The 72089-nt window shown below is 43.9% G+C and overlaps 3 protein-coding genes across 5 annotated transcripts in view; 1 reads left to right on the top strand and 2 right to left on the bottom strand.

Annotated features, from left to right (window-relative positions):
* The window catches only part of DNAI7 (dynein axonemal intermediate chain 7), a 45531-nt gene extending 37015 nt beyond the window's left edge, over window positions 1-8516 (bottom strand). The window contains exon 1 of the mRNA XM_040345417.1: window positions 8427-8516. Coding sequence (XP_040201351.1) covers window positions 8427-8498 — 72 coding nt within the window. The 5' untranslated portion in view covers window positions 8499-8516. The remainder of the gene's footprint in view (window positions 1-8426) is intronic.
* Window positions 8509-12193, top strand: ETFRF1 (electron transfer flavoprotein regulatory factor 1). Of its 2 annotated transcripts, none has more exons than XM_040345418.1 (3): window positions 8509-8555; window positions 11556-11655; window positions 11732-12193. In XM_040345418.1, the coding sequence occupies exons 2-3, from the start codon at window positions 11611-11613 to the stop codon at window positions 11945-11947; spliced, it is 261 nt and encodes an 86-aa protein (XP_040201352.1). In that variant the 5' UTR covers window positions 8509-8555; window positions 11556-11610; the 3' UTR covers window positions 11948-12193. The 2 variants fall into 2 exon arrangements, with proteins under 2 accessions (XP_040201352.1, XP_040201353.1); XM_040345419.1 differs by having other exon boundaries at window positions 8530-8552; window positions 11560-11655.
* Window positions 12194-29497: 17304 nt separating this feature from the next.
* KRAS (KRAS proto-oncogene, GTPase) lies at window positions 29498-62542 on the bottom strand. 2 transcript variants are annotated; one of them, XM_040345414.1, is made up of 6 exons: window positions 62438-62542; window positions 45114-45234; window positions 42391-42569; window positions 39233-39392; window positions 36060-36182; window positions 34467-34549 (listed from the first exon to the last, which is right to left on the bottom strand). In XM_040345414.1, exons 2-5 carry the CDS (start codon window positions 45222-45224, stop codon window positions 36063-36065), a joined length of 570 nt encoding a protein of 189 aa, XP_040201348.1. In that variant the 5' UTR covers window positions 45225-45234; window positions 62438-62542; the 3' UTR covers window positions 34467-34549; window positions 36060-36062. The 2 variants fall into 2 exon arrangements, with proteins under 2 accessions (XP_040201349.1, XP_040201348.1); XM_040345415.1 differs by lacking the exon at window positions 36060-36182 and having other exon boundaries at window positions 29498-34549.
* Window positions 62543-72089: the final 9547 nt, after the last annotated feature.

Here is a 72089-nt window from a genome sequence, read left to right as displayed (position 1 = left end):
ACATTCCTTGTGATAGGAATAAAGGTGATCAATAAAAAATGTTTAAAGGGACAGTAAAATCAAAACAAATATAAAAAATAAATAAAAATATATATATATTTTTAACGTGCCCAAATCCCCCCTCCCGCGCAGTGGTGAATGCAAACTTAAGTCACACATACAGTATGTAAACAGTGTTCAAACCACACATGTGTGGTATCGCCACGAATGCCAGTGCTAATTCTAGCACTAGTAGCAATAGGAGGAAGGAGATGGACAGCCGCACTCCGAAATAACTTTTCAAAAAAGTTGTCTTTTATTTTCAAGCAGGAACATGATTAACCACTAGCAAGAGTGCGAAACTAGTCGGCTGTCCTGGTTTATGGTTGTGGTGATTATGCATGTTCTTGCTTGAAAATAAAAGACAACTTTTTTTAAAAGTTATTTCGGAGTGCGGCTGTCCATCTCCTTCCTCCTATTGCTACTGCTACGTGCATTGTCAGCACCTTGGTAATCCGACCATCCCTGATTGTCTATAGGGCTCACCTGGAGCGGTGAAAATCTTCTTCTGTTTAATTCTAGCACTAGATCTCCTCTGTTACTCTAAACTGATAACCTGTAGAAATTTTTCAAGCGTTGACTATGGGGATTCTTAAGTACCGTAGTTTGTCGCCATTTCACGAGTGTGCACAATTTTAAAGCATGACATATTGGGTATCTATTTACATCATCTTTCATCTTTTACAAAAGAATTGGGTATATATTGTGTCTTTGTTTGTTTTTTACACTAAAGTGTATTTTTTCCAAAAACATTGCGTTTGAAAAACCGCTGTGCAAATAATGTGTGACATAAGAAATTGTATATATATTAATGAATGAGAGAAGTATCAGAATTGGCCCAGTAGGCAAGTGGTTAAACAATCATCGTGACCATTTAGTCTGTCTTCTAAGAATTTTTTGTACAAATAAAATTGTGAATACTTTTATGAATATAAATTAACAGCCATTGTTTTATGAATGGTGCCTTAAAAAAATTCCATCCATTGGGGTTGATTTACTAAAGACAAATAGACTGAGCACTTTCCTGACTGACTCCATGGCAGCCTACGTGTGGGTTAATCCCGCCTCCTCTCCAATGCTATAGGACCCCATACCCATAAAAGTCAGCTCACCTATCAGTACTGTGTTCCGTAACTAGCCGACTCTTTTTTTTTTTTCTGTTCATCATACCCACCCGTGTGGTTTGGCTAGTTATTTCCCACACGTAGGCTGCCATGGAGTCAGTCAGGAAAAGGGAAAATTTATTATCAATACTTACCGTAATTTTCCTTTCCTGATGGACTCCATGGCAGACGGAGTTCCCACCCTAAAGGTTAATAAGGGGTCCAAGAGTCGGCTAGTTACGGAACACAGTACTGATAGGTGAGCTGACTTTTATGGGTATGGGGTCCTATAGCATTGGAGAGGAGGCGGGATTAACCCACACGTAGGCTGCCATGGAGTCCATCAGGAAAGGAAAATTACGGTAAGTATTGATAATAAATTTTCCCTTTTGCTGCTGCTCCAGAGCTTAGTAAATGACCAGAAGGTCTGCTGACTTCCATCTTCCAATCATGTGCAAGCAAAAATGCTGTTTTTTTTCTTTCTTTCATTTTCCTTGCATGTGATTGGGTATGCTTTACAACGTGAAGCTTAACCTAATTTACTAAGCTCTGGAGCAACTGCACTTGCCTTTAGTAAATCAACCCCATAGTCTCTTTTTTCATAGGGATGTGGCACATCAGAAATATATAGACAAGCAATATAATTTATTTATTTTTACTGATATCTGGAGCTCCATTATAGAGATCTTCCCTCACTTCCTGTCCTGCTGGCGTTTTACTAGACAGGAATTGATGGGAACTCTCCAACAGCAACACAATGAAAAACACTTTTTATGAGATGTTTAGAACCCCTGTCAGATTTTGTCTCTGCTGTAGAGTTCCGTTTGCCTGTAGGACGGGACTTGAAGGAAAATCTCTCCAATGGAATTCCAGATAGCAGAAAAAACAGACAGGGGTTCTAAAAACTGCCCAAAAAGGTTTTGGTATTGACATAAGCTTTGAGGCCCAATTAGTTTGTGTATACCATAATAACCTTTACATTTAGGCAGACAAGTGAAAATATCCCCCCAAAAAAATGTTTGCATCAACGCACTATGGTGCTTTGCAATGTGGTTTGGCGTGCTGTGACACATGTGCGTGGCCTTGGTGCGCTGGGGTGTTATTCCAAATGAATGGCATAGCATTACATAGAACACAGAACAGGAAGTGTAAATGGACCCCTAATGTCACATGTGCCTGACCCTGCGGTGTCTTTGCTCGGGCAGGAGGCGGATCTCTATGGGGTGACTCCACTGGACTCTTTTAATGCAGATTTTCCTGGTTACCACATTTCGGTCACTCTTGTCTGAGACTGCTGTGTGTAAGATCTATAGATAATATCTGCTCTAAAATATATATATATTATTATCCTACATAACGAATCCTCTCCTACCTTCTTCTTGCCTTTCCTGGCTCTCTACAATGATAAAAAGAGGAAACAAATATCACTTATCTTTGCTATAAGATAGAATATACACCACGGTATAGGGAGCCGCTTTTTACCAGGTAGATGTACATCCAATTCGGAGAACATTTCTAAATACATTAATTTCAATGAGGCTGGTTCACATATGTGCGATGCATTCGCACTGCGCATTGCCGGAAAAAACGTGTGCATTTTCCAGGCATTGCGGTGCGGCTCAGGCCCATTATCTTCTATGGGCACGCATCTAATTCGCAGATGTGTTCATTTCTCTTCAGGATTTCTCTCATTCACCTCAATACACTTCCCTGCTCCCCATCCCCTCTTCCAGGTCTTCAAATTCGCAGCTAAAATTGAGATGATCTGCTGAACAGTTCTCTTATCTCTCTGCAGAGATAAGAGAGCTGAAATTCGCACCGCACTAGTGTGAATCCGGCCTCAAGCAGAACTAAACCTGCCTGTCCTTGAGGCCAGGTTCACACCTATGCGAATTGAGTGCGGCTTAAACCGCATCTAATTCGCAGGACATTTCAAAATACATTGTTTTCAATGAGGCTGGTTCACATATGTGCGATGCATCCGCACCGCGTATTGCCTCCAAACCGCGTGCGGTTTTTATGTCTTGCGGTGCGGTTCAGGTGCGAATTCAGTCCCATTATCTTCTATGGGTACGCAGCTGAATTCGCAGATGTGTTCATTTCTCTTCAGTATTTGTCTCATTCAGTTCAATACACTTCCCCCCTCCCCCTCCCCTCTCCCAGGTCTCCAAATTCGCACCTGATCTGCAACTAAAATGCAGTTGATCTGCAGAACACCTTATAGAGAAATTCGCAAAGACAACAGAGCTCCAAAACGCAACGCACTAGTGTGATTCTGGCCTTACAGCCTTCTTAGTCCCTGTTGATCTGCAGTTCCATTGTGCTGCACATGTGATCAGGTATGACACCATCCATTACATGTTTTGACAGTGCGCTTGAGAGCACAAGCAACTGTGACAGTTGTCATGCACAGCATGCCTTGAATGTAACTGTATTAGGAAGCAGTTCAGTCGATTGGTTTAGTTCTGCTTTAACGTGTTAATGTCATTTTCAACTTTTCATAATCCACAGCATTCATTGAGGCCAGGTTCACACCTATGCGAATTGAGTGCGGCTTAAACTGCATCTAATTCACAGGACATTTCAAAATACATTGTTTTCAATGAGGCTGGTTCACATATGTGCGATGCATCCGCACCGCGTATTGCCTCCAAACCGCGTGCGGTTTTTATGTCTTGCGGTGCGGTTCAGGTGCGAATTCAGTCCCATTATCTTCTATGGTACGCAGCTGAATTCGCAGATGTGTTCATTTCTCTTCAGTATTTGTCTCATTCAGTTCAATACACTTCCCCCCTCCCCATCCCCTCTCCCAGGTCTCCAAATTCGCACCTGATCTGCAACTAAAATGCAGTTGATCTGCAGAAGACCTTATAGAGAAATTTGCAAAGACAACAGAGCTCCAAAACGCAACGCACTAGTGTGAACCTGGCCTGAGGGACAGTTCACATCAGATGCAGTTCTGTGCGCTTTTTTTCTGCACTAAAAATGCATGCACAGTATTTTCTATGTATTCCAATGGCTCTAGTTCACACCAGTGCAGTCAGTTTCCGGGGCAGAAACTGACCGGAACTGACTGTATTGGTGCAGAAAAAACAGAACTGCATGGAACTGCATCTGGTGTGAACTAGCACCAGAAACTGACTGCATGGTGTGAACTAGATCCGACTAGAGCCATTGGAATGCATGGAAAACACTGTGCATGCATTTTTAGTGCAGAAAAAAAGCACACGAAACTGTACGGAACTGCGTCTGGTGTGAACTAGCACTTAATGCAGATTTTCCTGGTTACCACATTTCGGTCCTTTTTGTCTGGGATTGCTGTGTGTAAGATCTATAGATAATATCTGCTCTAAAATATATATATATTATTATCCTACATAAAGAATCCTCTCCTACCTTCTTCTTGCCTTTCCTGGCTCTCTACAATGATAAAAAGAGGAAACTGATGAAATCCTGGCGGACATCGTACTGAGGTCATTATCAAATATCACTCAACTTTGCTATAAGATAGAATATACACCACGGTATAGGGAGCCGCTTTATACCAGGTAGATGTCCAATCACTATAAGTGCGGCTTAAACCGCATCCAATTCGGAGAACATTTCTAAATACATTAATTTCAATGAGGCTGGTTCACATATGTGCGATGCATTCGCACTGCGCATTGCCGAAAAAAACGTGTGCGTTTTCCAGGCATTGCGGTGCGGCTCAGGCCCATTATCTTCTATGGGCACGCATCTAATTCGCAGATGTGTTCATTTCTCTTCAGGATTTCTCTCATTCACCTCAATACACTTCCCCCCTCCCCCTCCCCTCTCCCAGGTCTCCAAATTCGCAGCTAAAATTGAGATGATCTGCTGAACAGTTCTCTTATCTCTCTGCAGAGATAAGAGAGTTGAAATTAGCACCACACTAGTGTGAATCCGGCCTCAAGCAGAACTAAACCTGCCTGTCCTTTACAGCCTTCTTAGTCCCTGTTGATCTGCAGTTCTATTGTGCTGCACATGTGATCAGGTATGACACCATCCATGACATGTTTTGACAGTTCGCTTGAGAGCACAAGCAACTGTGACAGTTGTCATGCACAGTATGCCTTGAATGTAACTGTATTAGGAAGCAGTTCAGTCGATTGGTTTAGTTCTGCTTTAACGTGTTAATGTCATTTTCAACTTTTCCTAATCCACAGCATTCATTGAGGGACAGTTCACAGCAGATGCAGTTCTGTGCGCTTTTTTTCTGCACTAAAAATGCATGCACAGTATTTTCTATGTATTCCAATGGCTCTAGTTCACACCAGTGCAGTCAGTTTCCGGGGCAGAAACTGACCGGAACTGACTGTATTGGTGCAGAAAAAACAGAACTGCATGGAACTGCATCTGGTGTGAACTAGCACCAGAAACTGACTGCATGGTGTGAACTAGACCCGACTAGAGCCATTGTAATGCATGTAAAACACTGTGCATGCATTTTTAGTGCAGAAAAAATGCACACGAAACTGTACGGAACTGCGTCTGGTGTGAACTAGCACTTAACCACTTCACGACCGCCGCATGTAAATGTACGTCCACAGTATGGCACGTACAGGCACATGGGCGTTCATGTACGTCCTTGCCTTCTAGCGGGTGGGGGGTCCGATCGGGAGCCCCCCCCGCTACATGCGGCGGTCGGGTTTGCTCGGGAAGCGATCGGGGACGACGGCGCGGCTATTCGTTTATAGCCGCTCCTTCGCGATCGCTCCCCGGAGCTGAAGAACGGGGAGAGCCGTATGTAAACACGGCTTCCCCGTGCTTCACTGTGGCGGCGCATCGATCCAGTGATCCCTTTTATTAGGGAGACTCGATCGATGATGTCAGTCCTACAGCCACACCCCCCTACAGTTGTAAACACACACTAGGTGCACCCTAACTCCTACAGTGCCCCTGTGGTTAACTCCCAAACGGCAACTGTCATTTTCACAATAAAGAATGCAATTTAAATGCATTTTTTGCTGTGAAAATGACAATGGTCCCAAAAATGTGTCAAAACTGTCCGCCATAATGTCGCAGTCACGAAAAAAATCGCTGATCGCCGCCATTAGTAGTAAAAAAAAAAAAATTAATACAAATGCAATACAACTATCCCCTATTTTGTAAACGCTATAAATTTAGCGCAAACCAATCGATAAACGCTTATTGCGATTTTTTTTACTAAAAATAGGTAGAAGAATACATATCGGCCTAAACTAAGGGAAAAAAATGTTTTTATATATGTTTTTGTGGATATTTATTATAGAAAAAAGTAAAAAATATTGAATTTTTTTTTTAAATTGTCGCTTTATTTTTGTTTATAGCGCAAAAAATAAAAACCGCAGAGGTGATCAAATACCACCAAAAGAAAGCTCTATTTGTGGGGAAAAAAAAGGACGCCAATTTTGTTTGGGGGCCACGTCGCATGACCGCGCAATTGTCTGTTAAAGCGACGCAGTCCCGAACTGTAAAAACACCTTGGGTCTTTAGGCAGCATTTTGGTCCGGGGCTTAAGTGGTCTTAATGTAGATTTTCCTGGTTACCACATTTCGGTCCTTTTTGTCTGAGACTGCTGTGTGTAAGATCTATAGATAATATCTGCTCTAAAATATATATATATATTATTATCCTACATAAAGAATCCTCTCCTACCTTCTTCTTCCCTTTCCTGGGTCTCTACAATGATAAAAAGAGGAAACTGATGAAATCCTGGCGGACATCGTACTGAGGTCATTATCAAATATCACTCAACTTTGCTATAAGATAGAATATACACCACGGTATAGGGAGCCGCTTTATACCAGGTAGATGTACATCCAATCACTATAATCTCATTTCATCTTTAAAGCAGAACTAAACCCACCTGTCCTTTACAGCCATCTTAGTCCCTGTTGATCTGCAGTTGCCATGGTACTGCACATGTGATCAGGTATGACACCATCCATTACATGGTTTGACAGTTTGCTTGGGAGCACAAGCAACTGTGACAGTTTTCATGCACAGCATGCCTTGAATGTAACTGTATTTGGAAACAGTTCAATCGATAGGTTTAGTTCTGCTTTAATTTTTTAATGTCATTTTTGACCTTTAAAACCCCTTAGCATTCATTGAGGGGCAGTTCACAGCAGATGAAGCTCTGTGCGCTTTTTTTCTGCTGGATTCACATCTATGCATTTTTAGTGCTTTTTGCATTTTGCAGATTTGCACTACAGTCCATTTAACATGGTTTCCTATGGAACACGTTCTGTAGAGCAAATCTGCAAAATGCAAAAAGCACAAACAATGCGTGAAGGTGTGAATCCAGCCTAAAAATGCATGCACAGTGTTTTCCATGTATTCCAATGGCTCTAGTTCACACTATGCAGTCAGTTTCTGGTGTAGAAACTGACTTCATGGTGTGAACTAGAGCCATTGGAATACATGGAAAACACTGTGCATGCATTTGTGCAGAAAAAAAGTGCACAGAACTGAATGGAACTGCATTTGGTGCGAACTGGTGCTAAAAGAATCCCAGATGTATGCACTGCTTCATTTATTACAAAGTGGACTCCATATGCTAATATCTTGTCCACTAGCTCCTGGTTATCTGGTTTAGGTGCATGGATCTTATTTCCTGTAATCTATATTGTTTTTCTGCCATAGTACGATCAATGGACTCTTTGACATGCTAAACATTTTGTCATGACTGCAGCCACACGTTGTATTCATTAAAACTTTTCAATAAAAATGTATTGAAAGAGAAAAGAATCCCAGATGATCCTAACATGAAAGGTCCTTGTTGAGGTTCTTCCTGTCATAGGGTGACAACACGTTGTCCTTGTCTCCAAATTGAGGTCTTGCGTTGTCACCCTGCCAAACAGACTTCTGGCAAATGGCTGTTTGAACACACATTACACCGACATGGTCTACTGCTGTCACCATCAGGAAACCTGGCCTGATCATTGCAGGAGAACGTGTAGAAAGTGTCTGTAAAGCAGCACTGACATGCCACCAAGGATGGAAAATTAAGTGGAGGATTGGGGGGGGAGGGGGTTGGGGTTGACAGGGTCCTGTATGGTGGTCGGGTTGAAGGGCTGTGGAGGTGATGTGGGGGTCGGTGTAGTTGGGGGTGGAGATGGCAGTGTTTGGGGTGGAGATCACACACTGTCACCCATGACGATTATTTTCCACAACGATCGGTATTTTTAACAGTGTAAGTCAATCTAAGCAGTCAATAATGATCGTTACGGTAAATAATACACACGGCCCATCTCACACCCCGATCCGGGGATCTCTTACCATTCTGCTTCTCTCTCCGGCTCGGCGTCTCTGGCTGCCATGGAGACAGAAGGGGCAGGTTGATGATGTCATAACACAGCGCCGTTTTGTTGCCGGAAGTGTTAAGTGGAGGTCACGGGGGAGAGGGTGGTGAGTGATATCCCTGTATACACCTTCCATCCGGGTTCACATAGTCTGTAGCCGACCTAACCCTGTACAATACATAGACCTCCCTTCTGCCTCTGCTATGATACAGCGGGCAGCCTAGTTGTTTTATATACTTATACTAACCCTCCTGTACCTAAAGAATACATAGGTACCTATAGAAACAATGACACCCGATCTCCTGTACCTATAGAATACATAGGCCACCATCCTGCCCCCTACAGGATACATAGGCTACTCTCATGGATATAGAATACATAGATTACCCTCCTGTGGCTATCGATTACATACGTTGCCTTAATGTACCTATAGAATACATAGGGCACCTTAATGTAGCTATAGAATACATAAATCGCCCTTTTGGACCAATAATTTACACAAGGTTCCCTCCTGTACTTATATAATACAAAGGTCACCCTTATGAACCGGAGATTGTATAGGTTAAACTGCTTTGCCTATAGAATACACGGGTGACCCTTCTGTAGTTATAGATTACATTGGCCCCCCTCCTGTACCTATAGAATACATAGGTCATCCTCCTGTACCTATAAAATATATAGACTGACCTTCTACTCCTATAGGATAAATAGGAAAATCTACTGTACCTGGAGATTATATTGGCCACCATTCTGTACCTATAAAATGTATAGACTGTCCTCCTGCTAATATAGAATACATAGGTCCACCTCCTGTGCCTATTGAATTTCTGCTATAATATATAGATCGACCTCCCTATTGTACCTATATAATATAAAGGCCATCCTTATGTACCTATACAATATATAGACTGTCCTTCTACTCCTATAGAATACATAGGAAAATCTCCTGTGCCTAAAGAATTTCTGCTATAATGTATAGATCGACCTCCCTATTGTACCTATATAATATATAGGCCATCCTTATGTACCTATACAATATATAGACTGTCCTTCTACTCCTATAGAATACATAGGAAAATCTCCTGTGCCTATAGAATTTCTGCTATAATGTATAGATCGACCTTCCTATTGTGCCTATAAAATATATAGGCCATCCTCCTATATCTATATATAACATAGGTTACCTCCCTCTGGTAGGATTTATATAGATCACCCTCCTGTTTCTGCTATAATGTATAGATCAACCTCTCTATTGTACCTATAGAATACATAGGTCACCCTCCTGTACCTATAAAATATATAGACTATCCTTCTAATTCTATATAATAAATAGGAAAACCACCTGTACCTGGAGATTACATGGGTCACGCTCCTATACCTATAAAATGTATAGACTGTCATCCTACTCTATAGAATACATAAGTCCCCTCCTGCACCTGTAGAATATATAGGCCATCCTCTTATACCTATATATAACATAGGTTACCTTCCTCCTGTAGAAACTACATAGATCACCCTACAGAATCTGCTCTAATATATAGAATAGATCAACCTCCCTATTGTATATAATCAATACCTACCCTGATATTCCGGAACATTGCACACAGCCCTCTATAATGTATGCCTCCCCACCTCTTTGTTACTACACAGTTTAGGTGTAATGTGTCACCCCAGGCCCAGACTATAGAGTGAGCCTCTTCTCTAGGGATGAGCTCCGGCGTGTTCGCACAGTCCACATGCAGAGCCTGCCAGGAAGTCTGCATGGCGCTGCGCTAATCACAGGCAGGGAGACATTTTCCAATGTCTGCAGCCGAGCATCGGGAACATGTCTCCCTGCCTGTGATTAGTGCAGCGCCATGCAGACTTCCTGGCGGGCTCTGCATGTGACGACCACCTCTGGAGCTCATCCCTACTCTTCTCCATCCTCTGGTACTTCCTCCGTCTTAAGCCTCATACACACGGCACGTTTTCCCGACGGTAAAACTGCGAGGAGAGTTTTTGGCCGGGACACCCGCCCGTGTGTATGCTCCCTCGCAGTTTTTCCGACGGGAAAACTGCCAGACAAAGAAAGAGAACCAGCTCTTTTTTTTCCCGGCGGACTTTTTTCTGGCACATTTTGTCAGTTTTCCTATGGAAAAAACTGCGATGGAGCATACACACGGTCCGGATTCCCGACCAAAGCTCTCATCTGAGTTTTTCAGACAGGAAAACCGGCCGTGTGTAGGGGGAAGTTACCGAGCAGGTTCTCAGCTTTCCCCTCTGGATTTCCGACTGAACCTTTCTAGTCGGAAATCCTGCACGTGTGTACTAGGCATCACACTGCACTCACAACACCACCATATTGTCCTTACTGGGGGTGGGGGGGGGGGGGGGTTGTTCATATGACCTCAATTCAGAGGCTACCCCTCATCAGCTCACTTGTGCACACCCATATGGATTGGAGCACTTGTCAATCATTCCAAGAATAAAGCCCAAATACAACAGATTTTTGTACCTTAGCTTCCTGCCCTGATGATAGCATGTCAACAAGGACAGGAAGTGATATCTCCTGCCAACCTCCATGTCACTACTGTCTTATGTACTGTTGTGAAGGTCGGAAATCTGCTATTATGGGATTTATAGTAACATTTAGGTAAGGAATAAATATCTGCTGTCTTGCCTGGTGAGAATTAAGTAAACGAAACTAAACTGGGTGTAGCAATGCTGAATCACAATGACAGGCCACACACTGATGTAAGCATTTTCATAAAACTTTATTGATCTGGATGTGCACACTGCAAGCCCTGCATAGGAACTCACCCACTGAAACGTTTCACCCAAGAAAAGAGAAACATGAGTTTTCTTGATCTAAGTCAATCTCTACGTGTCCATGCAGTGCTTCCAGTGTGCACATCTGAAACAATAATGTTTTATGAAAATAATGACATCATCAGCAGGAGAATCTCTGTTATGGGGAATGTGGATGAGCTCCATCCAGCCTGCACCTGTTTTCCCTGGACACGGGTATGCTATATAAGCTTGTGAGCAGTGATTTTCTTTGTCTGCCTACTGTGTGCGCATCTGTAACAGTATTCATACAGATATGTCTCTCTGTTTTTAATTTCAGTAAAGGTGCCCTCTGGGCCATGCATTGAGTGCTGCGGTCATTCTTGGTTGAGGATATGGCCAATCCTCTGAGGGGAGAGGTAGTGAAGCTCTATAAGAATGTAAGTATAGCTGCTTTTCTCCCTCTATAATGGAGTTGGCTGTTGTCTCTTCATCATATTCTTTATTACTCTGCAGCTTTTGTACCTCGGACGGGAGTATCCAAAAGGGGAAATCTACTTCAAGGAGCGCCTGAAAAGGGCCTTTATTAAAAATAAAGATGTCACCGACCCCGAGAAGATTAAAGAACTCATTGTTAGAGGTGAATTTGTTGTTAAAGAGATCGAAGCTCTATATTATCTGAGAAAGTACCGAGCCATGAAACAGCGCTACTATGAGGAAAGCCCCAAGTGACAACTTCTATAACGTCTGGATTATTACTGGTGACAGCATAGCCAAGAAGGGTTCCACTCATTCTCTATTACAATACACCCCAATTATTTTGCAAGCCAATTGTTACCTGAGGAAGTCATGACACCAAGAATTGTATAAAGCCTGCCCTTACCAAATAATTCAGTGTTTGGTGAATGCGGGAGATTGAAAATAGACGTTAATCCAATCCCTAAAAATCTTCTATAAGCTTTAACATGTTATTATTATATCAGAAGTCATTGTTAATTTTTTTAAATCTGCAGCTTTTATTAAATTAATCCCTGATGATCCTGCCATGAAGGTCCTTCTTATGGCTCTTCCTTATATAGGGTATATATATATTAGAGCTGTTACTGATCAAAATTGTTGTGTTCGATTAATCAATTTTTTTTTTTAATCGACTAATTTCGATTAATTATAATGCACATACAGATCCAACTACTTTTAGCTGATCTCCTTGCAGGCTGATTCCCAGTGCAGCTTCCAACCACTGGAAAAATGGATAGCAGGATACAAAAAACACACAAAGGCAGTGCTCGATGGGAATAGCATTACAACTTTTATAGTCTTCAATTGGTAACAAAATAAATATTACACTGGAGATAAAATCGTTGTAGCTACATAAACTGTAAAAATGGTGCGAGTAATACCAAACGGTAGCATAAGCAGTCAGGAAAACGTGTAGCTAAGTATGATACTGGTATAAAAATGTGTACCACTGCTGAATCCAGATGAGGAGGGGTTAACATCAGTCTGTCGGTATGTAGATGTCCCGTGAAGAGAACGATCACAACTCCCAGTGGATGGCTGTAGAATCCCAGGTTGATAGAGGTAAATGATAGAGGGAAGTGTAACAGCCCTTGCGTGTGACAGATAGTAAGGTCCCGCCGGCATGCAGATATGAAGGCACAGCAAAGGAGCCCTTCAGATGGACATGGCAAGCCCCGCCGGTGTCCATGACGTCACCGGATCTCCGGCGGAACTCCCTGAAGGCCCGGAAGCCGGCGGAGAGGTGATTACCAATCAAAATAATTTTGATAGATCAAAAACATATTGATCGATCAAAAAATTAAAGATTAATCGATGAATTAATAGTTAATTTCCACAGCCCTAATATATATATATATATATATATATATATATATATATATATATATATATATATATATATATATATACATATACATACACACACACACAGTGCCTTGAAAAAGTATTCATTCCCCTTGTCATTTTACACATTTTGTCATGTTACACCCAAAGACGTAAATTTATTGAGATAGACCAACACAAAGTGGCACATAGTTGTGAAGCGGAAGGAAAATTGTTTTACAAATGAATATGTGAAAAGTGTGCATTTGTATTCACCCCCCTGAGTCAATACTTTGTAGAACCACCTTTCACTGCAATCACAGCTATGTGACAGGGGGTAGGGTGTTAGCAAGGTGGCATTCGGGTGACAGGTGCGATGAAGATGACAGGAGGTAGGGTGTTAGCAAGCTGGAAGTGATGTGATAAGGATTACAGGAGGTAGGGTGTTAGAAAGGTGGTGTTGGGGTGTCAGGTGTGATGAGGATGACGGGGTGGGGTGTTATCAAGGTTGCAGTGGGGTTCCAGGTGTGATGAAGATGAGGGGTTAGGTTGTTAGCAAGGTTGCAGTGGGGTGCCATGTGTGATGAGGATGATAAGGGGTGGGGTGTGAGCAAGGTTGCAATGGGGTACCAGGTGTGATGAGGATGATAGTGTACGGTTGTTAGCAAGGTTGTAGTGGGGTGCCAGGTGTGATGAGGATGATAGTGTACGGTTGTTAGCAAGGTTGTAGTGGGGTGCCAGGTGTGATGAACATGAGGAAGACAGGGAGTAGGGGGTTAGCAAGGTTTCAGTGATATGCCAGTGATGAACATGAGGATGACCGGGGGTAGGTTGTTAGCAATGTTGCAGTGGGGTTCCAGGTGTGATGAACAAGAGGATGACAGGGGGTAGTGTGTTAGGAAAGTTGCAGTGGGGTGCCATCAGTTTGCGTTATTTTTGAACAGTGAGAGTGTGTTAGTTTTTATTTGTGGGATATCTTACTCCCTCTGCTCTCAATTTACCTATTTCTCACTATCACTATTATCCCCTTTTTATATGTAGAGTTTTGCAGTGCATAGCTGTCAAATTTTCCTTTTAAAATTTTCATTTAAAGATTTCTATATTCTTCATCTGTGAGGATGAGGGTGCACATTGTGGTCACACCGCTGCTCAAGATGAGGCTTGAGCCACACTGTGTCATGTGTGCTCTCTGGTCAAATCATAATGGGAAATGAAAGCAAGGTGTAGCAAGCACACTGACGCTTCATTGCCATATGGTGGCTCAGAACGAGGCTTGGCCCGCATTTGGTCATCTGTTTGCTTCTGTCACATCGCTGCTCAAGATGAGGCTTGGGCTGCACTGTGTCATGTGTGCGCTCTGATAAAATCACAATGGAAATTGAAAACAAGATGTGGCAAGCACACTGACACTCTATTACTATACGGTGGCTCAAGGCGAAGCTTGGCCCGCATTGAGTCAGTTTGCTCTTGTCAAATCATTATGTGATTTGAAAATTGGGTTTGGAACACACGCCGGCGCCATATTGAAACACCTTTTGATTTGAACATCCAGGTGTCCCCAATTGGATTTTTTTACATAATTCCTCATTGGTGAAGATGTCTATATAAACTGCAGTGGTTATACATGAGCCTCAAACCCCAGATGATGTCCAATCGGACGAAACACGTCGGCTGTGATTGGGTATTTGTAAAGTGAAGCTTTACCTCATTTACTAAGCACTGGAGCATCTGCACTTGCAGAGTGTGACTGCACTTTACAAAGTGCACAGTCTATTTGCCTTTAGTAAATCAACCCCTATGTGTGGTTTTTATGTTTTTACACCCATCTTCATGGATCATCAAGTTCACCTTTGATGTTGATCACTGCACCTCATAGAGCTCATTTTCTGACGGTGGATCCTCTCTGTCGATATGGGAACTGGCCCATTTGCAGATAATAAACTTTGCATGCTGAATCCTGTTGAGGTTATTCCTCATGAATGCCTGTTTGACTCCTATGCTGTACAGTATACAAGTCCAATAAGTCTAGTAAGCGTGCCACCTTATCCTTTGTTTATACACAAATTTCAGTTTGACTTCGTTGAGAGGAGTGTGAAAGACTTTTTCCTACACAAGATTCATTCACTTTTGGAACATTCACTTTGAGATCATTTTGTTTTTACACAACATATATTGTTATATTAATTTATAAGATATTGTTGCTTTTAGTATATTTACCCTTTTTCCACGGCTATCTTTTTGTCACTAATAATTTTTGTCACTATTTGGAGCGTAATTATTTTTATCACAATTTAGTGCACTCGGGAAAAAGATTAGAAATTTTTTGGATAAATTCTGTTGTATGTTTCACAGACTTTTGATAGAAATAACAGGTGTGGAAAAATTTGGTGTTGGTGGTACCTTCACCTTCAACACTATGGGCCAGATCCACAAAGAAGTTACGATGGCGTATCTATTGATACGCCACGTATCTTCTATTTTACTCCGGCGTATCTTTGTTTTGTATCCACAAAACAAGATACGTCTGAAGCTGGGCTAGATCCGACTGGCGTACATCTTAGTACGCCGTCGGATCTAAGGTGCATATTTACGCTGGCCGCTAGGTGGCGCTTCTGTCGAATTCCGCGTCGAGTATGCAAATTAGCTAGAATACGCGAATCCACAAACCTACGTCCGGCCGGCGCCTTTTTTTACGTAGTTTCCGTAAAGGCTTTTTTCGGCGTATAGTTAGCCCTGCTATATGAGGCGTACTCAATGTTAAGTATGGCCGTCGTTCCCGCATTGAATTTAGAATTTTTTACGTTGTTTGCGTAAGTCGTTCGCGAATAGGGCTTTGCGTAGAATGACGTTCACGTCGTAAGCATTGGCTTGTTGCGGGTTAATTTTCGAGCATGCGCACTGGGATACCCCCACGGACGGTGCATGCGCTGTTCAAAAAAACGTAATTTACGTCGGGTCAAGACGTATTAACATAAAACACGCTCCCATCACATCCATTTGAATTGTGCGCCCTTACGCCGCCAAAGTTACACTACGCCGCAAATTCTTTCAGGATAAGGAAAATACACTGTAAGTTACGGCTGCGTATCAGAGATACGCTACGCCGGACGCAACAATGCGCCAAGGTATGTGGATATGGCCCTATAGATTTACTGTTGATGAAAGCAAGAAATTAAATAAAAAATAATTATTTAATGCCCCTGTGCCACAGTTGCTGAAAAATTGGTCTTTGTGTGTTGATGGTGTCTTCACCTTGTAATCTTGCTGCGGTGGACTGCGCACTACTGTCAGCTTGGGTCATAGAGGATGAGGATGGTTTAGTAAGCCAGTCTAACACCTCCTCTGCATGCTGTGGCTGGATAGCACGGGCAACATCACTAAACAGAGAAAATGGTGCCCTGCCTGAGGACGGACCAGGTCCTCCTATGCCTGTAGACCCAGACACTCCTGGCCCCCTCACAGTGGCATGGGAACATCTTCCTTTTTCTGGTTGGCCTCCCAGACATGATGGGGGGAGGGGCTTATTACCCAAATGTAATAGAAACAGGGAAATGTGTAATTGGTTGCACTTTAATCAATGGAAAGCGGTGGTTCACCCTAAAAACGACTTTCCCCTATTACACTGCCCCCCCACATTACAATACGATTATGCCTATAATTTTTTTTTTGCTGCTGTACATACTTGGGTACAGCTATTCACCCGTGTCCTCCGGGTTGCAAGTCCCGCGGGAGTGGGCGTTCCTAACATGGCGGTGATTGACGTTTTGACAAAAAAATGAGCTCCCCCCCGTCGCGTAAGCCGCGGCACGATTGGCGAAAGGAGCCGAACGGCAATGCGCAGGCGCAGTATAGCGCCGACTCGCCGTTCGGCTCCTTTCGCCAATCGTGACGCGGCTTACGCGACGGGGGGAGCTCGTTTTTTTGTCAAAACGTCAATCACCGCCATGGTAGGAACGCCCACTCCCGCCGGACTCGCAACCCGGAGGACACGGGTGAATAGCTGTACCCAGGTATGTACAGCAGCAAAAAAAAATTATACGCATTATCGTATTGTAATGTGGGGGGGCAGTGTAATAGGGGAAAGTCGTTTTTAGGGTGAACCACCGCTTTAACTTGAGGACTGCCGCTGACAAAAATATAAAAAGGGGGGGGGGACAACGGCGCCACAGTCAGAAAAACTGCAGCTCGCAATTTAAAAAAAGGGGGCAGGTACAAGACAAAAAAAAAAAAAATAATAACATGCAGAAACCAAAAAGAAAAAGAGGGAGGTATACAGCACTGTATACAAAATAAAATGTTATGTCATGCAGTGTAAAACACTGCACTACACAGACACACTCCACTGACACACTACAATATACTGCAGTAAAATTGCACGGCCGCACTACACTGATGCTGCACTATCACTATATTGACACTACACTGACACTCTACACTCACTTTAGCACACTAACTCACTAGTAGCAATAAACAGAGCCCTATTCTATATCTCCAAACCAATATCACACTGCAAATGGCACCTCTGGGAAGGAACCTTTTATAGTATGGGGTGGGTCTATGAGCAACTTTCTCCATTTGTGGCTCTGACAGTGCTATATGCCCTGCAAAGCCTTCATTGCTTCAGCCAATCAGAGCTTAGAGTGCATTGTGAGGCATTAGGCGGGCTGAACAAACAGTCAAACGCCCTGCCAATTCGGGTGCTTGCCAAATGGGCGAACAGCTAATGTACAGGCTGAACTTTTGCTTGGCTTGAACTGTTCGCCCAACACTAGTCATTACTACTCTTTGGAATTCAACCTTATACTACAGAAGCTTAATGTGAATGGCCCATGAAGCACTTTCACTTCTGAAATGGGCCTTAACCAAGATGGTAGGAACCGTGCCCTTGGTCACATAGGCCTGAGAAACTATCTGACAAATCCACCTAGAAGTAGTTGATTTAGAAGCAGCTTAACCCTTACGAGGCCCCTCAGGCAGAACAAAAAAAGAATCAGACTGTGGATGCAAAGTTGTAGATTTCAGATAAATTCAAACAGTCCAAACAAGTGTGAAGCACCTTCTCTTTTGGATAAGAAGATCTGCCTGTCAATTTTCAACACTGAGGCCCCGTACACACGACCGAGAAAGCCGACGAGGATCTCGTCTGACAAAATAGAGAACATGTTCTCTATTTCCTCGTTAGTCAATGAGGAAACTTGGCTCGCCGAGATCCTCGGCGGCTTCACAAGGAACTCGACGAGCAAAACGATGTGTTTTGCCCGTCGAGTTCCTCGGACGTGTGTACAGGGCCTCAGAATGTGGACAGTGGAGATGACCGGAACATGAAGTTCTACTCAGGTCAGCTTCGTCATGAGCAGCACATCTTCTTGTCCCTCCATGATGGTTGATGTACAGTGAGGAGAATAATTATTTGATCCCCTGCAGATTTTGTAAGTTTGTCCACTTACAAAGAAATTAAGGGTCTATAATAATTGTTATTATATGTGCATTTTAAATAATAGAGATGGATAATCAACCAAAAATCCAGAAAAAACACATGATACAAATGTTATAAATTGAGTTGCAGTTCAGTGAGTAAAATAAGTATTGGATCCCCTACCAACCAACAATAATTCTGGCTCCCACAGACTGGCTACAGTATGTGCTCCTGTGATACGCAGATTATTCCTGTCAATTTAAGAAGGTGCTCCGAACGACAACTCATTATGTGTATAAAAGACACCTGTCCACAGAATCTTTCTTCCATTCAAACCGCACGATCTTGGGCAAGCCCAAAGAGCTGTCAAAAGATGTCTGGGACAAGATTGTTGACCTGCACAAGGCTGGAATGGGCTAAAAGACCACTAGCAAGAAGGGGGTAGATTCATCTACCTGCGCTGCTTCTTACGGCGGCGCAGCGTATCGTAATTACGCTATGCCGCCGTAACTTACAGGAGCAAGTGCAGTATTCACAAAGCACTTGCTCCGTAAGTTGCGGCGGCGTAGCGTAAATGGGGCCGGCGTAAGCGCGCGTAATTCAAATGTGGAAGGGGGGGCGTGTTTTTTTGTAAATCTTTGATGACCTGATGTGATTGACGTTTTGTACGGACGGCGCATGTGCCGTCAGTGTACATATCCCAGTGTGCATTGCTCCAAGTACGGCGCAACGACGTATTGGTTTCGACGTGAACGTAAATTACGTCCAGCCCTATTCGCGAACGACTTGCGCAAACAACGTAAAAAATTCAAATTTCGAAGCGGGAACGACATCCATACTTAAAGCGGAGTTCCGGCCACAATTTCACTTTTTAAATTCAAATACCCCTGTAATACACAAGCTTAATGTATTCTAGTAAAGTTAGTCTGTAAACTAAGGTCCGTTTTGTTAGGGTGTTACAGCATTTAAACACTTTATAAAATAGAAATTGACTGGGGCCATCTTAAGTGTGGGCATCATGAAGCCAGACTGTATGACTTCCTGGATTTCAGCCTTGCAGATCTAGCACATGCTCAGTGCTGCACAAGCAGTGTCAGATCAGGTTTCAGCACCTCTGCTGTCCAAGTCACATGATTCTTTGAGACTGGGGAGTGCACAGACTCCTGGAAAGTTACACCCACTACATTCCCAGGAGTCTGTGCGGTGTAGGTTAGGAAGCATTAAGCACCTAGGTGCAGGAAGTGGGAAGATTAACTATTCTGCCTAGCAACAACACTTTAAAGGCATCTTAAAAAAAAAAAAAAAAAAATTCGTAAAGGACTAATGACATTTTTTTAAAACTACTGATGTAATGTTATATTTATGGGTGGCACTCCACTTTAACATTGGCTGCGTCTCCTAATAGCAGGAGCAACCCTACGCAGAAAAAGCCTTACGCAAACGACGTAAAAAACTACCGCCGTGCGCACGTACATTCGTGAATCGACGTAACTAGGTAATTTGCATATTCTACGCCGAAAACAACGGAAGCGCCCCTAGCGGGCAACGTAATATTGCACACAATTATACGCCGCCGCATTCAAGTTACGTCGGTGGAGGAAGCCTATTTTATTAGCGTATCTGCCTTTGAGAATCTGCGCAACGATACGCCGGCGCAGATTTAAAATTACGGCGGCGTATCTGGAGATACGCCGCCGTAAAAGCTACATGAATCTGCCCCACGCTTGGTAAGAAGGAGAAAACCGTTGGAGCGATTATTTGCGAATGGAAAAAATAAATAAAAAAATCAATCACCCTCTGTCTGTAGCTCCATGCAAGATTTCGCCTCATGGGGATAAGGATGAACATGAGAAAAGTGAGGTATCAGTCCAGAACTACACAGGAGAAGCTTGTGAATCATCTCAAGGCAGTTAGGACCACAGTCACCAAACAAACCATTGTAATGGTAACACAATACGCCGCCATGGCTTGAAATCCTGCAGCGCCCGCAAGGTCCCCCTCCTCAGCAAGGCACATGTACAGCCCGTCTGAAGTTTGCCAATGAACATCTAAATGATTCAGAGAATGGAGAAAGTGCTGTGTTCACATGAGACCAAAATGTAGCTCTTTGACATTAACTCAACTCATCATGTTTGGAGAAAGAAATATGCTGACTATGACCCTAAGAACACCATCTCTACAATCAAGCATGGAGGTGGAAACATTATTGGGGCGGTTTCTCTGTTAAAGGTACAGACCGACTTTACCACATTAAGGGGACAATGGACGGGGCCATGTATTGTAAAATCTTGGATGAGAACCTTCTTCCCTCAGCCAGAACACTGAAGATGGGTCTTCCAGCATGACAATGACCCAAAACATACCATCATGGCAACAAAGGAGTGGCTCAAGAAGAAGCACATTAAGGTCATGGTCAGTCTCCAGGCCTTAATCCAAAAGAACATTTATAGAGGGAGCAGAAACTTTTAGTTGCCAAGCGGCAGCCAAGAAACCTTAGTGATTTAGAGAAGATCTGTAAAGAAAAATGGACCAAAATCCCTCCTGAGATGCGTGCAAAACCTGGAAACCAACTACAAGAAACATCTTACCTCTGTGTTTGTCAACAAGGATTTCTCCACCAAGTACTAAGTCATGTTTTTCTCTGCAATTTATAACATTTTTTTCTGAACTTTTGGTTGATATTCTGTATCTAACATTTAAAATACACCTATTATAAAAATTATAGACCCCTTTAATTCCTAAGCCCCAAAAAGATCACTCCTTACCACAAAATTTTCGCCCCATATCCGTACTAAATAACGACCTTAAACTGGGAAACTTCTAGCCAACAGACTAGCCTCGGTCATTACCTCCCTTATTAAGGCTGATCAGTCTGGCTTTATCCCTGGCAGACAATTGACGGACAATATTAGGCTTGCAGCTAACATAATACAAGATGCCAATCTCTTCTCTCGCCCAGTCTGTCTTTTGAGCCTAGATATACACAAGGCTTTCGATAGTGTCAATTGGTCATATCTAAATCATCTCCTTCCCAAGTTTGGAATATCTGAAAAATGTATCCATGGATTTAATGCCTTATATCACGCCCCCCAGACCAGGATTAGAATTCCAGGTAATAATTCTGACTTCTTCCCCCTTAGCAGGGGCACCAGACAGGGTTGTCCCCTTTCCCCACTTTTATTTGCTCTAGCAATTGAACCCCTTGCCCAGGCAATTAGACAAAATGATATTATAAAAGGATATAGAAAAGGCCCAGACCAGTTTAAAATAAATTTGTATGCTGATGACGCCCTCCTCTTTATAACCGATCCCTTGACATCATTACCCAATCTTCTGACAGAATAAGACTCCTTTCACAAACTCTCCGGACTATTTATTAACATCAAGAAGTGCTCCGCCTTACCAATTAACTACCCCCAGACCTTCTCTCTTCTCTACAGAAGAGTTTTAATTTTACATGGTCTTCCACCTCACTCAAATATTTGGGTGTTAATGTTACCCCCTCCCATAAATCGTTATAACGCAAATTACCTCCCCCTCTTCTCACATATAAGAACACTACTTAAAACCTGGTCCTCTTACCATATCTCCTTCTTGGAGAGGATATGTGCCATCAAAATGACAATCCTGCCCAGACTCCTCTTTTATTTTAGAGCCCTCCCCGTTAACGTACCAAAAACCTGTATAGAGGCACTACAGAGAGAACTAAATAAATTCATCTGGATGAATAAAAAACCAAGGTGTAGTTATACTCTTATGCATGAAGCACAAATCAATGGTGGCCTGGGTCTCCCACACCTCTGGTTTTATTTTTTGTCGGCTAGACTTACACATATTGCTCAGTGGCACTCCTCTGATAGATACGTCCCATGGCTGAGATTTGAATCCTCGGCCCTCTCTCCAACTCCTTTAAAGAACCTGTTCAAAACAACATTTTAACATCTCCAAAAAAAATGTAATTGTTGCCCACTCTATGCAGGTGTGGAATAAGATTAATGAACCCTTCAACCTCTCTTCATTGATTCCCCCTCTGTCCTCGTATATAGGTGACCATAGATTCCCCCTTGCGCACTCTGACTGCTCTGTGTTCCATGAATGGACACAGAGAAACTTGACAGATCTTAACTCCTTGCTCCTAGACAAAAAAATCTCCTCTTTTTCCTCACTACAATCAAGATTTAATCTTCCCGGCTATGAGCTTCCTCATTACAATTTGATTAGGAGTTTCTATGCTGAACCCTCTCCATCACATCCCCCCGCACCATCTTTGAGGACATCTGCCTCAATACACCCAGGGAAGAAGGACTGATTTCTTGTATATATACATACCTAAACAATCTCCACCAACCTGATAAGACTGCCCCCATGCTCAGCTGGGAAAGATATTTGGTTTGCTCTCTACCCATAGAATCATGGTATAAAATGATAGACAACCTACGCAAAAGCAATTTAGCCACCAACTTCAGAGAATCCCCACTGAAGCTCTTCACCAGGTGGTATATGACACCTGCAAAAATTCACACTTTCTATCCCTCCACCTCACCAACTTGTTTCAGGGGATGTCCTGAGGAGGGCTCTTACCTGCATATATTCTGGAGCTGTGACCTACTAAAACCCATATGGCAGGCAGCCACCAACAGGCTGGAGTCCTCTTCGGGATGTAATATCACTCTTTCACCCTTGACTTGCTTACTGTTTGCTGATGCTCCCAATATCCCCCAACCCTGTAATAGATTACTTCACTCTCTAATCGGATCAATCCAATGGATGATCGCTTGTAATTGGAAATCAGATAATAAACAGCTTACATTCACCTATCTCACGTTTCTCGTGGTGTTTTTACAGTTGTAAGGAATATGCAGTTTCACATATAATAATATGGTACCAGTAGATACATTAATAACCAACCAAGGGTAGTAGATAATAGATGACCATACAGACGGTTATAGTTCAGTATAACGACATGGGAGTCAGTGTCAAGGGACTCGCTATCCACTTGCCCCAGATTTTAATAACGGTCTTAACTTTTTTCCCATAATAATTTAGGTTAGTCTATACAAGGGAAGAGAGTAATTAACAATTTTCAGCCACTGGGATCGTGTTGGTGACCTCAACCCTTTCCAAGATAGAAGGGACTTTCTCGCATAGAAGTATAGGATGTGAAGCAGTTTCTTGGTGTAAGCAGGGATCATCAGGTCACCAAAGATGCCCAAAAGGCAATTCTTGGGATTTACTATGTTGGGTAGATCCAAGGTAGAGAAGATGAAAGAGTTTATGTCCACCCAGAAGTCGTGGCCCACAGGGCATGACTAGAACCAGTGCATAAAGTCAGCATCCTGACCACAGCCTGATAAGTCCATCCTACGTAGCCAAGCAGGTGTGAGGCAAGATAATTTAAGTTGAATAATACAGTCTATAGATGCAATAACAGGAGGTTTTTAAAAGGTATTAATAAACTCGTCCAGTCCGCCTCCATGAGGGGTATATCTAGGAATGTGCATTTCGCCAGAGCATTTTGGAATCTGGGGTTGGATTCAGTCATAAGAGCAGAATAATTGGTGGAAATACGTTTAGTAGGGTCTTGTTGCCCTAGAACTTTCTCTAAAGGAGGTACCTGGATAGGGTTATCTAGGGAACCAAATTGTGCACGAATGGCAAGGCGGAGTTGATAGTAGTAGAATAGGTAAGTTTGTGGCAGATCAAAGTCCACTCGTAGTTGATAGAATGTTTTAAAACCCTGTGCAGTAAAGAGATGGCAGAGATATTTAACCCCTTTGGCTGACCACCTTTGTGGGTTGAGTAAAAAATATAATTCTGGAAGGCTAGGGTTAAACCAGAGGATTATTGGGGGAGACCAGCCATGAATCAATGGAAATTTTGGCTACAGTAGTTTTAGAGAGTGATAGAGATGCATGAAAAGGTGATGTACCCGAGTGGGCTGGGACACAGTCTCTATAGACGAGATTATGGATAGTCTCTAGGGAGAAGGCAATGGCTGCCTCTGGCAGTGCAGGTGCTGGATGCAACCAGTCACAGATATGGACCAATTGAGAGGCTATGTAGTATAAATAAATATTAGGAAACACCAAGCCTGCCATGTGAGTTGGGAGTCGCAGAATTTCAAGCGCTATACTATGGGGGGGGGGGAGGCAACTATTCCATAGGTATATGTATATTCCATGCCAGGCATATGGTATAAATGCATTTGAAAATTGATTTACGTATTCTGCATGTGGAAATTGGCCATGATATAGAGCAGGTATATTATTTTAATAACATTAGCCCTCCCCATGAGGTCTAAGGGTAAATCCATCCATCGTTTAGTTTGAAGTTGTAATAGAGTCATTAAGGGGCATAAATTATTAGTTACAGTATATACAATGGTAATGGCAATTGAACACTGATGCCTAGATATCTAAAGGAAGAAACAACTAGTAGCCTGGAATCCGGGTGGACCACAGGAACTGCCATTTGGTCTAGAAAGAAAAAGGGTAGATATGTCACAGTTCACCCGGAAACAAGAGTAGTCTCCAATTGCGTAGATTTCAACCAGAAGTGCCTTCAGGGATTCACAAGGATCGGCCAAGTAAACTAAAGTATTATCAGCGTAAAGTGAGATACATTCCTTTATAGTACCAATAGGGAGGTGCGGAAATGTGTGGCAAGGGGTTCCATGGCTAAGGCAAATAGGAGGGGCAACAAAGGACACCCCTGCCCAGTGCCTCCAAGTATTGGGAAAGTGTCTGACGAATGCATGCTAATGGGACAGTATAAAGAAGGCATACCCATGCCACCATGCGAGGGCCAAAGCCATAGAGTTGAAAAAACTTGAAATAGGTAGGGCCATTCAACACTGTCAAAGGCTTTACACATGTCCAATGAAGCGATGACACGAGTAGGGGGGAACAGTCATGAGTTTACTGAAGGTTCTGGAAGTCTACGGATATCCATCCTGGTGGACCGACCAGGTATAAAGCCACACTGATCACTTTGTACTAGTTTTGCAACTACCGCGTTCAGACGATTGGCCAACACTTTAGCTAGGATCTTGACATCCACATTAATTAAGGAGATCGGATAGTAAGAATCACATTCAAGGGGGTCTTTATGAGGTTTCAATAATGGTACAATCAATGCTTCGCACATTGTAGGTGGAAGGATTGCAGCTTCCAGAGCTCTGTTAAATGTATGAAGGAGAAATGGGCATAGTAACTGATGAAATTGTGCATACCATTCGGCTTAAAAAAATATCCATGACAGGTGTCTTGTGTGTCAGCAGTTGCGAAATGGCCAAAGAAATTTCCTCCACGGATCGGGGTGCATCCAGTTCCTCTCTTGTACTAGCCGAGACAGAAGGGCTGATACCTGAGCCAAGTATGCACTTAATTGATCTGCTGAATACTGGACTCTGGTATCATAAAGGTCTCTGTAGAAGGACAGGAAAGTAGCAACAATCTCAGAAGGTGCATCGTTAATATGGCAAAAACTTGCCATCTGCCAATCATGGAAGGCTTTAGAGCAACTTTGAACCATTTACACTACTATAGGATGAGGCGAACTGTTGTGCAAGTGGGAAGGTGTAAACAAGCCTACAATTCTGCCTAAAAACTTATTGAAACAGGATACCAGCGACCAAGGGAGGTGCATTGTTTTCAGTTTGTCGACTATCTTATAGACAGACATTGTGCAGCCCCACAAAGTAAAACAGCCTGTATAATGAGCCAATATGACTGTCCCCATCTACTCATATATAGTTCAATTATAGATCATAAGAGCTCTTAGGACAGCAAATGTTGTTCCCTACAAAAGACCAAAACTATTTTCAGCTGTACCTGCATAATACACAGGAAGTGGAGGGAAAAAAAAAGTCACACTGGAGAATAGTTTGAGACAGATTTTGTTTATGATAAAAGGGTGATTAATTCTCATTATAAAACATACATCGTTACAGTCACCAGGTCATTACATTACAATAAATAGGTGCATTACAGTAAAAAAAAAAAATTACTTGCACTGAGACATTACTAGAAAATACTAAAAATGGAATTGAAAACAGTGGTCATTTTATTCTGTAGTTAAATTGTGTCATGTGGTTGGTGCAACCACCATCTATGAAACAGACTTGGAAATAAAATAAGCACAATGTACAAAATGTGCATGTTTTTACAAAAATAGTTCAAATACATTCCAGGTAAACAAAGTCTATTTTCTCCATTCACACACAAGGAAGGAGTGTGAGGCATGGCGAAGCACACTGCCAGGGAACAGTGGAAAATTAACATGGTAGGACCTTGGATAAGAGAGGAGGGTCATTATCATACAAAAGTCGGTCTGCCAGGCTCAGGCTACTGAACATCCTGAATGTCAACCTTTAGTATAAAATTGGTTTCAGGTCTTGAAAGGATTGGTGATGGATCACATTGGGGTGTCTTGACTGTTAGAGGTTGCTAAAAAATCTTAACAGTTGATCTCTTGATTGGATGCAAATGCATGTAAAAAAAAAAAAAACACAGCTTGAAGCAAACCAATACAGCAACAGGCCACACAGTAGTTGTGTACAGGGTAAATGGGATCTACCTTTTTTTATAACATGTTTTGGTACCAGATATGTCTGATAAAAGTGACTCCACCCACTGACACGTTTTATCCAATGGGTTCACAGGAACCTCTCATGGTTAAAGGGCTGAGCCATATCTGACAATGAGTGTCATGTTTAATCCAACAACCTCAGACTTACCCAATACCAATAAGGTTGTTGCAGGTGAGCAGAGAAAGAAAAAAAAAAAAAAAAAAAAAAAAAATATTCTATATATATATATATATATATATATATATATATATATATATATATATATATATATATATATATATATATACATATATACACACACACACACACACACACACACACACACAAACCACACAGAGTACAGATTGTCTCCCGATGCACTGCCACAGCCATTGAATCCCACTGTCCCTGTTGGAGTTCATTTATTTTCTGTTGAGTGCAACAGGAAGAGCCGCATCACCACAGGGGGGTAGGAAAAGAGCAAGGTCATCTTCAAACCAGACGATATGACAGTCGGCCTTCTACGTTGGTTCCCCAGCATCCAATTCGCATTACAGGAGCTTGTGACCAGCTCTCTATGGAGTCGGTTCACATATCTCCGTTGTGGATCCAGAGCGGCTTGCACAGGAACGTTGTTGTCTTTGGTTCTGTTTCAGGTCCGAATTAAGGCAAAAATTCAGCCCCGATTCGTACCTGAAATGGAGAACAGAAACACACCGGACCTCTGCTGTGAGACGCATCCATCGAAGGTGTGAACCCAGCCTTACTTGGCTATCAAAACCAAGCCAAGAAAAAAAATAAAAAGAAGTAGAAGTTAGAGCCTTTTGGCAGAGAATGCTTTATGTGACTCATTTCCCCTTGCTCATAGCAATTTTTTTTCCCCTTATGTGTACACTGGCCATGTAATGATCAGTACACTAGCAGGATCTGTAAACTGCAGGAGGATAGAGCCAGGTTCCTAAATGATGTAATGCCAACATGCATGCACAGGGGTTAAGGTCATCAATGACCACCTAATTACTGAAGAAAGCTAGAAGAGAATATGGCAGCAGCAGCAGGGTCATAGAGTTGTCTGTTGAAGGAAGGCAAATGCAGGAGGAAAGTGCCATAATATGAAAGTATAGCATATTATGGGAAGAGATGCTTACCCTTGCCCACACTACAGTTCCACATTAGCCATTTACATACGTAATACAGCTAGAGGCACATATTACTATTAGGTACCATAACATTTGTATAGCTCCCCAATGCAGCTAGCATTGAAAACATATCCAAAACACCTACTGGCATTTAAGCACATCAGTATGAAAGGGCCCTTTAGGTAGTGCGTCTCATCACATAATACTAGAATTTTGTACAACTATTCTGAAACCATGATGACATGGAAAAGACAGCAAACAGCCAATCAGAGATAATAATCTCTTGAGTAATCAAGCTACAGCAAATTAAAATCCGACACACAACTCCATTACTTTACTATTGTTAATTGCTGCTCCGGCCTCTTGCGAGAGTAATTATTGTAAATACAATCTGAAGAAATCAGGCAGTTACTTAAAGCTATACTCCAGGAAAAGAGCCAAAATACACATTCACAATCTCCCCCCCCCCCCCCCCATCAAGTGTCAGTCTTCTGATTTACACATCCTGTAATACTTCCAGATTGTTCATTAGACCAGTGTTTTAACGCCAGTCCTCAAGGCGCCCCAACAGGTCATGTTTTCAGGATTTCTATTTCAAGATGTGGAGTAAATGTCCTGGCTGTGTAAATCACAAGAGCAGCTAACAAAATAAAAATTCTGCTGCAAAACTACAAATTACAACTGTGTACACAACTGTTTACCTGGAGTTAAAGGGGTTGTAAAGACAAAAATATTTTCCTCTTAAATTAAAGTCTGACAGTAGCTGATAAAGTAATGTTTTGCATTATAACTAGTTTGATACCTGTTGAAATCGAGCCGTTTTATTCACCTCCGTCACTCCTGAATCGTTATTCTCACCAACTTCCTGGTTTGCGGTGCGCATTCATTCTTGCTACATCACGGCCTAATGGGAACTACAGTTCCCATTAGGCTTAGCCTCCATGCCTGTGAGGGATAAGAGAGCATCTTCACGCAGGGCTGTAGTCATAGGGAGGGGGTGAGCACATTCTGCTTTCCACCATGCAAAACGGCTCAGATGCTGGTGGAAAGCAAGAAGAGGAGTGACAGGAAATTGCATTTTCAAACCTGGATTACTGTATTTTGGAGGTCAAAAGGAAAAACGAGGCAAGTGATATTTAAATGCTCTAGCTTACAGCAATCAATTGATCTAATAAAAAAACTAACCTTTAGTGCTCCTTTAACTTCAGGGATGGGAATCAAATGTATAGGCTTTTGCTATTTAGCCCTAAAGCTTTTATAAGCACAATTGCATTGCCACTCTTCCCAGGTCACCTGCCACATGATTCTTTTTTTTAAAACAAGACCCATTTTAGTCATCCTTAAAGGTCAAGAGGAAAAGAAAAAATATAATGATATATCCTACAGCAGCATCCTGTGGTCCATACCAAAAATTCTGTAACCAAAGTTTACACTTCATATTTGCTTTGAAAGATTTGTACAAATGTGCTTGCATGGTCTGTCTCAATATCTGCAGAACAGAATCAGGTACAGATATGTAATGGACCAAGCCCAAAATTATTGCAGAGTACAATTGACAGATTACCTACCCCCCCCCCACCCCGCATAAAAATGCAGTACTCAAAATTATGAAATTCTCTCATTTGCGTTTTTTTTGTTGGTCTGGTAAAATATACAGCCCAGCCCTAACAGTTTTGTTATACCCGTGCAAAATAAAAAATACCTGCTGATTCTGCAAGACATTTTGTGAGCAAATAACTGTTCCTTTATGAAGATGAGGGGGTCTTTGTGTTTTGCAATCCTCAGAAATTAGGAACGCAGGGCTGACACTATGGGGGGGGGGGGAATGCAATAAAGCGGACATGCCACTCTTCAGGTGCAATTCCTCTTGTTATTGTGTTGCAGCAAGTTCATGAAGCATCTGCAACACTTGATGTTGACTGCAACTTATGTTCCATATTCAGGTAGTTCCAAACTGTGCCACTTTTGCATTGTGGTGCAATGCCCACGCAAAAAATAACAAAAAAAAAACGGTTTGTAGTCATTTAAGCTAAAACTATTGGCGTAAAGAGAGAGACCCTGGCGCAGGCAGATTTTGGAAAAGTGTCTCGTATGTCTTTCTTAAAAGTGGCACAGCATATACAAGATGTACCATATACATTTTGATTGTCTTATTGGTATATGTGACTAACCACACAGATTACGGTACATGGGATGTCAGGCATATATGACAATTTTACCAGAATATGTTCAGACATCTCCTGCAATAAATGCTTTATCTGTACCATTTTTGTGCTAATAAAAACGGTTTGTACATGAAAGTGGCACAGCACGAGCCAAAGTCAAGTACAAGTTCTAGACAGGTATATGAATTTGGTGCCTGCTGTGACACTTTTAGAATGCATGCGAAACCCTTCTCAAAATCTGTCTGCTCCAATCTTTAGGAATTCCAGGGAATGACTTTTGGAATTCTGAGAGGAATTTACTAGTCTTGGAGCAGTCAGAATCTGGAGCAGCTGTGCATGGCAACCAATCAACTACTGTTAATTTTCAAAGCTTAACTGATGCTAGAATCTGATTGGAGCAGGCAGAAGCTGGAGCAGCAACCAATTAAAATGACCCAAATCCACCCCCAGCAGTGTTAAGTCAGAGACAAAGTTATTCAGGCACAACAGGCGTTTTTTTTTTTTTTACAATGACATTTGCTTTATAGTACTCGCATGGAATTTTGCAAATTAACATTTTTTGATCTCAGTAGACCAGTATGCAGCCAGCTTACATGCAAGATAACGTGTGCTTCTTTTCCAAAAAAATAAATCAAAATATATAAAAAAAAATTTTGTTTGGTTTTTAAAATTCCCAAACCAAGTATGGCTTCCATGATGACTTCTTGTATCCAATACTCCTTTGCCTCTGTCATTTTTGCTGAAAAGCCTAATTTAAACCAGGCCAAACTGAGCAGCAGAAAAACCACTTCTAATACAGAGGTGGCACTGTTCAAAAAGCGAACTGGATGGCGAGAGTGGGGAGGAGACACACACGCGCAATCGGACATCTCTACAAACCAGTCACAATATTACTGAGGTAGTCCTGGATTACCAGCTACATGAGAGTAGCCCAAGCTTCGTAAGGAAGAATTTCATTATAGTACATTTAAAAAAAAAAACAAAAAAACAAACAAAAACACAACCACACACAGAGTCGTCATCTACATTTAGGCTCCACAAACATTGCAATTTTTTTCTCTGTATTGCCAGCACCGAGGTGTTTTTCAGAAGGGGACCGTTTAAGAAATCGGAGCAAAAAAGTAAAACACATTCCCTTGGATGCAGCCTCTTCCAGGATGGCTGCGACTTGGCTCATACTAGTGAATGTGTCCCAATGGCACCTCACAGGGAGATTTCTGAGTGTCAATCATTAATGAATACTTGGGGAAGAGGATTATAACAATTTAACACCATCCTGGGACTCTGAACACACATGAAATGCCTGCACTAGCCAAAAAGGTAAAGAACACTCAATCATCCAACAGAAAACTGTAGCAAGATGTGCACCTTTAAAAATGCATATGTTCACTTAGATGTAAAGGGCAGTCACTATGCCCAGGTATACAAGTAAGGTGAAGAGGTATATTACATTGTAACCGATCCAGAAAACATGTAATGCTTTAGCACCTTGGTCCAGATTACAGGTGGGGATAGTGAATGTGTTTGATTTATTCTGCTGAATACTTGTATCAGCCATGAATTTTGGCCATTCAGATTTACAACTTCAGCTCCGATAGCCATTTGCTCGCCCTCTACCTCATCCAGTCACAAAACATATTTTATAGGTTTTCACTGATAGAAGGCATTCTTTAAAAGGATGATATGAAGAGCCCATGTTTTACACACCCTGCATTCATTGAAAGAACAAAAGCTGCTTTGTAAATGGATGTGCAGCACAAGCAACCACTGTTAGTCCGGGCTACCAAAAGCACATGGCTGAGGCTTACTATCTGGCAGAATTAAAATCATTTTTTTTTAGCAGCCCCAGCCACCATGCAGACATCTCTGGGCCCAAAAATCACAATGAAAAATTACTCAGTTTTGCTTTTCTTAAAAAAAAATAAAAAAAAAATAATCTTCAATTGGTTTCCAGATAGGGTTTAATAATATATTTAACATGAACCCATTTAGGCACTTTCAGTAACCGATTTAATCCTTTTCTGACGGTGCTGTTTATTATGTCTTTTAACCATTGCCTGTTCCACGTTACGCTGGTGCCACTGACAGCCAACCCATGTTTCCGGATGGCCCTTTTCTCTTTCAGCTTAGCATTGCACCACGATTGCATGCAGGGACTAGGAGTTATGTCCCCTTACACTATCACTAGAAACACAGCCCTGTAACCTAGGATGGCACAGCTCTCCTGCTCCTTCCCAAAATTTCAGGGAAGCAGAACAGAGCAGCATTAAAAATTGTAAACTGCAAGTGCTGGGGGTAAAAAAAAAAGTTACATTTTCTGGGGAATGTTTCATTATGCTCAATAAGTTAAGCTAAAAATGCTGAGGGTTTAGTACTACTTTAATAGTGAAGTTTTGCAATTCCCTGCACAGCAGAATTGATTGTTTTGTAGCATTGCCTCTACTTCAGGCTCTCAGGGACCTATTAATTCATCATCCAATCACAAGCTGGTCCAAAACCAGATTGCATTGCTTAACTGCAGCATAGTCGACAGGGTAGTCCAGAACTCAACTGTGCCGTTTGACAGATGCCATGCTGCCCCCCCCTTTGGCTGAATAGTTTTGCAAAATTCAGACTATCAAAACACCCAGAAGTGAAACTGCAGTGTCCCCATTTTGTTCTTTGCTCTGATAAGGGGGAAATAGATATTGCCTTTTGGTAATCTAACCCAGCATCTTATCCTCACATTTTATCCAGAAGTAATCGTAGCGGTACTTGGTACAAACAATCTGCAATGATGGAAAGATTGCAAGGAGCCAAACAGCACCTGCATCCAATCAGTTGTAGGCAGTGTTCCAGTATCCGACAGGCACTGGAGTCGGCTGTTAGGATACAATAGCTGGCAGGGGAGATTGGTCCATCTGTGCCATTTAACATGCATGGAGAAATCTTCTGTATTTTTTTTTATTCTGCAACATCAAGTCCAAACCCCTAAAATTGCAATTAGTTTTTTTTCACTGCAAGTCACCCTAGACCTTATGTTGGCCCAAGAAGAGCAGATTTCACTCTGCTTCACATACACAGGACCAACCCCTTTTGAAAACCGAGCTGTACATTTGTGGTGAATGAGATTTTCGTGTGTAGAACACCCCAAAATTCTACCATATGGTCATGAGAAAGGTCTTGGACCATTAAATAGCTCAAGTTGAAATAAATGCAACATGAATGACCAGAAACATTGCTAGCAGATGTAGAATGAGAGGTCATTAGATTTCCCGAATCTCCTCCAGGTACCATTGAATTGCCTTAACTTGTAATCAAATGGTTGTCTAGAGACCTTCCAACAATGCTGGTTCATTATTGGAAAATGTGCTGGAGTTAACTTTTCTTTATTTTGGCTAAAAATATGCTGCAATTTCTTTAGTCTAACACAGCATTATCCCAATCATGGGGGGGGGGGGGGGGGGGGGGACGAAGAAAAATAAAGTGAAGTCCAAGATGTCCAACCTTCCAGGAACAAAGATTCTTCACCTCCAATTTGGTGAACATGTAATGCACAATCCACATAGCTTCAAAGACGGCTGTTAGCACCATTTTGTCACATTGTGGGTAGAAGGTTTTAGCTGAGCAGGTTAAGTTACATTGAAAGCTCTCAAAAAGAGTTCAGAAGTTGTAGGGATGTGGCTTTAAAGAAAAAAAAAAAAAAAAAGTAGATCTAGTGGAGTCACCAGTTTAGAGTATTCCTCCATCTAAATGGTAGAACTGTTCAGAGGGGAAAAAAGAAAAAAAAAAAAAAAAGTACCAGGAAAGAGTCAATCCTTAGTTTTACGTGCCTTAAATCATGCAGTAGGGTTTTCAAGAAGGGAAAGTGGCAAGACAACAGGATGTGGAGATCGAATGGCGCACATCATGAAACATCAATTGCTACATGCACAAAAGCCGGCTCCAGGAGTCTCACAGGCGCTTCCACCACAAAAGTACTGGCACACTAGGCAGAGATGCAAACAGTTAAGCAGTAGCCACAAGTCCCGTAAAATAAAACCAGAAAAAAACAAATGCTAATAATTTAGTGTAAAATGTACAATAGGATTCGCCTCTGGCATGTATTCACAGAATGACGCACTTCGACTTGGACTTTTTCTTCTTCTTTTTGCCTTCCTTGCTCATCTTCTCTTTGTGCTTTCGGATTTCTCGTACTAAAGTGTAAAAGGCGTCATCAACTCCCTAGGAGGGAAGAAGGGAAGAAAGTTAATATGAATTTTTTTGCTAGCGTAGGGAAAGGTTAAATCACCCTCATTTTGCTTCTTCATTAAACAATCTATCCAATTGCGAGACATTTACCTCAACCTGTCTTGTAACACGCAGGAACCCTCAAAGTAAGAAAATTTTACCTTCTACACAGGTCTAACTAAAAACAGGTGTCCCCTTATAAATAGGTTGGTGATAACCCCCCAAAAAAAAAAAACACACTTTCAGTCCCAGTGAAAACAGGCACTATGAGGAAATACCCAAGGCCCAAAATACAACATTTTGCTTTATGCATACTTTACCCCATTTTGAGAAGAAATGTTGAAGTGGCTTTTATCTGAAAATGCTAGTTGCCCGACTATCAAGCTGATCCTACAACAGAGTACAGCCCTAAAATCTTGGGCTCTGGTCAACAATTTAAAGCATAGAAGCCACAAAAACAATGTTGTCAGAAGGATACCGACAGTTGCAGCACCCATATTCTACCTTTAAGAATGATGGTCACTGTTCAGCTAGTCATGTGATCCAGTCACCCCTTTACTGCCTTGTAGTCAACACTGTTTAACAGCATGAGGCCAAAACCTGCCCCAGCCTGTGACTGGGCAAAGGGAGCAACTGGGTACTACAGAGGTCAACACCCTAGTCCCCCCCCCCCCAAGAATGTTCAGCTTTCCAAGAATGTACGAAGTTTGCATTTGCTACCACCAGTGACAGGTTCACTAGGGGAAATCCAAAGGATGGATGCATCATGGTCTACACACCTACACTCAGAAGTGCATAGAAGGAAGTGGCTGCAGGACACTATACTTATTACAAGGCATTGTGGGACTTTAAATAAAAACCTGCAGGAGGAATTCACAACCATTTTAAAAACGCGCGGCAAACACCTGCCAGAGCGTTAACAGCCATGAGAGGTGCCGAAAGACTTCAAACTCCTCCAGACTTGACATGAGGCTTCAATTTTAAAAGCGAAGCTCACACTTCATGTTTTGATAATGTGAACAGCATGATGTGCTAGTCACGGTATCATTTACATAGGCGTTTAAAGGAGCGATAAAAATGCACCTCAAATTCAATGTGAACTTGGACTCAACCTTCCATCCAAAACTATGAGGGCCAGTTTACACCACATGCAGTCCAGTGTGCATGGAAAGTAGGCCATATGGTTTCCAATGGCATAGTTCACACTAGTGCAGTCAGTTCCAGGACCCCCAGTACAGTGAAAAAAGCCAGCATCCGGAAACGCAACAAAAACAAGCATGCAAAAACACATCTGGAGTGTGTGTTTGTGGCGTGAACCAGCCCCAACACTGAGATGGTTAATTTATGGTGCCATTAAACCTAGCCCAACTGATTTAGCAGCCCCATTTAAAAGCGGGAGCCGTTTGGACACCAGTCAGTATTGTTGAATGCCTTGATTATCAGATCAAATGCTGAGCACACAAAAAAAAAAATGCTTCAAGACACATCTGCCATCAGCACTTACCAATCACATGACACGGCACTTTTTAATTTTCACACAGCCGGGGGTCTTCTCCTCTTTGCTCAGTTTTTTCAATCTGTACTGGCGGATCTCTCTCACCAATGTATAAAAGGCATCCTCCACTCTCTGCATTGTAAAACACAACCCCCTTTAAAAAATACTGATGGGACAGTGATAAGACTAAAGAGGGACCACTGTGATGGATCCGATAAAGATCGCAAAGGATCTCTACAACACTAATAAAAGAAACGGCTGGAGTAAAATTATATGGTTTTAGTGCAGTACCAAAGTAAACTGTATTTGTTAGGTCTGTACAGGTTTTGCTTGTAGCAGTGTTGTCTGCCCAATGCTTGCTGCAGACTACCCAGACCCCACACATTTCATAAGACCAACATGGGTCTTGTTTTTGTACATACTTTGCATGTACAAAAAAAAAAAAAAAAAAAAAAAAAGACAGCCAAGTTGAGTTTTTTTTTTTTTTTTAGAAAATAAGGACAGGACTTTGCATTAAGACTGCTCTCTCGCTGGAAGTTCAACAGTCCTGGTCAGACCATCTAAGAGAGGCTATGTAGCTAAAAGCTTCCAAAGCAAATTGCATCTCTTTAATGTTTCAGTAGCTGCCTAAAGTTTCACTCTAGAGAAACTGCTAAATACAAGGAGCCATTTTCTTTCTAAGCATTTGCATTTCCATTCAGTCCCAAAATGTATTCCGCGCTGCAACAAAACAGTCTGGCAAAGGAGACTTGATTTTTTTCTCTACAGCAATTTAGTAGACACTAGCAGGTCTTGTCCCTCCCCAGACTAGTTACCTCATCTGTCACTAGCCTATCAGCAGCAGGTTTGTTAGTACTGCATCACTAGGATTGGCTCCTTGTCCTGCTTTATCCCCCAAATCTGGGCTCTCTATGAAAACTGCAAAAGGCTGGTAGGATGTAAGTACTTGCAACTTTTTTTTTTTTTTTATAAAAAAAAAGGGGCAGACAGTGAACACTGTACATGCAAACAAGACAGACTAATACGGTTTACAATGTAATCAACCTGCCAAAAGCCCTTACAAATTTAGCATTTTAATGAATAAAGTTAGAATTGGCATGAGATTCTTGTTTTACACACATTTAGATCCAGTGGTCCAACTTATTTAAACTATAGTTGTCTCAAAAGCAAATATAAAAATTATAAAATGCAGTTCTAAGTAGAACAGCTATTTTTGTTCCCCATTTTGAAAAAAGGGTCTATAGCAGTGTAAAGGGAAAATAAATCACTGTACTCCACTCGGATTAGACCGGAAATTCAGAATCGTGGAGAGAGATGGCAGGATTATTGTAGATTAATTAGATGTCAGATTAAAAAGGAAAATCACTCAAAAGAAACTTGCAGATTTAAAAAAAATTGATTGTTCCATTTTTTACAGAGAAGTCAGGAATGTTTTATCAATGCAGAGAGGAGGAGAAGAAGAAACCAAACACCAAAGATCAGACCTTCCCAGGAAAAGTGGGAAATTTATTTATAAACCCTTGATTCACTTTGTACAAAAACATTGTTTGGTTTGAGACTTGGCTGGCTGTACATTTATACAATATTTTGTCCAAATTCCCCTTTAGGATTTACCAAAACCATATAAATGAGATCAAAACGAACACTTTCAATTAGTATACAATCAGGCAGGCCCTTGCACTACATAGTTGAAGTTATCTATAAAGGAAATTGAATAATGTATAACCAGCTTAATGGTAAGAATAGTGTGCAAGCCAATCTAATGTAATTTCTTATTAACAATGGACACTAAAGATGTTACAGTAGATTATGTTATAGTTACCCAACATATTTATTCCATCCTTAAATTCCATAAAGGCAGAGTTCCACAAAACCCACCTTGAGTGATACCATGAACAGGGCTTCCATTTTACATTTAAAGTCATACTTTAGAAGCATTTCGACTTTTGCAGCCAAAATTTGAAAAACTGATACATTCATTGTGTTCCCATTTACACCGCATACCTAAAAATATTGCTTACCTTTCTGGCTGTTTCTTTGGAGCAGAATTATACAGATGACTCTATAGTCCGCTTCTATTAGTCAGAATAAGCCATCCCCAGTCACACTTTTATCAGCTTGGTTTCCCTACCCCTGAATACACTCGCATGCAGAATTTCATTCCAACCATCCCTGTTCGCAGTAAGTGTCCCCCCAAAAAAGTCAGCTTTGGTGGGATCTCTCCTCTGAGACAGAGAAAGGGACCAAGTACACAGATGCCCCAGTCCCTTACTTTGCAGCCTCAGCTGCACTAAAGATGAATGGACAGGCGCCCGCAGAAGACAATACGGAGGTCAGTCAGGACGATCGGTGGGGGGGGGGCTTGTAATGGTAATTGTTTATCAGACTTTCAAAAATGCTAAACACCGTCCTAGGTTTAGTTGTTTTTTTTACGTGGGAATGAACACACAAAATTAGATTTGTGTTTTATAGAACTTGGAGCTGTAAAGTATTGGTGTGAATTTCCAACTGCAAACTTGATTCATTTCTTTAGCTTTCTTTTAAACATATCACAGTCTGTTTTGAGCACAAGGTAATTTTGATAAAGAAGGCTGCACAAGTAGGATGTGTTATCAGAGCTGGGGAAACCTTTGTACTGAACACACTGGAGTAAAGGTGGACAGACCCAGAACAGTGTGGAGTCTTAAACCTATAAGGCAGTTAAACTTAGAAAATACATTTTCAGCTTCATCTCAGAAAAGACTCAACAAGCTGTAAAAGAAAACTCAAGACTGGCCATAGGAAGGAGAGAGTGTGCAGGCAGCCAGCTTTTACAGTAATGCCACTAAGAATTACTTGACACAGGATGATCTTTGAATTGAAGCTGTATTGATGGTTTCCTTCTCACAAATCACCAGATGACAGATTGCTCATTGGATCAGGCTGCCACTGCTGACCAGATTCTAAAAAGGCTAGTTGCCATCTGTAATGGCAATTGCCTGGCTATCTAATACACTGGACAGGTGAAGGAAGTGAAGCCAAAAAACTGTTTGCTATTTAAAGCTTAAGCCGATGTTGCAGGGTAAAGCTTACAAAAAAAAAACAAAGGGGGAAGAAAGGAGAATGACAGTTTACAGGCTTCTACTTAAACTGGCCAACACCCTGCATATTGTGAGGTCTCGGTGATCCATGCCGTACTTTACCTGTCTGGTTTTTGCAGATGTCTCAATAAAAGGAATTCCATAGCTCCGCGCCAAGTCCTGAGCTTGCTTGGTGTCTACCGTTCTGGAAGGTAAGTCACATTTGTTGCCGACTAAAACCATTGGTACGTCCTCTGAATCTTTTACTCTTTTTATCTGTTCTCTGCAGGGAAGGCAGACAAAACAAAGTAATCACAACCAATCTAAAAGCCGAACATTTTTGTACACTTCATATCTTTTGTGCCTTGTAGACTACTCAGGAGAAACATTACATTGTACATAACATGATTATTTAAACAAAAGAGGTGCAATACATAGTTACTCTTGAAGAGCCAAAACTAGTGCCATCTATTCAACGGAAGCTGGAAGTAAACCAGTTATGGGCAGCTGAAACTCAGGAAAACACATTAGGTGTCCTTCAGTGAAACCACAGAAAACACTTAGTAATTTAAGAGTAAATCTTCACTTTCCTAAGTGACCCTTCAGGATGGTAGATGCCACCTACCTAAAGGGAAACAAGCAGAGTTAAATGTCCCTCTTTACTCCTGACCATCAGTTCTTGAATTTCCTGCATACCTGCAGGCATGTGCATAGTTGTTCCCAGCTTGGTTTTCACATGATTCCCAGAAAGAAAGTTTTGCCATTCCTCTACCTAAACCTAGCTCCTCTGCAGGCAAGGTTGAGGCAAAGGCAGGTCACCAGGCATTACTGGGACTTGGGTTAGCTCTTCTGCCTTGCTGCACATACTTCCTTGCTGTAACTAGGGCATTTTCTTTGTTGTAGTGTCAAGGTTGGGGCATGTGTGAAGATGTCCTCCTGGTAAATATCTTTTTGGATTACCTGTCAGCTCATACTTTGGTCTGGGGTTGTCAGGTGTTATGCCAGACCTGCCAAAATGTAAAATTTGGGTACCAAGAACAGCTTGTCGTAATTGCAGGTCCAGACTGTTCCTCTTCGAGCAAACCTGTGTCAGACATGTATTGAAAATTTAGTGAGGAATGCAACCTCACCCTTGCTCAAAGATCTCACAGGAAGCCCCATGTTCTGATCCAAGATTAGTCAGAGGATTTCAAGCAGCCTTCAGCCTGTGCTGCCGCCTTGTAACAAAGTGTAATGGGGGGGTCAGCAGTACTAATTTCTTCAAAAACCGATCAGAATCAAAATGGCAAGGGGGGTAAGCGATGTCCGAAGATTCTGGTTAAGGAAGCAAAAACCCAGTGGAAGTCTTGGGAAAACACACAGCTGAGGAACTGCTTAAAGCGGAGGTTCACTGGTAAAATGCTGTTTTTACCCTTAGATGGATGCTCATTTAGTCTAGGGGAATCGGCTAGTTTTAAAATCCGAACATTACTTACCGTTGTAGAGGGCGATCTTCTCCGCCACTTCCGGGGTATGGGCTGCGGGACTGGGCGTTCCTTCTTGATTGACAGTCTTCCGACGGTCGCATCCATCGCGTCACGATTTTCCGAAAGTAGCCGAATGTCGGTGCGCAGGCGCAGTATAGAGACGCACCGACGTTCGGCTACTCGTGACGCGATGGATGCGACCGTCGGAAGCCTGTCAAAGAAGGAACGCCCAGTCCCGAAGACCCATACCCGGAAGTGGCGGAGAAGATCGCCCTCTACAACGGTAAGTAATGCTCGGATTTTAAAACAACTAGCCGATTCCCCTAGACTAAATGAGCATCCATCCAAGGGTAAAAACAGCATTTATGGGTGAACTTCCGCTTTAAGGCCATCTATGTGATGGGATAAATGCAGGAGTCCCCTCCACCATGTTGATTCAGGATAATCTTCGTAGGTTTAGAAATCAAAACAGATCCTTCTCTGTGTATTATTCCATTAAGAGTATTCTTACCAAGGAATGCAATGAGCCTGATGTTGAGGAAGGAGATTGGATTTCAGGTTAAATGCCCAAAGTTGGAGGCTTCCTTTTCAAAGGCTTTTCAGACCTGTCCTTTAAGGCTATAGGTCAGCTGAAGAATCCGCAGGATAAAAATATGGCAGGCCGGAGGGGTTCAGCATTTATACAATTCTGCCCTGTCTTGCAACTACTAGTCAGCAAGGCTGCTCGTTGCATTAAAGAGACAACAGGTGAGGTTGATTCACACAAATATGCCACAAACTACCAATTGTTACAAGCAGAAGTCACCTCCATTATAAAAAACAAAAACAAGGTTGTCAGCTAAAACAGAAAGCTAAAAGCTCACTTGATTTCTGTGCTTGAAGTGTTTAAACCTGGGATAAATGTATGTATTGCAAACATGTACTAGTTTTATTTTGCCCCAACATAAACATGACTGCATGCAGCGCCAGATAGTGTATTCTATATTTTTCTAGGCTCTTTAAGGGCTTGTTTACATGGTTTTGACCTCTGAAAAATGGGTGGGGAGATGCCATTTTTACCTCTCTACCCGTTTTGTACCCCCAACATTATAACACATAATGCAGCAGCATGTGAACATCCCCGTCCACCACCTTTGCAGCTTAAGAGGGAGTGTTAAAAAGGCAGCTTAGCCATGCATTTTAACCCCCCATATCCCAAATGCAAGAGTAGACAAGGCCTAAAAAGGGGGCTCAGCAAAGGCAAGCGTCTTGTAATTAAAGAACTAAAACACTGGTGTATAAAAATCTACCATCTTTAAGAACTTCAATCCTGCTTGGACATGTCTGAACATCTGCAAAGATTGTTTTAGGTTCTTATAGGCCATCTGTATATAGATCACAAGCTGGAATAGGGGGGTTCTCATTACAGACAACCATTTAATTTATAAAAAGCCGCTTTCAAACCTAAAAAAAAAAAAAAAATCATGACTATTTTAACCACGCACACTTCTTGCAAAAGTCTATATACCCAGCATCCTTTCCTGCGATGTTCGTTCCATGCATGAGCTAAGGCTAGCTGAAGACTCTTCACATTTGACACTTCCAGGAGTGTCTGAGGCCTGCATCCTCAACATGTGCAGGGGGGACAGTAGATGAAACCACAATGTGTAGTGGGGAATGAGGCATCAGACACACCCAAATGTGACAAGGCTGTTGCTTTGCAAGAGAGCCAAGACTGAGAAATGATGTCCGACAAGCGATTATAGGAAAGGTCTTTTACAGGAGATTGTTTTTTTATTTTACAGACGCTTCATTGTCGCAGAAGGCACACTGTACCTATAATGATGAATGTCCTCAAATGATTTAGTGTTATTAATTGCAAAGACGCAGAGGAAACCCTCCCCCGTCCGCATGTACTGGTCTCTCATTGCACTATACTCCTCTTGACCCGCTGTGTCCAGGATATCCAGTAGGCAGGTCTCCCCATCAATAACCACTTGTTTTCTATAAGAGTCCTGAAAACAAACAAAAACCAGGTAAGAAATCTGAGAAAGGTTAGGGATTTGGACAAGCACTATACAGAAAAATGTCAAGTTCTTTGCAGTCCTGTACCACCACAGCAGAGGTTACAATGCATGGCTGTTTTTTTTTTTTAAGATATCCTCAATGCCCATTAAGAAATTGGAAGGGTAGCAGAGCTGCTGCTATCCCCCAGTGCTTTTCTAAACGTACTGTTTGGTGAAGGTCCTTGTCCCTGTGTACAGAGCCAGCTCTTACTCTTAAGATATTTTACCAGTTTGGGTCAAAGAGTGAGTGGACAGCACTGTCCTGATCTTAACACCTTTGGGATGAATTTTAACTCAAGTCTAGTCCAGATCTCATCCATCAGTACCTGGCCGCACACATTTACAGTGGTACTCAAATCTTGTGGAAAGCCTTCCCAAAATGAATATGCCAAAAGAAAAAGGGGAAATTTCATATTAATGGCAAGGATTTTGGAATGGAATGTCCTAACAAGCTCACAGGTGTGATGCAATGGGTAGAGATTTGGCCATATAATGGATCTCATTTTCACTGCACAGCAAGCCAAATAGAAGTTTTAGTGATATTTTATGGACAATACAACCAGAGTAATCTTTATAGAAGATTACATTTATGTTTTGCCTATTTATAGTACAATTTTACAGTTTCTCCTATATATAAAAGCTGCCATCAACCCATTTCCCCCAACTTAGGATGTTAATCAAGCTGGAAACTGAAGATTTTGCAGACCATTTGACATAAGCTCAGGATAATTCATGATTGACTGCATTTCAATATTGCACACAATTCAGCTTCTATACTTTACTGGAGTGGGGAGAAATTAGGAGAACTAAAAAGTTATTTGCTAGTCTAAGGCCCCTTTCACACTGGAGCGGGTCGACGGTAAAGCGTCAATATTTTTAGTGGAGCTATTCGGCCGCTAGCAAACAGTTAACCCCCCCCCCCCCCCCCGCTACTCGCACTAGCGGCCAAGGAAGGGTTAAAAGCCACGCAAAGTGCCTCTGCAGGGGCAGTATAGCCGTGGTGCCCCACCAATTTCAATGGTCGGGAATGATATTGCACACCGTCCCTTCACTGATCCAAAGATGCAGCTAGCAAAGCTTTTACCGTCCTGCTAGCCGTTTCTTCAGTGCGCATTTGCCGACAACGTCACATGTGGATACAGCGAATATCTCCTAAACGGTGGAGATATTCACGGTACCTTCAGGTAAGCCTTATTTGTAAGTTAAAGTGGTAGTAAAGGGTTTAAAACCACCTCCCTCCTCCACAACCATTATAGAATGAGACCTTATTGTAAAAACGGTCAGAGTCTGCACCAATATCCTGAAGGTTAGCAGAATCTTAAGTCATCTTCATCTGCATGTTATTTTGCAAAATGTGTGTGCGGCAACTTTGTAGAATTACTACAATCCCTTCATCTAAGAGTTTGGGCAAGAAAGGTTGTTCCCATTATGCCCCTTTCACACAGGCAGACCAGTCATTGCCCTCTATGGAGCAGTGGATGTCAATGACATGTGCCCATTGACCCCTGAACCCATTTGCTAACAGACAGATGGGGGATCCGTTCCTCAATAGTTTGGCAGATTGCATGATTTAAAAAAAAAAAAAAAAAAAAAAAAAAAAAAAAAAGGAGGACAGGCGGTCCGTTACCATCAGACAACCCATAGAGGAAAGCGGGCTGTGCCCTTGTCTGCTCTGCATAGCGGCGGACAGATTCCCCACTGAACAGGAGGATCTGCCCATCTGAAAGAGGCCCAACACTAAAAGGGGGACAACCTGGAGACTAGGTTGTACCGATACTAGTATCGGTATCAGGACCGATACAGAGTATTTGCGCTAGTACTTGTACTCGCACAAATACTCCCGATGCCTGGTAGAATACTTCCCCCCCTCCCCACCCCCCCGAGTGCGGGTGGAGAGGGGGCGGGGAGCAGAGCAGTCCTCGTATGGGGGAGAGGAGAGCTGCTGTCGCCTTAGACAAAGCCAAGTCAATCTCCCCCCGCTGACATCTAGTTACTATGCGCTGGGGGGAACACAACAGCTGTCATTTGCATTTGAATAGCTGTGTGTTCCCCCCGCCGTGCCGTCATGTATAGCCCCCCGTCCGACGAGTGACCTGTCTAGCAAAGTTTCTGGGCAAGGGGAGGAGCTATACATGACAGCGCGGTGTGGGGGGGGGGGGAACACACAGCTATGCAAATGACAGCTGTTGTGTTCCCCCAGCGCATAGTAACTAGATGTCGGCCGCGGGGGGGGGGGGGGGGGGGGGGGATTGACTTGGCTTTGTCTTAGGGGACACAAGGCTGCATTAGGGACATGGCTGAATTTAGGGACACAAGGCTGCATTTAAAAAAAAAAAGTATCGGTATTGGCGAGTACATGAAAAAAAAGTATCGGTACTTGTACTCGGTCCTAAAAAAGTGGTATCGGGACAACCCTACTGGAGACCCATAATTATTCATCTGAAAGCCAGGTTTGATCCGACTGTACCATCATATTACAAGTACCAAACTCACCTCTATGGTGGGATCATATTCATCGACAAAATGATTCTGAATTAGTTGTATTGTCAAAGCACTCTTCCCAACGCCTCCAGCTCCGACCACTACTAGCTTATATTCCGTCATTTTTCAAAAACTAGAAAGAAAAAGAACGTTTTATTTCAGGACAAGCAAACAGGAAGAGAGGGTTATATTAATACCAACCCAAACAGCAGTGTAGCATTGGCAGATACTGTATAAGGCAGCCTTCAACACCCTCACAGTAAACAAACCTCCCACCTAGAGGGACAGAGGTGGATCTATAGAGAGGGCCAAGTAAGCCACTACTCCCTGCTCTAATTACAACTTTTATGCACCAGGGGATTATTATAGTTATAAAAAAATAAAAAAAAATAAAACACACGTAAACACCACAGAGCAAAATGTAGCAGTCTGAAATATTTACTGTAACAATTTGTCTTTTTAACAAAAAATGCAAATCTATGCAGCAAGACTGGTAAACTTGAAATAGTCCACCTCTGGCCCTTCTCAGGATTCTAGCCATAAAAACCAACAGACAAAACCGAGTCCTAGCAACCATCAAAAGTTGTTAACCATGAGCGCCAACTTCAGTAAAATGGTCTGCAGAACAACCAAGGCTTAAAGACAAAGTAAACCTCTTTGTAACGTGGCTAAAAGCGAGTTACTGTGTTTAAAAGCTGTTACAGGAGTCTGAAATGCCTCTGAACATCTGTTGCTTTAAAAAAAAAAAAAAAGAGCTTCTAAACTCAACTGCCTAATGTACACTGCTGCCCCTGAACTGTGCACAGGGTTGTTTATAGTGGTTTCTAGGCAGTTGAGTTTAGACACTTTTTGGAAAGCAAAAATGTGTGCAGGACAGATGTTCAAAGGCATTTGAAACGCCAGTAACTGCTTGTAAATGCAGTAACTCACATTTTGTGGTTTCATTTTTTACCATTTAAAAATAGAACCGCAAACGCAGCAAAACAGCCGTATTTAAACGTCAGTTACCATCTGTCAAGTTAAATGGTTCAGGAGGGTTTGCAAAACGCCCCATGTACATAAAGCCTAAGGCTCCATTCACACCCAGGCAATTTATCGCCGCAATTCACGGGACAAAACGCCGCGATTAGGTGTGAATGCAGCCTAAACGTCTGTTTACCAGCAGCAGTGTACATTAAGCTTCAAGCGTTAAAGGAATCCCCCCCCCATTTAAAATAAACATGTTATACTTACCTACACTGTGCAGTAAGTTTTGCACAGAGTGGCCCCGATCCACATCTTCTGGGGTCCCTCGGCGGCTGTCTCTGGTCCTCCCCGCAATTACTCACCACAGTCATGCGAGAGCTCGCATGGTGGTCAGTAATGGCGGGCGTGCTCCCGTGCTACAGCGAGCGGCCATAGCCACTCACTGTATCACTCTGCCCCGCCCCTCGGCACGCCGCGTCACTGGATGTGATTGACAGCAGCGCCAGCCAATGGCTGCGCTGCTCTCAATCCATCCGCTGTAGCCAATCAGCGGACAGGCTGAGCGGCGAAGAGGGTATCGGGACCGCGCGGAACTGTCGAGGGGTCAGGAAAGCATTCAATGTTTTTTCACCTTAATGCATAGATTGCATTAAGGTTAAAAAAAATAAAAAACATTTCTTTACAACTCCTTTAAGAATTCCAGAAATGCTCAAAAAAAAAAAAAAAAAAAAAATCACCCTGATACAGCCAACTAAGTGTCCTGGGATGGCAATAAGAGCAGTTTGTAGCCATTTGACTTCAGTCTTGGAGGGGGCACCAGAGTCAGTCAATAAAGGGCAACCTTTGCAATGACAAAGTCTCCTTGGTTGAAGTAATGTGGGCTTCGTCTGCGCCGTCAAGCAGGGAACCATATCAATAGGGGAACTAGCGCGACAAGACACCGGGACAGGTTTCAAGGCTCTTGTTTGACCTCTGACCAGCAGAGTTTTAGCATTAAGTAAAGATTAACCGAATGCCTGAGAAGGATGTCACCTTGCGAGAGTCTCATTCCACCTGAATCCAGCCAGTTAATGGGACTTCCAAGTCTCAGAGGTTATTAGCCATCACACTGCAGCACGTGAGCAGTCACTTGTTTAACAGGTTAAACAAAAACTAGGTTTAACCACTTCCCGACCACCCACCGTGGATACGTTGAATACAATTGTATTAACCCTGGTATTTCTCCACAGCAAGCGGTCTGCTTTAAGACAAGTGGTGTCAGCGGTGGATTTTGCCACTTACCGGAGCGCACACACCATTTTTTTATTTTTATTTCCTTCAAGTGTTAATGTGAGGTCTTTTGACACAAAAAAGTAAAGCCCCTTTGTGCTTGAACGCTTTTCCCCCCTTCAGCACAGCAAAACCATTAGTACCCTTGATAAAAGAGCCTGCTCATGTTAGAAATTACAGATTTATATTTTGCATAAGTGCAAAAACTTTTTGAAGCAGTCTGATCAGAAACCAAATCCAAATGACATGAGACTAGTTTACCACAGAGTACTGGTTGTCATGCAGTTCATACACACAGATCTACACTAATAAAATCACAAAGGAGACTACAGAGGCTTCATGCAGCCCATTTGCTTTTCTGTCTCTGCACTTCAATAAACATGATTAACAGAACAGTCACCTAAAATTTCTGCCAAAAGTCACTGCCTATTCACCCAGTCAAGGCAAACACCAATACGCTACATGTATAAAAGAAATTAAGTCTAAAATCCTTCAATGGCTGGGAGCCAGCCACTTGACCTTCGCAGGAGGATTGAAGAGACCTGACAAGTCGTCACATGCCCCCCCCCCCCCATGTAAATTCTGTAAACTCTTCTACCCTAGTGGACACCTTGTGACCTCAGATCCTGTAGCTGAATGCAGGCAGATGCTGAATATAGACCTGGCTATGGGCTCCTTTTGGTACAGAACCTCAGTTCTTGGCACATCACAAGCCTATGGGGAGGGTTTGGCAGATTATTGGCACTAGAGGCATAATCTTATTTTACTCTGTACGACCAGTCTCCGTGCTAGATATAGCAACACATAATTATAGGGATTTGAAGCATTCAATCTCCCAACAAAAAAACTTGGAATGTAAAAAAGTTTCAATAGAAAGATGAGGTTTGTGGAGAAAGTAATTACAGTAGCTTTGGCGTGACACTTCATAACCTGACAATGTACATAAATAACTTTCAAAGGCCCTTACAAGTAGGTGGAAATGCCCCTGTGTGTGCCACACAAATTTAAACCGTGTACATTGCATCTTAATTACACCCTGGTCAACAGAAGTGGATTAGATTGTTGAGTGGCTGCAGATCAGTATATTCTGACAGCAGAGTCTTGCCGTCAGAATACACTGTCCGAGCGGGAGTGGGGGGTTAGAATGCCATTTGTCCATCCACCTCGTGTGGATGGAAGAATTTGTTTTTGGCTCAGCCCTTTGATAGAACAAACCAGCTATAGTTAGCTTAAAGTGGTACTAAAGTCTTTTTTGTAACTTGTACCTAGAGGCAAGCCTAAAATAAAACTTACCTGTAGGTACAGTAAATATCTCCTGCGCGGTTTTAGGAGATATTCACACTGCATGCAGCTAGCGAGGTTACCAGGCCATGCACTCTGAAAGGATGGCTCAGGTATGGCGTCCCTTCAGAGCTCCGTGCACATGCGGGAGCAACGTCATCACGGCTCGACCCAGCAGAAGGCCGGAGTACTCAAACCTGAAAGGAAGACTGGGTGAAGATAGAAGCCCTGTTGGCACACCAATGCATACCAGCACATGCTGTCTTGCAGGGTGTTTTTTTTTTTTTAAAGTGGATGTAAAGCCACTCTCATCCTTTCTAAATTACTGCCATAGTGGTGATCTATAAGGATATAGATGCCTCCTGCATGTATCCTTATCTGTCAAATGTCTCCCCTCTGTCGGTTATAAAAACTGCAGATTCTGTGGGTGGGTCTGGAGCTCGATGGGTGGAGTCGTAATGTCAGTAAACTCCCCGCCCACCATTACACTCCTTGTCAACATGCATTTTTTCCTTTGTATTTCTTACACTGGATTCTGCTATGATCACCAACATCCAGTCAAAATCTAGAAAAGTAACCACATGACTTCAGAAAAGGAGTCGAGGTGGGACCTAAAAAATGCCCGTCTCCAGGCTAGTGCACGAGATATGTAAACAACATGTCATTCAGTGCAAGGGGGCGGAACGGACTAAGGTTTTTCTCCAAGTCCGTTTTATCTCACTGACCAATAAAAAAAAAAAAAAAAGAGGATTGCTCAGAGCTGGATTAACTGTGTGACAAGACTGGGCACAGATAATAAATCTTATACTATACATTGTGACAGGAAAAAAAATTGGGTTTACATTCACTTTAAAAGGTGCTGTTCCCTACTGCTTTAAGACACTATTGATATACAAGTTTACTACATCAAGAATAATATTCCCAGGGGGGAAAAAAAAAAAACCACACACTATTTTATATTCAAATAGTTACAAAGCCTAGGTTAAAAGAGGTTGTCAAGCTTTGTTTTTTCACCTTAATGCATCCAATCCGAGGGGGGGGGGGGGGGGGGGGGGGAGCCGAGACAGCCAACGAGGGAGCCCAGAAAACGAGAATTGGGGCTACTGTGCAAAATGAACTGCACAGTGGAGGCAAAGATAACATGTTCGATAGGAGAAAAACACAACAAAAACCCCCATACAACCCCTTTAATATCTGTGCCGTTGCACTGCTACACATAATGTTAGCCCACCATATCTAAATCACTTTGAAGTGCATATGAACAAATCTTCCGATTCTCATGCGCTTTGGCAAGGTGTGTTGCACCATTTATGTACATTTTAGTGTGCTACAGGATGACAAATTCTGGATGCGTTCCTGCATTGCACAAGTAGGAACGGGGCGTTAGAGGTGCATTATAAAAACTGAATGTGACATTTGCCAAACATTCACTACAGGTGAATCTTCCTGAGGCACGAGTGTTAAATTACAGGGCTTCACTCACATGAAGTGAATGTTAGGCGATGGTCACAATCACTGCTTTATAAATAGACTTCTGTTATTACAACACAAAAACACACTTACCACTGCATACAACTAATCTGAGGTCGGATCAAAGAGAATCCTGCACAACAAGACAGTACACTACTTGCAGTGTACTCAACATCTATCCCCAGGATTCCCCAACAATGCACAAGACACATTTTCCACCCACCCATAGGGTTGTGAGCAGTTCAGAGGAATGCAGAGAGTCCGTTACGCTGTGTCACACGACCACAAATGTATACAGAGACCAGTGTAGGCTGGTCTGCTGAGATTACTCAACACGACACAGAACACAGTGCAAACATTTACAATTTCCACAGTTTATGGAACAGTGCGCGGAGGTGGTGAATGGAGATCTTAGGGCAGCTGAACAGAACCATTGCAAAAAACTTTTAACCACTTAAGACCCAGACCTTTATGCAGATAAAGGACCTGGCCAGATTTTGCGATTCGGCACTGCGTCGCTTTAACTGACAATTGCGCGGTCGTGTTACGTGGCTCCCAAACAAAATTGGCGTCCTTCCCCCCCCCCCACAAATAGAGCTTTCTTTTGGTGGCATTTGATCACCTCTGCGGTTTATTTTTTGCGCTATAAACAAATAGAGCGACAATTTTGAAAAAAAAAAAATTTACTTTTTGCTATAATAAATATCCCCCAAAAAGATATAAAAAAAAACTTTTCCTTAGTTTAGGCCGATACGTATTCTTCAACCCATTTTCGGTTATAAAAAAAAAAACACACGGAATAAGAGTTTATCGATTGGTTTGCGCAAAATGTATAGTGTTTACAAAATAGGGGATAGTTTTATTGCATTTTTATTAATTATATATATCAGGGAACACACGATCAATGAAGCTGCCACTGAAGAACGGGGAAGCTGTGTTTACACACAGCTCTCCCCCGTTCTTCAGCTCCGGGGACCGATTGCGGGACTCCGGCGGCGATCGGGTCACGCGTGCGGCCGGGCACTTAAGAGGACGTACAGCTACGTGATTGTACCCAGCCGTGCCATTCTGCCAACGTATATCTGCAGGAGGCGGCCCTTAAGTGGTTAAAGCACAATTTCCAGGAAGTTGTTCATTTAATAACATTGTTTCTTTCAGACACATGAGGAAGCATGGTAACCACCTACCCAAACCAGTCAGTCGTACTTATCATGCATAAATACCAATCTGAGAGCATGGGAAAACCCCCACCACCGACATAAACATCTCAAGCAAGTAGGGCTCAGATTCCTACTGTATTGCAGATTTTTTACACACACACACACTTAATTTGAGGGTTTAGGAATTACAGCTCAGGATAGCCATCGCCTTTTCAAGGGACCAAAAGTAATTGGGCAATTGAAGAAAAAGCATTTCATGGCCAGGTGTGGGCTACTCGTTATTTCTTCATCAATTAAGCAGGTAAAAGGGTCTGGAGTTGATTCCAAGTGGCATTTGGAATCTATTGCTGTGAACCTACATCATGCGTTCAAGGAGCTGTCCGTGCAAGTGAGGCCACTGTAAGGCTTCAGAGCCAAAATATCAGAGAGATAGCAGCATTATGAGTGACCAAATCAACAGTTTGGCAGATTCGGAGGAAAGAATAGCAGCACAGGTGAGCTCAGCAAAAAAAAAAAAAAAGGCCTGGATGTCCACCGAGGACAACAGCGGTGGACAATTGCAGGATCCTCTCTATGGTGAAAAACCCATTCACAACATTGACAAGTGAAGGGCAGAGCTTCACAGAACAGACGGACAACGATCCAAAACATCTGAAAAAGCAACCCAGAAGCTTTTGAAGGAAAAGTGGAATATTCTGAAACTGCCGAGCCAATCACCTGATCTCAAGCCAATTGAGCGCGCATTTCACACGATGAAGGCAAAACTAAAGGCAGAAAGATCCACAAAGAACTGAAGACAGCTGCCGTTAGGATTATAGTCACTTGACCACATACATTTGAGCCCCTGAAAATGGGGGGGGGGGGGATTAAAGCCAATAGTCTGCACTTGAAATTAATTTGGATTGTTTTGATTTTATTCTGGTGGCATACAGAGCCAAAAGTATGAAAGTTGTGCTTTTGTCCAAATATATATGGACTATTCTGTATAATAAAAAAATAAATACACATTGCAACATGGGAGGCCAACCACCAGAGGGGAATGGCAGAAATGACAGGGGGGGTGGGGGGGGGGGGCGGGGTTCAAGAGGAAGACTTTGGAAAGCTGAACTGAGAAACTGCCCCCTAGCAGGATAGCATAAGGAAAGAAAATGCAGGAATGTGCGATTGCTTTTTAACTGTTGTGGATCATGCATTTTCTGTTAGGTGGAAGCAGTCGATCTCTCAGATAGCCATCCTGGAAGATGACTTGGGGAAAATAGATTCTGTGGTGGTGAACCTGCTAGAGAAAACACATTTTTTTTTACGTGGCACATCAGAGCACAAAAAAAGTAAAAACCCACATGCACGCTATTCACTTGACCCACACTTCCATGGACATTTAAAGCCACTACACATTGGGCTGCAGTCCCTTGGCTACCATTGCTTTTGGGAGAGTACCAAAGTCAGACCACATTTTTTAATTCCATACATACTAATCCTCAATACTGACCTGACCCATAAAGCATTGCTATGCATAATACAAGCCTGTTACTCATGAGCATCAAGTCAGATTGCCTTGTTGCAGCAGACGGAACAAGAAGAGGAATTTAACAGAGCCTGGCCCACTAATGGGCACACGCACCTACAGCTCAATACAGAGCAGTGCCAGACAGGTACACAGGGTGTGGTAACCTGTTACACCAGATCACTCATACATTCTACAGAGTGGAAAGAGTGAAAGGGCTACGTACATCAGAGACTGAAAGCCACCAATACTACAAAGTCTAAAAAAATAAAAAATAGAGAAAAAAACCTGTCAAGTCAGATGTATACATAGAAGGGATTTTCGCAAAGTTTACCTCAGGTTCTTACCTGCTGGCCCCCTTCAGATGTGGAGTGCACTTGCTGCAATCTTTAAGCCACAGCCAAGTAGGCTGTTCAGCCTTCTTAGGCCCCTTTCACACTGGGGAGGGAGGTGCTGTGGCAGTATAGCCCCGCTATTTTTAGCGGCGCTATACTGTCGGAATTGCGGCGGTATTTGGCCGATATCGGTGCAGTTTTAACCCCTGCTAGCATCTGAAAAAGGGTTAATACCACCCGCAATGCACCTCTGAAGAGGCGTATAGACACGGTGTTCTGTTTTCAACGGGAAGGAGCGGTAAACGCACTGCTCCTCTCACCAATCCAAAGATCCTGCTAGCAGGACTTTGAGTGGTCCTGCCAACGCACAAGTGTGAAAGCACTCAGGCTTTGGAGACTGCAGGGCAGGAGCTTTTCAGGCAGTATTTAGGTGCCATTTTTAGCGCTAAACTGCCTGAAAAACTCCTCAGTGTGAAAGGGGTCTTATAATCATAACATTAGTCTGAGTAATGCACCCCGTGCATCTCTCTAGGGGCATAGCATATTATACTATGCTATTGGGGGGGGGGGGGGGAGGAGGAGATAAAAAAAAAAAATTTAGCCAATCATAGGCGGTGTATATGGAAAGCTGTTTTTTCTAAGGCACAATTACAAGTTATTGCAACTAGTTTTCCTTAAACTCTTCAACAGCCCAAACTTCATGCCTTTGGCCATCAAACTAAGAATTTCACTGATCTTTTCTAATGGATTAAAATGTTCTTTTGGAAAGCCAATGCAGGTATGGACAAGTCTCAAATAAAAAGGCAGCCAATAGGGGTTATTTACGAATCCACGTTACACTACAAGTGCACTTGGAAGCGCCGTCGCTGAAAAGAGGAAGATATGAAATGAGGGGAAGCTCTGCTGATTTTATCATCCAATCATGTGCAAGCTAAAATGCTGTTTTTTATTTTCCTTGCATGTCCCGCTCAGATCTACAGCTGAATAGAGTATTATTTTCATAATCGATTAGTCAGTAGATTGCCTCGATTAATCTGATAAAAACCTCAACGTTTGGTGTACAAATTATGTAATAGTATAAAAAAAAAAAAAAAAAATGTATTCTTGCATATCTATATGCAGTGGTAAATATAACCCACTATATATGGTTAGGGAACAAATATCCAAGTCAACCCTTGTCTGAAAAGCATAAGACATTTAGTAGCAGCATTAGGTTTTTTAAATCACCTGTCATGATGGGGTGTTAAAAAAGCTGTCCAAACCTGCCTGGCCCTATGTGAAAAAAATGATTGCCCCCCCTAAACCCAATAACTGCTTGTGTCACCACCTCCAATCAAGTGTTTGTGATAACTGGCAATGAGTCTTTCACTTTACTGTGGAGGAATTTTGGCCCACTCTGCAGAACAGTTTTAATTCCACCAATTTGAAGGCTTTGAGCATGAATGGCTGTTTAAGGTCATGTCACAGCATCTCAATCAGATTTAAGTCCAGACTTTGACTAGGCCATGCCAACTTTGAGCCAGAGGTGGACTTTGGATCAATGGTCTGCTGAATAACCCAAGTGCACTTGCGCTCACAAACAGATGACTGGACACTCTTTAGAATTTTTCGGGTAGAGTGCAGAATTCATGGTTCCATCAATTAGGGCAAGTTGTCCAGGTCCTGAAGCTGCAAAGCAGCCCCAGACCATTACACTAAACACCATGTTTGATATGATTTTTTACAAAAATGCTTTGTCTCATCAGTCCACACAATAGTGTGGGATAGTCAAGATATTTTTTTGCAAATGTGAGACGAGCCATTGTTCTTTTTGATCAGCAGTGGCTTTTCACCCTGGATCTTTCCCATGGACGACATATTTTGCCCAGTCTTGTTGAATCATGAACCTTAAGAGAGGAACTGCAGTCCTCACATAATTTGTAATAAAATCATCTTTGCCATTCTTAAGCTTCCTTCCAACCACTTTGATAAATAATTTTTGATTCTGTACTTGCCAAAAATGCTGCAGAAATCTCCCTCCACCGAGTCCGGCTGCAACCATTTTAACTGTGGGCAGCTGCTGCCTGTTCACTTCCTGGATTTACACGGAGGCACACCTCCAGCTCTCATTGACCCTCTGACTCATCCCCCCCCCCACTCTTATCGAAAACTCAAAAGAGCTGTGCATGTCATAAGCCTAGGCTTTTAACTAGACAAGCAACAAAAGTACAAGGTATTTACAGGCAGAAAAGAAAAAAAAAAGTTCCACTTTAACCGAGTCATGCAGTTCTTTAGATTTTTTTTTATAACCTTCAGGAGTAATTTTGATAGGGCAGCCACCCCTGGGAAGGTTCAACACTCTTCCAAGTTTTCTCCATTTGTGGACAAGGGCTCTGACCATGGTTTTCTCAATTCCCAAAGCCTTAGACGTGTCTTTGTAACCCTTTCTGGGCGGTTCTCACCTGTTCTTGAATTTCTTTAGACCACAGCATGATGTGTTGCTTTTTGAGATCTTATAGCATGCACCACTTTATCAGACAACTAGCATCTATTTAAGCGATTTCTTTATTCAAACAGGTCTGGCAGTAACCAGGCCTGGGTGTGGCAAGTGACATTTAACTCCGCTTTCCCAAAAAAAAAAAAAGGCACAATTTAACAAGATAGGATCTACTTTACATAGGGCCAGGCAGATTTGGGCAGTTTTTGCCCCTCAAATGAAATAATCATTTAAAAAAATAAACGCATTTTGCATTAACTCAGGTCTTTGTTGAGTATTTAAATTTGTTTGATGATGATCTGAATCACTTAAGTGAAATACTTTTTCACTGTACTGTATATAATTATAAATATACCCAGAAGTCAGACATACAGAGTATTTTAACTAGGAGTCAGACATGAAGTAGTACTATTGGCCAAGACCATTGATAGTCATTTTAAATTTGTTGCCAGTATTGTGCAAAATCTTACTTTAAATGCAATGCCCAATGCCCTGTAGACACAACCGGTTTTCCTGACATGCCAAAACTCGATGCGATTCCTCTCAAGCTTGCCTTGCATACACACGTTCAGTCAAAAAACGCTCGACCAAATCGCAGTGACGTACAACGACACTATAAAGGGGACGTTTTATTCAAATGGCGCCACCCTTTGGGCTGCTTTTGCTGATCCTCGCGTTAGTAAGTTTGGTGAGACGATTTGCACTTTTCAGTCCGTTACAGCGCGACGAATGTGATATCTCCATTAGGAACGCTAGTTTTACCAGAACGAGCGCCCCTGTCTCATACTTGATTCTGAGCATGCACGTTTTTCCCCCCCTTGGCAAAGCATACACAAGAGGTTTTTGCGACGAGAGAAAAAAAAAATAGAGCAGGTTAAATTTTTTTTTTGCTGACCAATCAAAAAAATGGCAGGTTTCTCATCAGGAAAACCGGTCTTGTGTACAGGGAATTACATTAACTCCAGTCTATCAGACTTTAGCTTCTCTGGGTTCAAATGCTGATCGTTCCTCTGCAGAGCCCTAAAGTGATCGTAAACTATTTTTTTTTTAACTTGTCCTACGTAGCTGCTCTGTGCAACTGCATAGAACAGCCCTGATTCTACTCATTTGGAGTCCCCCACTGTTGCTTCTGGCTCTTCTTGCCTTCAGAATGCCCCCCATAGCAAGCTGCAAAGCATAGTATGCCCCTATAGCAAAGTAAAACAAATTCTGCCTTTAGAATCACTCGCTTCGCTCTACTTCCCAAGACTACATGTCCCATGAAGCATGAAGCATTGCGCCTCACAATCACAAGTTTCAGGCGTTTACCAACGTGTATAAACCATATACTGAGCTATGTGTGCTGCACTGTGTAAACTGACATGGATGGTGTCTTCCATGTAAACAAATAATGCATTCTGCATAAAGACCAACTAGTTATGAAAATAGTTGTCACGTACTATTTTTTTAAATGGACAGACAGGTTGCTGAATGCTACAGGAATCTAATCAACCCAAATTTAATAGGTGACAGCAGAAAACTGCAGCACTGGTCACAGAATTCCAGTAGTATTCCCTAGTGTCTAAAGTCCGACCTCATACACAGAACGGTTCACTCTTTTCCCAGTGTAGATATGAAGATCACCAGTTTATGCCGGTCACTACAGTCCACCTAGAATTCACAAATGCATTAGTGAAGCTTAGAATTATCACTGGGAATGCCATATACACCATGATGTGAACAAAAGGTGCCAATAGGTCAACAAATCCTAAATTGCACTAGATGTGGAAATACAGTTGGGGCCCCTGCAATTAAAGCACCATTCCTTAAAATAGATGGGTCGCTGCATATCTACTACAGGCCCAGGCTTGGCATAAATGTGCAATGGTGGTCAGTTGTGCAGGCAAAGTAGGACCCTCTGGAAGGAGAATCGCACTCCACACGTGATCAGACATTCAAAACTTGTTTGATCAACTGCCAACCAAGGAGAGGTTGACCAATGTGCATCTGCTCCTGCCATAAGCAAGAAGTCACTTTAAAGTGATAAAGTCTTTTAGGTAAAATAAAAAATACATGTTAAGCCTACCTGCCCTGTGCAGTAGTTTTGCACAGAGCAGCCCAGATCCACCTCTTCTGTGCTCCTGGCCCCTCCCTCCTGTTGAGTTCCCCCACAGCAAGCAGCTTGCTATGGGGACACCTGAGCCAAGCCACCGCTCTGTGTCCTTTCAGACATGAAGCCACGGCCAAGACCCACCCCCTTTCTCTCCTCATTGGCCGACAGCAGAAAGCCAATGGGGGCATCCCAAGCACCCGAGACACTCCTGCAACATTGCTGGATCTAAATGGGCTCAGGTAAAATGTATGTATTAGGAGGGCTGAGGCACACAGGAGGCTTTTTATCTTAAAGTGGTTGTTAAACCACTCCGACATGTTTATACTATCCTTACTGCTTTTTATTCACACACAGGGGCACCTGTTATTAGGAGACAGTGTACACAAGATTTCAGAGCACCGACCACGCGACTGGCTCTCTTCTCCTCCCGACTTGTCAGTGGAGGATTCTCAGCCATGCCTGCTCTAGCCAGATGGGGAAAGGAGAGAGCTGGCTGGTCTCCTCTGAGGGGAGGGCAGGGCTGAGGATCTTCCACGGATGTCAGTTGGTAGGAGAAGAGAGCCGGCCAGTCACATGGTCCCTGCTCTGAAAGCTGGTATATACACTGCATTTATTTTTATAAATCACACATAGGGGACAACTGTCACTAGGCGATAGTATAAACATGTCAGATGTTTCAGCAAGGGGAGGGGCAGGACAGTCAGTAACTGACAGGCAGAGGGGGGGGGCATAGCTGCTGATGACAGGCACATAAACTGACCAGGGCTCAGCAGCTATGATATAATATAGGCAGTTTACATTACTTAAAGCAGAGTACCACCCGAAAGTGGAAGCTCTGCTTCCTCTGTACTCACTCCCACTTCTATGCAAGGGTGCTGCGATGACCAATTTACAGCACCTCCTTCCCCCCACTGCCTTCTGGGAGACACACAGGTCCCAGAAGACAATGGGAACATTCAGAAAGTGCAGCACGACTCACGCATGCACAGTATGAAACCAGCTGTGAAGTCGCAAGGCTTCACTTCCCGTTTCCTATAGTAAAGATGCTGGTGCATGCACACAAAGCCGATGGACGGGTCGGCTTAGAGTGCCAACATTAGTGCTCTCTGGACAGGCAAGTGTTCTTATATTAAAAGTCAGCAGCTACAGCATTTATAACTGTTGACGTAAAGTGATAGAGCTTTGAGATTATATATATATATATATATATATATATATATATATATATATATATATATATATATATATATATATATATATATATATATATATATATATATATGCACAAGTCATACTTGCATCCACTGTGGCCCAAATATTCTCTTCTGGAGTCCTTTGGTGGCTCCTCCCCGCATTAGATAACCCCCTAGGAGAAGTACTCTCCCGATGGGGTTGCCTTGCAGGCGTTCTCCCGAGTCATTCATTCGGTGTCCATAGATGCCCAGCCCCTGGGTCATTGGATTTGACTGACAGCAGCAGGAGCCAATGGCTGCGCTGCTATCAATCTATTCAATCAAAGCTGGTACTCTGGAGAGAAGGACAGCAGAGACACGCCAAGGAGATGAAGGGGCTCAGGTAAGTAAAACAGGGGGGTGGTGACTGGCAGTTTTTTTTTACCTTAATGAATCAGATGCATGAAGGCACAGGTGTTAAACACAAGGCCAGCAGGCTGAATCTGGCCCATTTCATGCCCTCACACCTCTCCTGCAGCTGCAGGAGAGCACCAGCCCTCCTCTGGTTCTCCACCAGACCCTTACTTTCAAGCAATGCATCCAGCAGCAGCATAAGGAAAGGGGGTGCACTGTGATACAAGGGAGAGTGGGGGACTCAACTTCTGATGGTGGGGTGGCTCTTGATATCAAAGATAAGGGGAGGGGATGCGCTGGACATCTAATCTTACAGATAAAACCGGCCCTTTTGAGGGAAATCATAATGCGGCCCATGATGAAATTGAGTTTCACACCCCTGCATTAAGGTGAAAAAATATAAGCCTTTAAAAAAAGTTAATACAGGCTGCAATTCCGCTTTAAGGGGGAACCCAATGAAATGAATTACTCTGGTAGGGGCACAGCTACTTTAAATTTACCACAGTATTACCACAGTGTGCAGAGGAAACAGTAACAAAAGTGTGGCTCGTGCAAAACCAAACAAAAGACCTTGGCTGAAAGAAAACTTGACAGGACCTCCTTAAATTTTAATTCAATAACCCCGATATAGGAGTATTGCCCTTCTCTTATGGGCCTGGAGAAGAGAACAATGGCCTACAAATCTGAAGGTCCCATTCACAGATCACTGTGGATAATGAGAATAGACGACATGGCTGATGGGCAGAGGCAGAGAGGCAGCAACACCAAGTTATAAAAATCAGGATGATCCAGGGACAAGCAGCCTATGAATCAGGCAAATGGGGAGGGGCGTTGAGGAATGCAGCCATGTTTTATGCAACGCCCTAAATATTAGCATTTCCATTGATTTTGGTGGGCTACTCAACATGTGTCCAGTATGGCACATAGGTGTAAACAGGCCTCAGCAGTCCTGTAAAGCTTTAGTAATAGAATCACTTTAGACAGTGGCCTGCCGATCAGAAAAGTTATTTTTAAACCAATCTAAAAATAGGCAAGTAAATAAAGATTTAATACCAAGCTATAAAGAAAAAAATAAAATATTCATTCAGTACAGTAGTCCAAAAAAAATAAGTGGCCAAGACTGTACATGCTCAGAAGCAAAAATCATGTCATCCCTGGAAGTTGTGTTCTGTCTTACAAAGCGTTCGTAACCTATTAGTTTTCGTTAGGAGAAAAACAACAACAAAAAAAATCCCACTCCTCGTGTACCAGGCTAAAAAGCCACACACACCCAGCAAGATTTTATTGGATCTCTGCCCTCCATTAATTTAAGGGCAGCCACCAACAATTATTCTTTAGAATGATGCAAGCAGGACAACCACCACCTTTCTATGGCACAAAACTGGATCGCCCAGGAACATCTATTCCATGCAAAAAAAGGACATCCCAACCATGATTGGAGGAACATCTGCAGTCTACACAATCCATTTCCAATCCAACCTGCGACAACGGGCAACTTTCTATGGGTCAGCTATGACATCATTGATAACCTCCACCATACAGTCCATTTCATAATTTCCACCCAGTTTGATCGGCCATTCACCCCGTTATCAGATTTGCACACAGGGGAATGGCCCAGATTTGGTTAAACCTGAACCATTGCCCTCCCTGGAATGGCTCGAAGTCATCTGTCCATCCCCCACATCATGCACCCTGTGGGTACATGTAGCAGAGGACCAGCAAGACAACAGTGATCCTTTAGGGGGGGGGGGGGGGGAAACCACACACAGCTCCTCAAAGACAGGGGACCAGATAGCACAAGCCTTAGAAGCCCACAAGGGCCCTTACTCTCTCCCCAGGAGGCCCCTTTACAGCCCAATATCAGCAGGATGTGGGATCCTGTAGAAATAAAAAAAAATATGGCCTGAAGAAACCATAGAAACTTCCTGGTAAGCCATGAATCACCAGGCCCTTCTGACCCAAATACTGTGGCCCTAAGGGGTTCCATTAATTACAGGGATCCTCCACCCACCCCCTCAAAACACAGAAAAATATGGATCCCAAACAGAACTGGAAAGACCACAGGAGACCTCTAGGCAACTCATGAATTACTGGACCCCCAATGTCCATCCCCACACCGCTTGCTGATGACCCCCAACGACCATTCCCACACTGCGCTTCCAGGGGACCCCCAAATATCCATCCCACACTGCGCTTGCTGGCAACCCAACAACCATTCCCACACTGCGCTTCCAGGGGACCCCAAATATCCATCCCACACTGCGCTTCCAGGCAACACCCCCAATGACCATTCCCACACTGCGCTTCCAGGCAACACCCCCAATGACCATTCCCACACTGCGCTTCCAGGCAACACCCCCAATGACCATTCCCACACTGCGCTTCCAGGGGGACCCCACGCTGACCATTCCCACACTGCTTTCAGGGGAGACCCCCCCACACACTGGGCTTCCGGGGGGACCCCCCACACACTGGGCTTCCGGGGGGACCCCCCACACACTGGGCTTCCGGGGGGACCCCCCACACACACTGGGCTTCCGGGGGGACCCCCCACACACACTGGGCTTCCGGGGGGACCCCACACACACTGGGCTTCCGGGGGGACCCCCCACACACACTGGGCTTCCAGGGGGACCCCCCACACACACTGGGCTTCCAGGGGGACCCCCCACACACACTGGGCTTCCAGGGGGACCCCCCACACACACTGGGCTTCCAGGGGGACCCCCCACACACACTGGGCTTCCAGGGGGACCCCACACACACACTGGGCTTCCAGGGGGACCCCACACACACACACACACACACACTGGGCTTCCAGGGGGACCCCCACACACACACTGGGCTTCCAGGGGGACCCCCACACACACACTGGGCTTCCAGGGGGACCCCCACACACACACTGGGCTTCCAGGGGGAAGCCTGAACAAACCCCAACACTAAGCTTTCAGAGACCCTCCTCTCTTCCACACGATGCCCGCTCCCTCCACAGGCCTCAAGGCAGAGCACACCTAGGGGACCCCATACCCAGTGGACCCACCCCTCGCCCATAAACAGGGGCTCTGTACTCTTCAGGGGGCCACGGCAGGCTTCCTGCAATAACACGGGGACACCCCCCTCCTCCTCACATTACAGTATCGGAGCACCCCAGTGACCCCCACATCTTTCCCGAATACGTCCCCCAGTCCGGCACTCACCGTCTACTTCCAAGGCCCGACCGGTCACAGCTGCATATCTCTCCCTTACAGGCCGCACTCAGGCCGCTCCGGAGACTCCCAGGGGCTCTTTAAATACGATCTATAAATACTCCGGCAGCTCTGCCTGACGTCACCGCCAATCCACTTCGTCAATTGGCCAGCGGGAGGGCGCTCTGCTCCGAATGCTACGCCTCTCCGCATCGACGACCCCTCCCGCTGAGCGGCAAGCCACGCCTTCTAATACCGCCGCGAGGAAGCGAGCAAAAGTGAGCATGCGTACTGCGAAGGACGAACAGCGCTTGTGGGAAGTCGGTGTTGACCATAGTTACTTATTAGGGGGGCTAAAACGAACCTGTAAAAGTACTTTGTAGTTAGAAAAAAAGACCTGTTAAAGCAGAGTTCCATCCATTTAAAAGTCAGCAGCTACAAAAAGTGTAGTTTCTGACTTTTAATAATCAGACACCTGTCCCACGGTCCAGTGATGCGGGCACACGAAGCCCAGCTCCTTTTCCCCCTCCTCTCTGCGGTGGTGGCATCACTACTGTGGGCTCCCGGCTGTGAACGCACACATGAGTCGCACCACGTGCTGTGATTGGCTGGGCAATCTTCTGGGACCTAGGACGTGTCCCAGAAGATTGCGGGGTGGAGGGGGGGAGGTGAACGTCCTTCCAGCACTGCAGAGCCCCGGGAGGAAGTGGGAGCCTCAAAAAAAGAGAGTATGCGCACCCCCCCTCCCTGAAAAAAAATGATATGCCAAAGGTGGCATGGCAGGGAGTCACCTTCACTTAACTACATAACGACCAGCCACCGCAGTTCTACGGTGGCAGGTCGGCTCTCCTGCGCGAGAGCACGTAGTATAATGTCGGCTCTCCTAGCGGCCACTGAGGGCGCGCACCCCCCGCTCGCTCCTGACTCCCGTGCGCGTGCCCAGCGGTCGCTATCACCACCGGGCACCCGCGAAAACACACAGCTCCCAGTCCTATCAGGGGAGAAATGCCTGACCGTCTGTTCATACAATGTATGAACAGCGATCAGTCATTTCCCCTAGTGAGTCCCACCCCCCCTACAGTTAGAACACACCCAGGGAACATACTTAACCCCTTCTCTGCCAGTGGCATATTTATAGTAATCAATGCATTTTTATAGCACTGATCGCTATAAAAATGCCAATGGTCCCAAAAATGTGTCAATAGTGTCCGTCATAATGTCGCAGTACCGAAAAAAAAATATTAATAAAAATGCCATAAAACTATCCCCTATTTTGTAATCGCTATAACTTTTGCACAAACCAATCAATAAACGCTTATTGCGATATTTTTTTACGAAAAATATGTAGAAGAATACGTATCGGCCTAAACTGAGGAAAAAAAATGTTTTTTTATATATATATATTTTTTTTTATTATGGTAAAAAGTAAAAAAATATATTTTTTTTTCAAAATTGTCGCTCTATTTTTGTTTATAGCGCAAAAACTAAAAACCGCAGAGGTGATCAAATACCACCAAAAGAAAGCTCTATTTGTGGGGAAAAAAGAACGCCAATTTTGTTTCGGAGTCATGTCGCACAACTGCGCAATTGTCAGTTAAAGCGACGCAGTGCCGAATTGCAAAAAGTGCTCTGGTCTTTGACCAGCAATATGGTCCGGGGCTTAAGTGGTTAAAGTGGAAGTTCCATTTCTTTTTCATACATCATGGGACACAGAGTTAGGCTAATATTAATTACCAACTGGGTTTCACTTCATCTCCAGGTGAATGGACACTGGTAGACCAAAGGTCTTTAGACAGGAATTGATCCCCTATAAAACCCCTCCCATACAGGAAGTACTTCAGTTTTTTTTTTAAACCAGTGTCTGCAAGGTGGGTGGCACAGTTGTTTGAGCTCCAGGGGCCTGATTCACAAAGAGATACGACGGTGTATCTCCTGATACCGGAGTTCTGCCGGTCATATCTATGCGACTACGCATAGATATTCCTAAGATCCGACAGGTGTAAGTGTCTTACACCGTCGGATCTTAGGCTGCAATTCCAGGCCGGCCGCTAGGTGGTGTTTTTTTTTTTTACGCGACGAATATGCAAATGAGGATTTCCGCCGATTCAGAAACGAACAACCGCCCGGCACATTTATTTTACGTTGTTTGCGTTCGGCTTTTACCGGCTTATAGTTACCCCTGGGTCTATGAGGCGCAGCCAATGTTTAGTATGGCCGTCGTTCCCGAAACTTTACGTCTTTTGCGTACGTCGATTCAGAAAACAGCTGGACGTAAGTTACGCTTACGACGAAACCAATGACGTCCTTGCGAAGTCATTTGGAGCAATGCACGCCGTGATTTTTTTAGGGACGGCGCATGCGCAGTTCGTTCGGCGCAGGGACGTGCTTCATTTAAATGAAACACGCCCCCTACCCGCCGAATTTGAATTCCGCCGGGTGATTTACGCTACGCCGCCGCAACTTTACAGGCAAGTGCTTTGTGATTAAAGCACTTGCCTGAAAAACTTGCGGCGGTGTAACGTAAATCAAATACGTTACGCCCGCCCTAAAATACGCCCATCTACCTGAATCTGGCCCTATGTCTTTAGTCCTACAAACGGTTCTTAAATGAATCAAGGGACTGACTGATCTGATCCATTTGACACAGGCTTTATATGCTTAGATAAACGGTACCAGAGCCTCGCAAAGAAGACTCAAGCTCCTGCAAGGTTTTGCCTTCAATGCGGCCTCCAGGCGCTGGACCCTATGTAGTGGAATCCTGGACACCAGAGCGCTAAGCCATTGCTGCAGGGTACTGTACAGGTAGGATGACCAGACATCCCCGGTTTCCCGGGACAATCCCCAGATTGAGAACACAGAAGTAGCCGGGGGCCCGGAGATTAAGACTTTACAAGCTGTAAGGCGGGCTGCGGCGGCGACGGGCAGAGAGTCACCGATTGCCGCCATTATTGGTTAAAAAAAAATATGTTCCTGGATTTCATAAAAAAAAAATCTGGTCACCTTATGTACAGGTCCAAGGGAGTGGACCCTGACCATGAAAGGGGTACCCAGTCCTTGAAGGTCCTCAAGTGACAGGAACCCGCATTGATGGGTGAAGATTGGGCTCTTATGGGTAGATTCAGGTAGGGGCGCGCAAAACTAGCGTGTTTACACTACGCCGCCTTAAGTAAGAGAGGCAAGTACATGATTCTCAAGCCACTTACCTCCTTACTTAGGGCGGCGTAGTGTAAGCGCGGCGGGCGTAAGGGAGCCTAATTCAAATGGGTTGGAGGGGGGCGTGTTGTATGGTAATGAGGCTTGACCTCACGTTTTTTGACGTTTTTTGTTACTGCGCATGAGCCGGGCGCCTACATTTCCCAGTGCGCATTGCGGCTAAGTACGCCGTACGGGCCTATTGATTTCGACGTGGACGTAAATCCCGATTCGCGGACGACTTGCGCAAACGACGTAAAAAATTTGGCGGCCATACTTTAACATTGTTATTCCACCTCATAGGTGGAATAACTTTAGGCCGCTTAAGGCCTTACGGAAACTACGTGATTCGACTGCGGCGGCCGGTCGTACGTTTGTGAATCGGCGTACAAGCTCATTTACATAATCTACGCCGGCCGCAATGGAAGCGCCACCTAGCGGCCATCCAAAAAATTGCAATCTTAGATATGTTTAAGCGTATCTCTGTTTGAGCATACGCTTAAACATACGGCGGTGTAGATTCTGAGTTAGGTCGGCTTATCTACTGATAAGCCGGCCTAACTCTTTCTGAATCTACCTACTAGTTTCTAAGCTGCCCTGCGCCTGGATGGGTAAGTTAAACCCCTTTACTTATTTTGGGGTGTCCCAGTGATTGTAACAATCAGTCAAGCTAGCTAGAGGCTGGACACCTGTGTGCGGTGACCATACGGGGGAGTTTTTGGGCTAGCTGTGGGTGTTTGCAAAGTGTACCTTTTTTTGCTTGTGTCCGGCTGTTTACCTGTATAATGGCGCACTAGGGTGCGCCATTTAGCCTTGGTACGCCATGGTGCACGTGCATTCGCAAGAGTGCCGCTGTGCTCAGCAGTTTGGCAGCCATAGTGCACGTGGCTTCGCCGCACATGCGCCGTAGCCTTTATCTGGGCGCACAAAGATTTGCGTCATACACGAATACAGCCACGCCCGTTCGGGACCGTGCATTCAGCATGCGCAGAACTTTCCGTCACACAGCCAGCTTATTTAACCACTTCAATACAGGGCTTTAATACCCACCTCCATACCGGGCCTATTCTGGCACTTCTCTCCTACATGTCCAAATCATCATTCTTTTGCTAGAAAATTACTCAGAACCCCCAAACATTATATATGTTTTTTAAGCAGACACCCTAGGGAATAAAATGGCGGTCATTGCAACTTTTTATCTTGCACGGTATTTGCGCAATAATTTTTCAAACGCCTTTAAAAAAAAAAAAATGGTTTTATGAATTAAATAATAAAACGGTAAAGTTAGCCCAATTTTTTTGTAAAATATGAAAGATGATGTTACGCAGAGTAAATAGATACCCAACATGTCATGCTTTAAAATTGCGCTCACTCATGGAATGGCGCCAAACTTTGTTACTTAAACATCCCTTGTAATAGGAATAGTGTGTGACAGGTCCTCTTTAAGGAGAGATGCGGGGTCAATAAGACCCCACATCTTTCCTCCAGGCTGAAAAGCACGAGATCGTGAAATAAAAATTCACAGATCTTATTCTTACTAGCCGCAGTTGCGGTTTGTTTACTTACGGGTACCCGGGCGTGATGTCATCACATCGCACCCGGGCCTCCGACAGTCCTAGAGATGACTAGGGACCATCTGGTCACCAGTCATCTCTATGCTTCCCTTCCGGCGCACGGCGATCTTCTCTCCGGGCCCCCGATGGCACGGGAGAGCCTGGAGAAGCACCGGATGGAGGGGGGGGGGGGGATGTCCCATCCCGCCGCCTATAAGAACGATCAAGCGGTGGAACCAAAATTATATCTGAATGATGCCTCTAGGTGCAGGCATCATTCAGATATCACCGCACAAAGTACAGGACGTCGTATGATGTCCACCCGGGATAAGAGATCCCCTTTGTGGACGTCATATGACGGTGTGCGGTATTGAAGTGGTTAAGCTGTGTATGCTGAGAAAATGGTGCTTCCAGAAGGCAGCTGTGGGACACAGAGCAGGCTCTGAACCAGCGGTTCATTTCTCCTTATCTGGGTCACGTGAGTCACCAGGTGTTGCTTTGCAGGCTAAAGGTGCTTAGCAGGATTGTTGTGTAGCGCTACCCCCTCAGGAGCCGCTGGTTGTTTTGGGATCGGAGTATTAAGTTACCTCCTACCCAGTGCCGGCCCAAGACATTGTGCTGCCTGGTACCAAGAATGAAATGCTGCCCCCCCCCCCCCCCAAAAAAAAATACGCCCACCAAAATGCCCCCACATCCATTATTTTATATCATGATAACTAAAGTGGACCTATCATGGCTCTATACATGTATATAGGAGTATAAAAAGGACCTGTTATGGCTCTATTCATGCAATTAACCCCACAGTGGAGCGGAGAGCGGAACAGGAGGAGCGGTCGGGCGGCAATTAGCCCCACAGTGGAGTGGAGAGTGGAGCTGGCAGAATGGGATGGCGTGCAGGCAGGAAATTTGCTTCCCCCCTGAAAGTGCTGCCTGGTACAATGGTACCATCGGGTCCCATGGTAGGGCCAGCCCTGCTCCTACCGTTGTCTAGGGCAGGGTTTCTCAACTCCAGTCCTCAAGGCGCCCCAACAGGTCATGTTTTCAGGCTTTCCATTATTTTGCACAGGTGATTTGATCAGTTTCACTGCCTTGTAATTACCACAGCTGTTTCATCTGAGGGAAATCCTGAAAACATGACCTGTTGGGGCGCCTTGAGGACTGGAGTTGAGAAACACTGGTCTAGGGGTGAAGTTGATGAGTAGATTTAGTGAGCGAATGTCCAGTCAGTAAGTAAAGGTTTTCTGAATGCTTTATTCTCGGCCCAACATGACCAACATCAACATGAAGTATAGAGGAAAGGTTGATGAAGCAATAGAGAACTTTGCAGTATCAGGCCTGGATATGAAAAAGAGCAATCCTGCTCTCAGTAGTAGTAGACACAGTTCATCGCCACCCCAGCCAGAGTGGGCGAAGTGCCTTCGGACAGACTCCTGCCACGAGCCTAGCAGCCGAAGCGCCACCCAAGGTTGCTGGGAGGAACAGACCTCTGCCACAGGCCTAGTTCTAGGGACCTCTGCCACAGGCCTAGTACTTGAATGCGCTAAATGGATTGAGCGAATCCTCCCAGTAAATTAGATTTGGGTCACCGGGTGACAGTTGAAGCATACCTGTCAATGTCCCGGTCACCAGATCCCCGATGGTTCTTCCAAGCCCCTCAGATAACCCGCCTCTGGGTTCTCCTTGAGCCGATCCCCCCCCACCGTTCAGCACACAGCCTGGGATCTCTTCAATAGAGCCTGGGACCCCTCAAGTCACTTTGGCCCCTTTCAGCAACATGGAGCTCCACGTAGCATGCGACCCAGGCCTGGTAGGCCATATCGCCGGGGTCCGTTGGATGCGCACACCCTAAAGGTGGGTGCCGCACCTGGAACCCGCGAAGAACCAATGAAAATGGCGTCTGCCACAGATATACTCTCCCCCAGCATGCCCCGCGAGGAAAAACTCCTCTGGCTGCTGGAGATAATTGCTCTGCCAGAACCCCTCTAGCGCCAACTGTCGCCCAGGGGTGGGATCGACACCCCTGGAGCGCAGACTGACCTACAGGACAGTTCAGGAATGACAGCAGCCCAAATTTGGCAAATTATGAATGGGAGCAAAATAACTCTCCCATTCCCCACTAACTTTAGCGTAGTGCCCATACTGAAAGTAAGGGGGCGCTACAGTTGCAAAGGGGCTTGGTGAGCCTTATTAAAGGTCTCCCTTCTGAGGTGTGTTAATACTACACCCAGGTACTCTCTTTCTTTATCGTACATCACGGGACACAGAGCGGCATATTCATTACTATATGGGTTATATGGAGTACCTTCAGGTGATGGACACTGGCAATCTCAAACAGGAAGTGCCCCTCCCTATATTAACCCCTCCCATAGGAGGAGTACCTCAGTTTTTACGCCAGTGTCTTAGGTGTTGGTCATGGTTTAGCTTGCCTCCACATCCTTGGGATTAAGGTGGGCTAACCGGTTCTGTCCAAGGGCCTCAGCGCTAAAGTGGTCAGTAACCGGACCCCAAACCAATGGGGTATAGCCCATAATGCTTTTCTTTTTAGAGAGCTGGACCCTGGGCCCAGAACTTAGAAACCTTTGGGGGCCTAATGTTTCTGTTGCCAGAGTGCTATATGGGCCCAGGACAGTGGATCCTTCATAGGAACCCAGGGCCTGAAGGTCAATGCCCCACAGAGATGGGGGAAGATTGGGCCTCTTGCTGTGCAAAGTCCTGCGGCATGGAGCAGGTAAGTGAGGGGAAACTTGCGGAACTTGGTTCGCAGCAGGTTTTCTGGGGGGGGTCACAGTGGGACATGCCTAAAGTTATGCGCTGCATCTGGCAATAGTGAGTCACATGTCTTAAAGATAGGATGACTCTATGTGTATTCCCCATAAAAGGTGACCTCCCTGGTAGTATTGTAAAGCATTGAGAAAGAGGCCTGTGTGTGTGTGTGTGTGTAAAGAGAGCTGTGCTTACCTGCAAAGCCTCCAGGCGATTGCTGCCACGGTTCTTCCTCCTAGCCTGGAGACAGGACAAACTGCCTCCTCGTGTGGTCTCCTTCCCCCCCCCCCCCCCCCCCGCCGGCGGGCGCGCGCGCGTCCCCGTGATATGGGCGCAATTTCGCGCCGTTAGCTGAGGGGGGAAGGGCGGGCCAGCATGTTAAAGGAAGGGGCGGCCCTTCCATTCGTTCCCAGCTCAGTGTATGCTGGAACTCAGAGAGGAAGAGACCAGAGCGGCAGCACGGGGCGCCGAGGACACATAGTGGCCAAAAAAGATTATTACAGTCTTCAATAAGACTGTCCTGGAGCCTAGAGTTAGGCTGTTCTTTTTCTATCTCAGCAGTTTTTGGCAATACTACTAAGGGGGACAGAATGTTTTTTCTCTCTTTGGTTTGAAAAAAAAAAGAACCATTAAAAGGAGAGAAGGCATTTTTTATCCCCCAAAAAGGGTTTTGGGCAATAACTATTTATAATTCCAAAACACCGATAAGTTAGCGGGCGTACCTTGGTATTGTACCATGGCATCTGGTTCAGAGGGTACAAGAGGTGGGGATTCCCCCAGAGAGTCTGAGGTCTCGGACAAAGTAATGCCGCTGCTTTCCCGAGAGGGAGCCTTGGTGGGACCATCGGGATCTGGGGCTGGGGCTGTCACGGGTCAGTCCAACCCTAGGGTGGTCACGGACGAGGTACTGTCCACCTCTTTAAAAGAGATGGAAAAAAGAATGGAAAAAATGATAGTCAAGGCTATGCGGGGCAGAAAACGGAATAGATCTCCGTCGCCCAAGCGTGGACCCTCAGAGGAGGAGGTCCTTTCCGCAGGGGAATTGGACGACCTCTTGGACAAGGACCAAGCAGGTTCGGGGATCGAGGATCCGGATACGGAGGAGTCTGGGGCAGCCTCCCAAGGGGAGAGCTGGTGGGTTCAAGCCTTAACGGACTTGGTCCATAGAGCATTCAACTTGCCAGTACCAGATCTCCAAGTATCGACGGTTTCAGCTTTGGGCTCACTAAAAACGCCTCAAAACAACGCAGTTTTTCCGATCCATCCTCTGCTAGAGGAAGTTATGTTCCAAGATTGGACCAAGCCAGATAGAATATTTTTACCACCTAAAAGATTCTCTGCCTTATATCCTATGGAAGATAAATTTTCCAAGAGATGGGCAACCCCGGCGGTGGACGCAGCCATCTCATGTGTTAACAAATCTTTAACATGCCCTGTAGAAAACATACAGGTGTTCAAGGATCCGGTTGATAAACGCTTGGAAACGCTACTTAAAAACTCCTTCACTACTGCAGGCGCAGTAGTGCAGCCAGCTGTGGCTGCGATTGGGGTTGCACAAGCATTATCGGATCAAACTAAGCAGATGCTTAAACTTATTCCTGCCCAGCAGGCAGAAGAATTTTCGGATGTCCCTAGGGCCATACGCTTTACGGTAGATGCGATTAAGGATTCTATCCAGCAAGCGTCACGTTTATCGTTATCCCTTATCCATATGAGAAGGCTCTTATGGTTAAAGAGCTGGGAGGCAGAGCCCCCATGCAAGAAGCTCCTGGTAGGGTTCCCCTTCCATGGAGGACGACTCTTCGGAGAAGACCTGGATAAATACATTCAGACCATTTCAAGCGGCAAAAGTACTCTTTTGCCAACCAAGAAAAAGTTTCAAGGGCCTGCGTTTAAATGACAGTACTCCCCTGGGCAGGGGCCCTCCAATACCAAACAGTATCGACGGCCTCCTGCAAGATCAAACTTTAACAACAAGTCGCAGGGACAGACCGCTAGAGGCAAGAAGCAGTGGTTTCGCAAACCAGCAAAACCAGCCCCCAAGCCGGCCTTATGAAGGGGCACCCCCACCCACGAGGGTGGGGGGAAGGCTGCGTCTCTTTTCAGAGGTTTGGGAGGCCAGCATTCCCGACAGATGGGTACGGTCTTCCGTGGCT

This window comes from Rana temporaria, chromosome 3 (genome assembly GCF_905171775.1).
Source record: "Rana temporaria chromosome 3, aRanTem1.1, whole genome shotgun sequence".
NCBI lineage: Eukaryota > Metazoa > Chordata > Amphibia > Anura > Ranidae > Rana > Rana temporaria.
This window is presented reverse-complemented; position numbering and strand designations above follow the sequence as displayed.

Coding starts and splice junctions, on each gene's coding strand:
- ETFRF1 (XM_040345418.1), top strand. CDS start 11,611: ATGGCCAATCCTCTGAGGGGAGAGGTAGTGAAGCTCTATAAGAAT. Junction 11,656..11,731: donor TAGTGAAGCTCTATAAGAAT/GTAAGTATAGCT, acceptor ATTACTCTGCAG/CTTTTGTACCTCGGACGGGA.
- KRAS (XM_040345414.1), bottom strand. CDS start 45,224: ATGACGGAATATAAGCTAGTAGTGGTCGGAGCTGGAGGCGTTGGGAAG. Junction 42,570..45,113: donor AATATGATCCCACCATAGAG/GTGAGTTTGGTA, acceptor GTTTGTTTTCAG/GACTCTTATAGAAAACAAGT. Junction 39,393..42,390: donor GAGGACATTCATCATTATAG/GTACAGTGTGCC, acceptor CCTTCCCTGCAG/AGAACAGATAAAAAGAGTAA.